Here is a 72,089-nt window from a genome sequence, read left to right on the forward strand (position 1 = left end):
ATCAGAAGCCAAGTAGGTTAATGTAGGAGTTTAGCATTCCTACCTGGAAATGGGAACAAGTGAACATGGACTTTGTGATGGGTTTGCCTCGAACTCATCGCCATCATGATTCAGTTTGGGTCATTGTAGATAGGATAAACAAATCAGCTTATTTCTACCAGTCCATACCTGTTATTCAGCCAAGGATTATGCCAAACTTTATATCATGGGGTTGGTCAGATTGCACGGTGTTACATTGTCCATTATCTCAGATATAGGTACCCAGTTCACCTCTCATTTCTGGAAGGCTTTCCAAAAAGGTCTTGGTACCCGAGTTCACCTCAGTACAGCCTTTTATCCTCAGACAGATGGTCAAGCAGAAAGGACCTTTTAGACTTTAGAAAATATGTTGCGAGCGTGTGAGATAGACTTTAAAGATAGTTGGTAAGACCACATACCTTTGATTGAATTTGTATATAACAATAGCTATCATTCTAGTATTCAGATGACTCTGTTTGAGACGCTTTATGGAAGGAGGTATAGATCTCCCATTGGTTGGTTTGAAGTGGGTGAGGCCACAGTGGTAGGTCCTGACTTGGTATTCTATACCTTAGAGAAAGTTCAATTGATCTGAGAAAGGCTTAAGACAGCTCAGAGCTGACATAAATCATACGCAGATGTGTGCAGAAAGGATATCAAGTTCAAAATTGGTGATTATATGTATTTGAAAATCTCTCCTATGATAGGAGTGAAGAGGTTTGTCAAAATGGGGAAACTCATTCCCTAGTATGTCGGTCCTTACTGAATTCTCAGTCGTTTCAGAAAGGTAGCTTATGAGCTTGAGTTACCTTCAGACTTAGCTTCATTACATCCAGTGTTCCATGTCCCCTTGCTTAAGAAATGCATTGGTGACCCAAGAGTCGTAGTCTCTATAGAGGGCATAGATATTCATAACAGACTCTTTTATGAAGAGATTCCAGACGAAATCCTTGATTATCAGATTCGCAGACTGAGGAACAAAGAAGTCCCTCTAGTAAAAGTTTTTTGATGGAATCAGTTCATTGAGGAAGCTACTTGGGAAGCAAAAGCAGACATGCGAACTAAGTATCCTCGCCTCTTCTCCTCAAACTCAAACTCAGCCAAAGGTAATAGTTTTCCTTTGAATTTACTCAGTCTCATGTTCAGAAATAGCTACCAACTTGGTATCAATTAACATTTCATACTCAATCATGCATTCATGAATCAGTTCAGTCATGTACCCATGCATCAGACATGCATGTCCAATAAACAAACTCAGCTTATCAATAATCCCAATCATGCATTCATGAATCATGATCAGCTATGTACTCATACATCAAATATGCATGTTCAGTATGATAATTCAGTCTATCAGTAATTTCATCAATGAACTCATGCTTCAATTGTGCATGTCAGTAGGTATTTTCGGACGAGTTTTGTATTTTTCGGACCTCATTTGAACCACGTTTGGAAATCTAAAATAGTGTATCGATGCAATCTCAGTGCGGCGTGTCATCCATCGCGTCGATCAATATTTTCCTTGGCTTCCAGTGGTAATTTCCAGTGAACCAACACGGCACGTTGGCTATCACATTGATTCCAATGACTCGATGCGTCAGTCTGCGCGTCGATAGTTCAAATTTCAGTCATTAAAAGGTTGCATCTTTGGGGGTAATTGGGTCTTTTTCCCACTTCCTTCATCCCCTAAAACATATCATTAAGCCGTTCAAGAGGCAAAATATACTCATTCTCTTTATAATTTATCAAGTACAAACCCTAGTTCATCATATTTAAGATCCAAGACTCAAGGTTTCCACCATTATTCTTCAAGAATTCGCCAACTAAGGTATGTGAAGTGTTCATCCAAGGGTTCCTTCCACCCTTGGAATTTATGATTTCTATGATTGGAATTAAAGTGTATTCATGATTATTATTTGAATTAGATTTCTATTTCATGATTTATTATACGTTTCATGTGGAATTGATTATGTGTGTGTAGATTCGTATGAATCTATGTTAAACCCCTTGAAATTGTGAAATTGGAAGTGAATCATGATGCTCACTTATTAAGTGCATATATTATGCTCACTAAGTGCTTGATGAATTGTTCATGTGAACTAATAAAGGAAATAAATCATGTCATGCTAGCCCAGTTCCATTGCGAACGAGCCGTGAGCGAACGCTTATGTGCAAGTTATACCATGCAAGTGTTTGATAAAATGTCTCTATAGATACATTATGAACAAGTGTGCATTTTTATGCTATGCAAGATCATGTGATGCTTCACTCTTCATGCTATCGAGTCTTGGGGGTATTTAATACCCGACAATTTAGTTGTTTACCTAGAGGCAGTGTCAATTACAGAATAATCTCAGTCATGTCACGATTAGTAGTACTCTCAGTCAGTTACAGAACTCAGGAAAACCAGTAAACTCAGTATCAGTCCAGTCCAGTTCAGTATTCAGTTCAGGCCTCGATAAATTCAGTCAGTTAATAGAATTCAGTAGTATTCCGTCAGTCAACGGAACTCAGTGAACTCAATTCAGATCAGTTAGACAGTATAATTAGTAACAGTTCAGTCAAGCCTAGTATGAACTAGGAAATCAGTCAGTGTCTATTCAGATGGGAGTAGGATTCAGTACTGAGTTAACCCAGGGATGGGAGCATTTCTGTCTGCAGAGGGTTTAACCCTTAGTAGCAATCCCTGCGTTACAGAACTATGTAGCCAGTATAGGTTAAGATATCTTCCTGCCAGATATTATCAGGGTTGATACATCTCATTCGAGTTTTCCTGCCAGTGAGGGTTGACGAAAGAGCCTCCTGTCAGAGAGGGTTAACTCATTGTCTTTACCCGTGGCACAGTACAGACACCCTTCCAACTGGGGTTACAAGTTAGACCCCAATCTATTCAGAAAGGGGTACGTCGGTTCGATAATTACCTCTCACAATCTTATTTTTAGATTCAGTCTTAGTACAAAACTCAGTTCAGTTCTACAGATTCAGGACTATCAGACACAGTCACTCAACTCAGTACGGAACTCAGTATAGTTCCATAAAATCAGGACTGTCAGATACAGTCATTCATTTATCAGTAATTCAATATCAGTATACTCGAATATCAGTTAATCAGTATTCAGTGTTATCACGATCTCAGTTACAGTTTACATATTCATGCATGTACTCTCAGTCAGTTATACTCATGCCATTTAGTCAGTATTGTTCATGCATATGAACCCATGCATTTCAGCCTACCTCACTTAGCATACCAGTACATTCAAATTACTGACATATACTTTTCTTTTATGCTATGATGTCTTATTTCATAGGTTCAGACACACGGGCTCCTGAGCACCCTTAGCAGTTCAGATTTTTAGCAGTCAGAGTTAGTGGTGAGTCCTCATAGTTCGAGGAGATGATTATTTTCTTCAGTATTTTAGTTTAGCAGTACAGTTTCAGTAGTTAGAGTTAGTTAGGAGCTTGTCCCATCAACTCCATACTTCAGATAGTTTAGAGGATTTTCAGACTAGAGTATTTTCACATAGATGTTTCAGTTTTGGTATTATTATACCGTATTCAGTTTTATTTCATTATTGAACCTTATGGCAAGTTTTCGTCTAATTTTTGCATATTTACAGTATTACTATTTAGTTATTACAGCAGGTACCATTCATGGGTTTAGCTTATGGTCCTTCGAGATTATGAGCACCGTGTAGCATCCGAGGTACAAATTTGAGTCGTTACAAAAATATTAGTATTTAAATAGAGAAATTTTACTAAAATCAAAGGCAAAAGATTTATAAAAAGTTTTAAGTAACTATTTAAAATATTAGAAGCATCAAAGTTAAAACTATTAGAAGAATATATAAGTGCATTAAAATGGGAATTAGAAGGTATTAGAAATGATATAGAACGATAAAATAAACACATAAGATTTCATAGAAAAAACTGTAGAGAAATTAGTCCTTTAGGATAAAATATATAAAAGATACATGAGAACACATCCTTTTGCTGGAATAAAATAAAGATTATATAATCAGATATATAAAGATGTACAACAAAGAAACAAAATCTTGAAAATAGAACAGATCTTGATAAATCGAATAGAGGTATTAGAAACAATAGAATTATCAGAAGCCATTATAATTTCAGACCCTATAAAACTAGTAAGTTGTGTAGATCATATAAACTTGTTGAAGTGTAGATTAGAAAGTATTAGGTATTGTATAGAATACAGAAATATTAGAATAAAAGCCATCAAAAAATAGTGCATTATCTATACACCCTCATTAGGATAAAAGTGTTAAAATAGATAATTTAAAGAAATTAGAGTATTTAGATCTAACAATCCAAGTTGAAAAGAAATACAGACATTTAAAAGACAATTCTCTTATTAGGTGTAATTTTGACAACGGAGAACATACATTACATGGAGAAAACCCACAACTAAATACTATTACAGATTTTATAATAAACCTAGCAGAAAAGGTTCAACAGGAAGATACGAAAATATTAAAAACTCTAGAAATATTAGAAGACCTGCAAAACAAACAAAAGAGGTTGTTAGAAAAGATAGAACAAAATTTCGACTTCCTAAAAAATCAACAAGCAAAATTAGATAAGAAATTTAAAAAATTAATTAATAAAGATAAAAAAAAAAAGTAGCTTAAGAAATCCAGAAATAAAACTAGTGCTACAAGAGATAAGAAAAGAAATCACTCAATTAAAAGAAATAACACTATATATATATATATATATATATATATATATATATATATATATATATAAATTTAATTATAAATGTGTATTCCTTGAAAAAGTAAGTAATTGTAACTTTTCAGAAAAGATAAGAAATGGATAAAAATTAGTCTAATTTATTGATCGAATTTTACTCATCTAAAAATTATTAACACGATTATTGAGGAGAGAGGAAAGAGATACACATGAAAAATATGAGGCATTTTAATTAATGTACTTGTATTAAAATAAATACGAAAAAATAAAAATTCAATAAATTTTTAAATATTTGTTCCAACTTGCAATTAATTTCATAACTCAATAGCTCAATTGTTAAACAAAAGTATAGCTATAACTTGCAATAAACAATTTAAAAAGTACATATAAGATAATTTCACTTTTAGAAAAATGAAAAAGTACACAGACTAGCAAACTTAAGTTCATAATTAAGTTAATTAGGAACATTTAAAAAAAAATGACATAACAAAATAATAATATCTTATTAGTTTTTTATCCCCCCTTATTTTTCTCTCTTTCTCTTTCTTATATATCTAATGTGTTTTACTCTTTCTTTTCATTTTTCATCTTCTCTTCAATTTTTTTCTCTTTTATTTCTCTTTTTTTCCTTTTTTCTTCTTTTGTTCTTTATTGGTTTTTACTTTTTCTTTTGTTTTTGTTTTTTCTTCTTTTTTTTTTTCTATTTTTGTTTCTTTCTTTTAGACTTTTTTATATTCTTCTATTTCTCTTTCTTTTTCTTTTTGCCGTTTATCTTTTTTGGTTTTTTCTTTCGTTTTTTCTTTTTCTTTTTTTATTTTTATTTTTTTATTCTTTTTGTTTTTCTTTATTTTTATTTTTCTTACTCTTCCATCTTTATCTTTTATTTTTATTATTTTTTTCTTTTTTTTTGGGTATTTTTTCTTTCTCATCTTTTTTATTTCTATTTTTTTCTGAAAATATGACTACGTCTGTTTTGTGAAAATTTTAAATTTCAAAGAGTCGTCACTTAATTTTGAAAAGAAATTAAGAAACATTTACAAGATACTTTAAACGATTCAAAACAGAAAAATCGTTCAAATTTAAAGATTCTGAGTAAGCGATTTCTATTAACATCTCAAGAAGGATTTAGGCACTTAAAACGTCTGCTAACTTGCAGTTATCCAGACTGTTTGAAAATATCATTTGATTAACTGCAAAAAGCTTGATTGTTGAAAAGTGATTTATTTTAGAAAAAGACTTGTGTAAAAGTAAGTTTTGACGACTTAGTAGGAATTTTTAACTAAGTCTAAACAAATGAAAGGCAAATAAACACATAAAAGGGGGGAAGGGAGAAAATAAAAGACTTAGGTCATTGGGCCCACATCAACAAAACCTGTCATAATCTAATTGGGCTTTCGACCCGTTTTCACCTGTCCTAATTCTATGTTTTCAAGCCTTTTTGGCCAAAATCCGCTTCACCTGTATTAAATTTACAACTTTGGCTTCGAGACCCAAATGAATGAATAATGCAATGAAGAAATAAGTAGATAATAATAAAAGACCACAATGAATGAATTAAAATAAAAAAAAATGAAACTTTCGAGTCTCTTTGGCCATTTCAAAGACGAGGCTTTAACCCATTCTTCTTCTTTCGACTCCTTGTATCCGTGCGCTATGCAATTAATTTTCGAAGTCTGCTAAAGGGTCTTAATGACCCATTGCGTAATGCAAAGGAAAAGAGTCTAATTGGACTCCCAAGTGGATTCATGCAAAGAAAGAGATATATGAATTAATATATGTTCTAAAAGAAAGGATTAAAATAATCTAAACACAAAAACAAGCTCATGCATAAAAATTGAAGAAAAAGTAGTATAGCGGCCACATGGTTGAGAAGGGTAATCCATGGGATTTCTAATGTCATTTTATATCTATGATTAATCGAGTACTATACTCTAACGTATAAGGACAACACTCAACAAGATAATGCAAAAAATGAGATCATGAACGCATTCCCAATGCTCCTAGTTAACCTTGAAATAAACATCTATAAAGAAACAGGAAAGTACTCAAATATTCATGGCAACAAACAAAATACCAAACACAAGGCAGTAAAAGGAAACTAGAACCCTCAAAGAGACATCATCTAGATTTGACGTTTTAATCGATTCAACCTAAGGTGACTATGCATATTTTTTTAGAAATATCTAAACTTCTTGATAATCACATAGACTTTTGATAAGAATCAACGAACTTTATATACTTGTGAACAAAAGAAATTTACAAAAAGAAAAAATAAACATGTATAGATGACTCTTAAACAAATAAGGAAATATTTGCAAATCGGATATATTCGTCGATCAAATCAAACTCCTGCAACATTCACGGAATTTCTCCTATGATAAAAAAAATAGATCACTGCTTTAAACAGGGATCATAGAAATAGTTAAGATAGCACGTTTTCGAAGTGTCCACCATTATTTCAATCAGTTTAATTTAACAAGTCCTTTGGCACTCAATTATATTTTACCTAACATCAAAATGCGATATCTTGATTAAATGTCATACTTCTTATAAATATGATGGCGACCAAAAATCAAGGTATAACCCGTGAATAGATATGCTCAATATTCCACAGTTCAACAGGAGACTATTACGTATATCTTTCTAATAATGACACATACTGGGAACAAACTTAAGAGAAAGAACAGGAGCTAAACTCCAAGCTTTGACCCGGAAACATCAAACTAAAAAAAAACAAAGTTGCAGGGAATGCCATCCTCCTTTTCATCCCCTTCTATACAGACTCAAGAAATGTGTTCTTAGTTATCGAGATGGTCCTCGGGGAATCATGGAAGACGATGTTTGGGCATGAATGCATCACAAAACAAAAACAAAACTTACGCTAAGAGAGTACAAAATTTAACCAGTAATGAGAGAATAAATGTGCAATAAACAAGGCATTGCGTCTATAATACCCACGAGAGTCACAAAGGAGGGAAGTGAGGCAAAGGAAATCAGGATACTTTCCAATTATGCAAGCAATCTTGTCGATAACGATAACATTATTCGCAGTTAACACACACAGAGAGGGGTGCAGCTTATAACCTAAAGGGGAACATGCTGAAACTCACCTTCCTCTTCTCTTTGATCCACTCGTAATGAATTTTCAAGGGGCAAAGAGAAGAACTTTGAGGGTTCATAGGACAGGCGACCTCATCACGGGCATACACCCGCTATCTCCCTTAGATTTAAAGGTCAAGAGAGTTAGAAGGTAGCCTAATAAGGTCGATTAGACCGTCACTGATAACCTTACCATAGGAAATAAAAAACAAATAAAATTAACGATTCTTGATAAGGGGTGAGCTATAGATGTACGAAATCATACAATTTTAAATTTTTAAAATGGGTCTATGTCGTTGCTGAATCACAGCTGTTGAAGCTGTTGACGTTGTATGCGGGTCGGGTTGTAGTGGTTAATGGGTATTGGGTCATGGTAGTCGGGTTCACTGGTTGCTGGACTGGGGGTCGTCGACGGGTTGGGTTTCGCGGTTGTTGTTCGTCAATGTTGCTGTTTGTGTGATTTGGAATTGTGCATATATCGTCGGTGTTTTTGCTGCTGTTTGTTGAATAAGGGGAAAGGATAATGGGATTTGGCCGGGTCAGATCATCAAATGAGCTGGGCTGGAGCAAAATGAAGAAGGGCAAGGGTGTTGCCGTTTGGGCCACTGTTAGTTATTATGTTGGGCTGATGAATGGAGAAGGAAAAACGGGTTGGTTAAGAAATGGGCTGCAATTGTGGCATTTTGGGGTTGCTGATGGGGTTTTAACTGTTGGGCTTGGTAATTAATTGATTAAATGGGAATTTGGGATTAATAATAGTAGATTAGGTTTTGGGGTTATTTAGAAAATAACTCCAATTAGACTAAGGGTTCAAAAATTAATTTCAATTAGGAATTAATCTATTTTATTTAAATTATGATCAAATTAAAAGTTAATTGGTCAATTTTATTGTAATTATGGTCAATTTAATTTCAATTATGATCAAATTTAATAGGATGGTCAAATTAAATTGATATTCGATACGAATTAGTTCCTCATTTAATCTTGAGCTTCTTGATTTAATAAAATCAAACACATATTTATCCGAATAAATTATTTTTTAGAGTAAATTATATTAAAATCAAGATTTTAATTATTATATTTATTTTCAAAAATAATCCTTAATTAAAAATTTGATATTCCATAGAATAAATATTTAAGTAATCAAATTATATAATCTCGTATAATTGAACACGATAATATATAATCGCTACTTAAAATGACAAAATTACGTACAAAAATATCTTGAAAAATTTTTATTCGGATGAAATAAACATTTTGATTTTATTAAAAAATTGGAGAAACTCGAAATTAAATTTAGTCGTGGAGAGTAAAAATTAAGTGTCAACAACGTCGAGCACATATCACTGATTATAATAAAAATATCATTTATTATATTTGTATTTGTGTCATCATTTATATTTTTGTATTTGCTCATACAATCGTATTTGTGTTTTATAGTTCGCACTTGTATTTGTATCTAATTATTGTTCGCACTTGTATTTGTATGCTTTTATAGTTCGTACTTGTTTTTAGTTTTTATAATTTGGACTTGTATTTATTTTTTATAATTCGCACTTGTATTTATATTTTAAATTTTGCATTATCATTAATATTTTATAAAATTCACACTTGTATTTTAAAGAATTATTTTGTATTTATTATTGATTGTATATTATATTTATCTTTTGTGTTTTAATTTTATTTATAGTTATTTTTATTTTATTTTTTTCGATACATTTATATTTTTAAAAAATAATTTTGTATTTATATTTTAAAATTGACAGCGTATTTATATATATTTGTAATTTTATTTATTTGTATTTAAATTTATAGTTGACTGCATTATTTCATTTTTAAGTAAAAAGGAATTGTTATTTTTCTTTTATGAATGCTTGTGTTTATATTTATTAATATGAATTATCTTTTATCGATAACAATTGAACAATAAAAAATAAAAATGATAAATTATACAACTACAAATGTTACATTTGTATCAAATGATACATGTTTATATGAGCAAATATAATTAATTATACTTATTTATATACAAACACAATTGATAAATTATACATACTATTCAAATACAAATAATAAATCTATTTAAAATATATACTTTGATACAAATAAATATAAAATACCCACAACAACAAAAAAACAAAATGAGAAAAAATATTTCAAAAAATAAAATAGGAAAAAAAGAAACAAAAAAAAGGAAAAAAATGAAAAAAAAAGAGGGAAAATGTGAAAAAAAAATAGAAAAAAAGTACAAAGAAAAAAAATTTTAAAAAATGAAGGAAAAGATGGGGAAAAATTTCAAAAAAAAGTGCAAAGAAAAAGATAAACAGTAAAAAAAAATGAAAAATGAAAGAAAAAACGAAAGAAAAATAACTGAAAAAGAAAAAGAAAAGAAGAGAGAAAAATGAAAAAAAAAAAAATCATTCAAACCTATTTTTAGTTTTGAGACTCATTAAAAAAAAGCTTTTTAATTTTAGAAATAGAATATTCAATTAACTTTTAATTTATTTGATGAACGTAATTTAAGGAAGTTAAAATTCTTATCTTTTTAAAATCAAGTTGTTACTTAAAAATAAGATAATTAGCTATATTTGAATATACATTTGATGTTGTCTTTTGCATCAAATACATATACATATTGTTATTTAGGGTAATTAACAAAAAAAAGTTATATATCTTCTAATTAATGGATCTAATTTGTTATTTCTGAACCTTTTCCAAAAAAAAAAAAAACATATTTATCAAATTGGGTCGGCTAGTTGTGCCCTGTGGGTTCTTGACGCTAGTGGGTGGATCGAGTTTGAATCTTAGTGACAGCACTCTCCGCACTTTTTTGTGGAAAACCTCCTGCCTTATGTTTAATCATCTACAAGTTTACATAGAACTAGCTATCGAAGGCATATATGTTACTATTTTAAGTTGTTTGCTACTGTAAAAATAAATATTATTAATTTTTAAATATTTAAATAATTTATAATAATTAATTGTGGGTGATATAGTAAAATTACAGTTGAAGCAACTAAAACAGCCATGTCATAAATGTATATTTTACTTTATAAATATCTATTTTATTTTTTTATTAAATAGTTTTTTCGATAGTCAATCAAATATTACGATTGAAGTAGCGAAGGCACGTCTTGAATGACTCATAATAACTAACTACAAGAAATATATCAAAATTGCTTTTGTAATTTATAATACTTTTCTTGTTCAAACTTCTGTAGTATTGATAGTCAATTTAGATTTTTAAAGTAATTTAAGTTTTTAATTATTGTTATTTATAATATTTTTTTCTATTTCAATTTAAGCAACACTGATATAATTTCGAGAGTCAATCAAATATCACGGTTGAAGTAGTGAAACCTGCACGTCTTGAATGACTCATAACAACTAATTAGAAGTGATATAGCAAAATTGTTATGAAAAATACTAGTGAAATTTTTTTAAGTAGGCCTCATATAAGATGTCAAATTCATTTAAAACATCAAGAGTTAATTTATCATTTTATGTCTATCTTACCTTTTTTATTAAATATTATTAATTTTTTAATACTTACATGACTTATAATAATTACTTAGGGGTGATATAGTAAAATTACGATTAAAGCAACTGGAAGCAGACATATCATAAATATCTATGTTAATTTTTTAAAATTAAATTTTATTAAATTTTTAATATGTCAATGTCATAATCAAGAGTTAATTTATCACTTTATGTTTATTTTACCTTTTTTATTAAATTTTATCAACTTTTTAAAACTTAAATGACTTATACTAATTACTTAGGGGCGTTATAGTAAAATTATGATTGAAGCTACTGAAGCGGACATGTCATAAATATCTATTTTAACTTTTTATTAAATTAAATTTTATTAATTCTTTTCATATGTAAATGTCATAGAATAATTAATTAAGGATTTTCAAGTAGGCCTCATATAAGATGTCAAATTAATTTAAAACATCAAGAGTTAATTTATCATTTTATGTTTATCTTACCTTTTTCATGAAATATTATTAATTTTTTAATACTTACATGACTTATAATAATTACTTAGAGCTGATATAGTAAAATTATGATTAAAGCAGCTGGAAGTAGACATGTCATAAATATCTATTTTAATATTTTAAAATTAATTTTTAAATATGTAAATGTCATGATTAAGAGTTAATTTAACACTTTATGTTTATTTTACCTTTTTTATTAAATTTTATTAGTTTTTTAACACTTAGATGACTTATACTAATTACTTAGGGGCGTTATAGTAAAATTTTAGTCGAAGCTACTAAAACGAACATGTCAGAAATAGCTATTTAAATTAATTTCAATAAGGAATTAACCTATTCTATTTAAATTATGATCAAATTAAAACTTAACTGGCCAATTGCATTACAATTGTGGTCAATTTAATTTTAATTGTGATCAAATTTAATAGGATGGTCAAATTAATTTGAAATTCGATACGAATTAATTCCTCATTTAATCCCGGCTTCTTGATTTAATAAAATCAAACACATATTTATCCAAATAAATTATTTTTTAGAGTAAATTATATTAAAATCAAGATTTTAATTATTATATTTATTTTCAAAAATAATCCTTAATTAAAAATTTGATATTCCATAGAATAAATATTTAAGTAATCAAATTATATAATCTCGTATAATTGAACACGATAATATATAATCGCTACTTAAAATGACAAAATACGTACAAAAATATCTTGAAAAAATTTTATTCGGATGAAATAAACATTTTGATTTTATTAAAAAATTGGAGAAACTCGAAATTAAATTTAGTCGTGGAGAGTAAAAATTAAGTGTCAACAACGTCGAGCACATGTCACTGATTATAATAAAAATATCATTTATTATATTTGTATTTGTGTCATCATTTATATTTTTGTATTTGCTCATACAATCGTATTTGTGTTTTATAGTTCGCACTTGTATTTGTATCTAATTATTGTTCGCACTTGTATTTGTATGCTTTTATAGTTCGTACTTGTTTTTATTTTTTATAATTTGGATTTGTATTTATTTTTTATAGTTCGTACTTGTATTTATATTTTAAATTTTGCATTATCATTAATATTTTATAAAATTCACACTTGTATTTTAAAGAATTATTTTGTATTTATTATTGATTGTATATTATATTTATTTTTTGTGTTTTAATTTTATTTATAGTTATTTTTATTTTATTTTTGTCGATACATTTATATTTTTAAAAAATAATTTTGTATTTATATTTTAAAATTGACAGCATATTTATTTATATTTGTAATTTTATTTATTTGTATTTAAATTTATAGTTGACTGCATTATTACATTTTTAAGTAAAAAGGAATTGTTATTTTTCTTTTATAAATGCTTGTGTTTATATTTATTAATATGAATTATGTTTTATCGATAACAATTGAACAATAAAAAATATAAATGATAAATTATACAACTACAAATGTTACATTTGTATCAAATGATACATGTTTATATGAGCAAATATAATTAATTATACTTATTTATATACAAACACAATTGATAAATTATACATACTATTCAAATACAAATAATAAATCTATTTAAAATATATACTTTGATACAAATAAATATAAAATACCCACAACAACAAAAAAACAAAATGAAAAAAAAAAATTTAAAAAAAAAAAAAAGGAAAAAAAGAAACAAAAAAAAGGAAAAAAATGAAAAAAAAAGAGGGAAAATGTGAAAAAAAAATAGAAAAAAAGTACAAAGAAAAAAAATTTTAAAAAATGAAGGAAAAGATGGGGAAAAATTTCAAAAAAAAGTGCAAAGAAAAAGATAAACAGTAAAAAAAAATGAAAAATGAAAGAAAAAACGAAAGAAAAATAACTGAAAAAGAAAAAGAAAAGAAGAGAGAAAAATGAAAAAAAAAAATAATCATTCAAACCTATTTTGAGTTTTGAGACTCATTAAAAAAAAAGCTTTTTAATTTTAGAAATCGAATATTCAATTAACTTTTAATTTATTTGATGAACGTAATTTAAGGAAGTTAAAATTCTTATCTTTTTAAAATCAAGTTGTTACTTAAAAATAAGATAATTAGCTATATTTGAATATATATTTGATGTTATCTTTTGCATCAAATACATATACATATTGTTATTTAGGGTAATTAACAAAAAAAATGTTATATATCTTCTAATTAATGGATCTAATTTGTTATTTCTGAACCTTTTCCAAAAAAAAAAAAAAACATATTAATCAAATTGGGTCGGCTGGTTGTGCCCTGTGGGTTCTTGATGCTAGTGGATGGATCGAGTTTGAATCTTAGTGACAACACTCTCCGCACTTTTTTGTGGAAAACCTCCTGCCTTATGTTTAATCATCTACAAGTTTACATAGAACTAGCTATCGAAGGCATATATGTTACTATTTTAAGCTGTTTGCTACTGTAAAAATAAATATTATTAATTTTTAAATATTTAAATAATTTATAATAATTAATTGTGGTTGATATAGTAAAATTACAGTTGAAGCAACTAAAACAGCCATGTCATAAATGTCTATTTTACTTTATAAATATCTATTTTATTTTTTTATTAAATAGTTTTTTCGATAGTCAATCAAATATTACGATTGAAGTAGCGAAGGCACGTCTTGAATGACTCATAATAACTAACTACAAGAAATATATCAAAATTGCTTTTGTAATTTATAATACTTTTCTTGTTCAAACTTCTGTAGTATTGATAGTCAATTTAGATTTTTAAAGTAATTTAAGTTTTTAATTATTGTTATTTATAATATTTTTTTCTAATTCAATTTAAGCAACACTGATATAATTTCGAGAGTCAATCAAATATCACGGTTGAAGTAGCGAAACCAGCACTTCTTGAATGACTCATAACAACTAATTAGAAGTGATATAGCAAAATTGTTATAAAAAATACTAGTGAAATTTTTTTAAGTAGGCCTCTTATAAGATGTCAAATTAATTTAAAACATCAAGAGTTAATTTATCATTTTATGTTTGTCTTACCTTTTTTATTAAATATTATTAATTTTTTAATACTTACATGACTTATAATAATTACTTAGGGGTGATATAGTAAAATTACGATTAAAGTAACTGGAAGCAGACATACCATAAATATCTATGTTAATTTTATAAAATTAAAATTTATTAAATTTTTAATATGTCAATGTCATAATCAAGAGTTAATTTATCACTTTATGTTTATTTTACCTTTTTTATTAAATTTTATCAACTTTTTAAAACTTAAATGACTTATACTAATTACTTAGGGGCGTTATAGTAAAATTATGGTTGAAGCTGCTAAAGCGGACATGTCATAAATATCTATTTTAACTCTTTATTAAATTAAATTTTATTAATTCTTTTCATATGTAAATGTCATAGAATAATTAATTAAGGATTTTCAAGTAGGCCTCATATAAGATGTCAAATTAATTTAAAACATCAAGAGTTAATTTATTATTTTATGTTTATCTTACCTTTTTCATGAAATATTATTAATTTTTTAATACTTAATGACTTATAATAATTACTTAGAGCTGATATAGTAAAATTATGATCAAAGCAGCTGGAAGTATACATGTCATAAATATCTATTTTAATATTTTAAAATTAATTTTTAAATATGTAAATGTCATTATTAAGAGTTAATTTAACACTTTATGTTTATTTTACCTTTTTTATTAAATTTTATTAATTTTTTAACACTTAGATGACTTATACTAATTACTTAGGGGTGTTATAGTAGAATTTTAGTCGAAGCTACTAAAACGAACATGTCAGAAATAACTATTTAAATTCATTTCAATTAGGAATTAACCTATTCTATTTAAATTATGATCAAATTAAAACTTAATTGGCCAATTGCATTACAATTGTGGTCAATTTAATTTCAATTGTGATCAAATTTAATAGGATGGTCAAATTAATTTGAAATTCGATACGAATTAATTCCTCATTTAATCCCGGGCTTCTTGATTTAATAAAATCAAACACATATTTATCCAAATAAATTATTTTTTAGAGTAAATTATATTAAAATCAAGATTTTAATTATTATATTTATTTTCAAAAATAATCCTTAATCAAAAGCAGTGGAAACAACAAGGCATGGGATTTTGGCCCAACTTCGGACCTTTTTGTTTCTACTGACATTGACCTAATCAAAGCCACAAATAGAAGGCATGACATACAAGTTAAACTTCAGAAATTGAGGCCTTGGTTTCCCTTATTTTTAATTCAGGAGTTATTAGTTCAGGTTTCAATTTTGACCGACAATCTTACCACCTTTCATACTCGCAAAGCTTCATCCATAGATTTCTGGTCCTGCACTTTGTGAGAGTCTTCATTGAGGCCATATTCACTAGTTGCATTCTTGAGGAAAGTGTCCAGCTCTATTCCTGTTGACTATTCTTCTTTTTTTTCATTGACTGATGGATTTTTATATTTGGATACACTTCCACATTTGAAGCTCATCTAATTTTTTTGTTTTTCATGTCAATTTCATTGGCCAATTTCGCTACATTTTCCTTCCTATCCTGTGTTTCCTCTTAAACAAGGTCTGAGATAATATATGGCCTTCTCCACCTCCCCCTTCGTTCACAGGTATTCTCCTCAGCACCTTCTGCTGTATAAAAGTCTCCTCCAGCAATCCACCAATATAAGATTAGACCATGGCAATTTCTATTGGTTCCATTGTTGTTTGCTGCATTGTGAGGCTTCTGAAGCCTTTCAAGAAGTCCATTGCGCCATTAAAACCGGTCCAATCACTATTGGATATTTACACTGCAGCCAAAATCTTGAACCCTTCCCCAAACTTGACGCAAAAACATAAGTATAAACCATCATTAAATTATTACGGGGTATCGACACCACCGTCTTAGAAACCTTTGGCTTTATCAGTTCGCACCTATCAAACTAAACTGTATAATGTAGGATCTTGTTTGAAGGATCAATGTCTAATAGGTAAAAAACTGCATTCACAAAATCATTGCACTTTATGTGTGTCTGTCACGGTAAGCTAATCAATAATATACATAACTCCCACACATAAAAATGGGATCCATTACACACACCTTATTCTTCCTACCCCATCAGGACATGTCAGACAGTGTTGTTTATTCATCTGCACGCATGTGATGACTATTAATAAAGAGGTTTGAAGAGTCGTGACTTTCTATCTTAACATATTCAAAATAGTTGATGAATCAAAATCTTCATCTGTTGTAACTGACGAATCAGTTGTTGGAAGAAATCAAAATATATCCTCCAATATATGGTCCATCTGTCGCAACAGATAATCCACATGTTGCAACAGATGATAAATCTGTTGCGACAGACCAGATGGTGTTTATTCATCTGCACGCATATGATTACTTCTTGCTAAAAATGTTTGTTTTAATTTACTTGTCCTATTTATAAAATTAAGAGAATTTTATTATATTTCAAGATTATCCCTATAATTAAATGACTACATAAAGTATATAATTCATATTTCTACTTTCAAAGCATAATTAATGAGGTCATTTTGGTAAAATAATTACCTAATTAATATTTTTCTTAATTGGTGTGCCAAGTCCATAGGGCCCAACTAATACAAAATAGAAAGACTATTAAAAAGAGGTGAAGAGTCATGACTTTTTATCTAACACATTCAAAACAACTAATTAATCGAATACTCCATCTGTTGATACTGATGAATTAGGTGTTAGAAGAAATCAAAACATCTCCTCCAATATATGGTCCATCTGTCACAATAGATAATACATATGTTGCATCATATGTCTCATTTGTTGCACATACAATCCATCTGTTGCAACAGATAGTAAATCTATTTTGACAGACCATCTGTTGTACATTCAATCCATTTGTTGCAACAGATGCTAAATCTGTTGAGACATATGGATGATATGTTGCAACAGCTCAATAATAATAATTGTTACCGAGTCTCAAACCATTTTGAAAAGGTGAGAAGTATTAATGTTAAAGAAATTTCACAGAAAATAAAATGCCACCAGTTTGAATGTAATTAATGCAGTGGAGATGAACAGTCGTGCCTTTTGGCCTGACACATCCAGATTCAATCCTCAATAAATAGGTCCCTCTTTAATCTTTATTCTACTCAACTTTATTTATTTTTTGCATTTTTTCGTGTGACATCTTCAACCACTTCTCTTTAAATAACATATTTCTTTCTCGTTGAGGTAAGTTTTTTTCTAGTGTAAATTTACCAGTTGGTCGTATACGTTGTATTACATTTTGGACTTTTTTCTTTACATTTGTCAATTCATGCGTGTTCTAGATATAGCTGATCCTGTTTCGGACATTGCTATTCTATGCGACACAGTGCGGGAACTTCAAAGACAGGTTAATGACCTGCAGAGAGAGCTGGTCATTGTGAGAGCGATGATGTTCAGAGAGATATAGAGGCTGATGAGGGCCCCGCTGCTGCGAGTTGATTGGTCAGCTATCATTAATGATGATGATGATGATGATAATAATAATTAGAATATATTTTTTTCTTTTAGCGTATGTATTTTAATTTTTCTATATCGGATCTATACCTAATGTATTTTATTTTTCGTTTAGTGAAAAATTTACTTTTAGTCGTCTTTGGCATTTTAATTATTATTCAGTTTTCACTCTGTCATTTCTTCTAAACATATATATATGTTAACATGTCGGCGGTTGGAGGCAAGGAGCAATGTTGAATCCAGTAGCACTAGCAATTTTGGCTTTTGAGTTCTTTCAACAGATAGACCATGTGTTGGAATAGATTGGTCATCTGTTGGGTTTCTACCAACTGATTATCCATCTACTTCGACAGAGTTTTCATCTGTTGGAGGAAAACATTCCAATTTGATGAAATTGTTGAGAATAATTATGGTTTGTTGTATTATTTAGTTATGTTTTGCCTCTTTTTATTGATGCACAGGTTATTAAAAAATATATTTTATATATAATAAATGATAACATTAGGTTCACAATAATGAGTTAAATATATAAAAGTTCACAACAAACAAACAACAATACAAGTTTCTGCAATTACAACGATCATGGTGGATTACGATTCGGGCATGTAGTTTTTTTGTGGCCAGCGCACTTACATGTGGATCACTTATTTCTTCTTGATGAAAATGATTCTCCAACTCCACGCCTTCTCTTATATGGCTTTCTTCCCGATTTGATAGTGCTTGGGTCAATATATGGAGGAGGTATTAATCTCCCCATAAACTCTGCAGGAATAACCCAAGATTCTTCGAGAGGCACCGGAGTAATATGCCCACTATATGTCATTTCATATTTTTCCGCCGAATAATATTGAGGGGAGTGCTCGTAAAATTCAGGTCCATATTTATGACCATATTGAGCTCAAAGCACTACCATAGCATGTGGACAAGTTATTTTGTCCAAGTTAAAAACTCTACACCTACAAGATCTTATTTGAAGATCGACCGTGGCAGCATCACCATGACCGGTGATACTGAATTTGTAATTTGCTATTTTATGAGAGAATAACCTATTTCCCAAACTAACATTCGTTGATATTATTTTTTTGATTTTAAAAACAAATCGAGTTCTTTTTTCTGGGCACTTAAACTGTACACGCCTTTCATTAAAAAATTTGCTATACTTCTTGCTTATTTTTTCAAACATAGTCTTGATGGGAAATTTTCTTTTATCGCCAAACAATGAATTCACTGATTCAGCTATGTTTGATGTCATAATATTGTACCTATAGAAAAGAATAACTTAGTACGACATCATACTAAACTTGTAAATCAAACAAGACATTAAATTCATAAGAATGTACCTATCTGCTGGACAGAATGCCCAGCTCTATCTCTTGAAATCGACACGTGCAAGAAATTCTGCTACCTTGGGATTCACATCCGCTATTTGATAGACATAATCTAAAGACTCATCTCTACTATATGCTTTAGCTGCTCTATAAAAAGGGGTGATGACCATTTTATTATGATAGTTGTTTCGAATGTTCTCTCCAAGATGTCTGATGCAACAACCAAAGTAAGCTGAAGTGAAGAAAACTGAACCCATCTTTGGAATACTTGGATTCCTATCCGATACAAAATACAACTCTTGGGTATCTTCGATGCAGCTTCGCAGTTGTTCAAAACAAAATCCATAAGAGGCATCACATTCCTTGTCCGCTACACAAAAAGTGTCAGGAAAGATATGATTCTCCGCATCCTACACCACCGCCGCTAGTAGAACTCCATTATACCTACTCCTCAAGAAGGTACCGTCAACGGCTATGCCTTTTCTCAAATGTCGAAAACCTTAAATCCAAGTACCATAGGACACAAAAAAGTACTTGAACCTTCCATTGTCATCCAGATGCAATGCCGTCTTACTTTCGGGATTTGTGGACTCAATCATATAACAGTAGGCATCCAGGACTACATACCCATGCTCGAATGTACCCCTAACCAGGTCCTTGGTAATCCCCATGGCCGTATATATCTTCCAATAACTGACCAGGACACCCAAATCTATAAGGAGTTGATTGGCCATAACCCTTGTTGAAGGGCCTTTGCCATCAGGAAAACTATTCCTGAAATATTCACCGAGGACCTTTGCCGTGGCGTGAGGATTTTAGCCTAAGATGTGCTCCAAACCACATGTGTGATGCTTTTCATGTTTATGAATGGCGAATCTTCCAGAACTTGCGTACTTCACCGCTTTCAACCAACACTTGCAGTTCGAATTAGCACATTTAAAGCAAAAGACACTACTCGAATTAATCACCTTCTTTATTCTAAAATCTTTTTTCAAGCAAGAAATAAACAAAGTGTTAATAGTTCATTCTTGTCTTTGAATGACATTCCAATAAAAAAGCCGATCCTGTCGTCTTGAAGATTTCCAGACTGTGTCGATTGAGAAAAATTGCACATCGTATTGGTCGCATAAACGGGCGTAGGTGTTTGATCATCATCTGGAATATTTATGTCTAGATCATACAACCTATCATCAAAGAAGTCTTCTTGTTCTTCTTCTATGTTTTGGTTCTTATTCTCTCTCATCTTTTCAACCATGTACACCCTTAACACCGGCCTGGTTGAATCACTTAGATAAACACGCAACTGAACCTGATTGGTTATCTTGAAAGGAAGTACCCTCTGATTTTCAAAGGAGTTGTGCATGTAGCTGATGGCGAGTTCTTTCGGTTGACAATTCAATCCACAAAAGCTGATGATTAAGTTCACAAAATCATCATACAAAATATCACTTTGGACTGTCATAGCTATCGTCTCTAGCATTTCGTCCTCCTTCCAACGCCATACATATCGATTGCTCTTTTCGATCTATTGACCGTGATTATCTACCCCTTTTGTTATTAATCCCTCCATTAGTGGTACTTAAATAAAGTCATTTATTAAAAAAGTTGATAGTGATTTCATAGTGACGTGAATGAATCCCAACAGATTTGTAATCTATTGCAATAGATAAGTGATCAGTCGCAACAGATTAGTTACCTATTGGGATTCATGTTACGCTTTTAAATATCTGTTATAACAGATGAAGTTCCTATTGGGATTGATGTTCAGTACTAGATTACCTTTGAAGCTGATTCCAACAGATGAGTGACATGTTGCGACAGATGACTTACCTATTGCAACAGGTTAGTAATCTGTTGTAACAGATATTTACCCTGTTACAACAGGCAACACTTCTGTTGGAATCGTGTTCAGGTTCTTTTGCAACAGGTCACTAATCTGTTGAAAAAGATATTTATCATATCGCACCAGATAACTAATCTGTTGCAACAGATGTGTCAAATATTGCAACAATGACCCATCTGTTTAAATAAGAATCCAACATATCAGTCTTTCGTTAAAATAGATGTCTCATCTGTCGCAACAGATAATTTATCTGTTTAAACAGATAGATCTTATGTTGGATTCATGATCGGGTTCTATCCATTGTTGGAAGAACAACAACATAGTAGTAGTTACCCAGATGATAAATTCAACTAAAAATCATAATTTGACTTACCAAGGTCTCTTATGAAGTAATGCCAAAGTGGAAAGTGATGTTTGAAACAAAATTTGACCTAAGAAATTGGTCAAATAGCAATAGCAGCGGTAACAACAACAACAACAACAACAACAAATGGTCAACAAAAAGAAAATAAAAATGATAATGAAGTAGAAGATGATGATAATAAAGCAGAAGATGATGAATAAAGCAGCAGCAACAAAGAATAATAAAAATTGCTAAGAGAGAGAGAACAACAATGGGTAAGAAGGAAGAGAAAGGCATCTTTTTTCCCTCCTTTTTTTGTTATATAGGTAAACATTTAGATCAAAGTGTAAATTTAAAAACTTGTGGGCTATTTTCAAACTTCTCCAACTTTCTTAATCCATAAGAAAGTAATTGTCACCTCTACTCAATAATTCCTCATTTAATCCCGAGCTTCTTGATTTAATAAAATCAAACACATATTTATCCAAATAAATTATTTTTGAGAGTAAATTATATTAAAATCAAGATTTTAATTATTATATTAATTTTCAAAAATAATCCTTAATTAAAATCCGATATTCCATAGAATAAATATTAAGTAATCAAATTATATAATCTCGTATAATTAAACACGGTGATATATAATCGCTAATAAAATGACAAAATTATGTACAAAAATATCTTGAAAATTTTTTATTCGGATGAAATAAATAATTTAATTTTATTAAAAAATTGAAGAAACCCAGAATTAAATTTAGTCGTGGAAGGTAAAAATTAGGTGTCAACAACGTTGAGCACATGTCACTGATTATAATAAAAATATCATTTATTATATTTGTATTTGTGTCATCGTTTATATTTTTATATTTGTTGATACAATCGTATTTGTGTTTTATAGTTCACACTTATATTTGTATGTAATTATTGTTCGCACTTGTATTTGTATGCTTTTAGTTTGTACTTGTTTTTATTTTTTATAATTTGCACTTGTATTTATTTTTTATAGTTCGCACTTATATTTATATTTTAAATTTTGCACTATCGTTTATATTTTATAAAATTCACAATTTTAAAGAATTGTTTTGTATTTATTATTGATTGTATATTATATTTGTCTTTTGTGGTTTAATTTCATTTATTTTTATTTTTATTTTATTTTCGTCGATACATTTATATTTAAAAAAAACAATTTATTTATATTTTTAAGTTTATAGTGTATTTATTTATGTTTGTAATTTTATTTATTTGTATTTAAATTTATAGTTGACTGCATTATTTCTATTTTTAAGTGAAAAAGATTGTTATTTTTCTTTTATGAATACTTGTGTTTATATTTATTAATATGAATTATATATTATCGATAACAATTGAACAATACAAAATACAAATGATAAATTATACAAATATAAATATTATATTTGTATCAAATGATACATATTTATATAAGCAAATATAATTAATTATAGTTCTTTATATACAAAAATTAATGATAAATTGTACATAGTATTCAAATACTAATAATAAATCTATTTAAAATATATACTTTGATACAAATAAATATAAAATACCCACAACAATAAAAAAAAAGAATGAGAAAAAAATATTTCAAAAAAATAAAAAAGGAAAAAAAAGGAACAAAAAAAAGGAAAAAAATAAAAAAAAAAAAGAGCAATGAAAAAAAGAAATAGTAAAAAAATGAAAAATGAAAAATGAAAGAAAAAACGAAAGAAAAATAACTGAAAAAAAGAAAAAGAAAAGAAGAGAGAAAAATGAAAAAAAGTAATCATTCAAACTTATTTTGAGTTTTGAGACTCATTAAAAAAAGCTTTTTAATTTTAGAAATTGAATATTCAATTAATTTTTAATTAATTTGATGAACGTAATTAAGGAAGCTAAAATTCTTATCATTTTAAAATCAAGTTGTTACTTAAAATAAGATAATTAGCTATATTTGAATATGTATTTGATATTATCTTTGCATCAAATACATATACATATTGCTATTTAGGGTAATTAACAAAAAATGGTTATATATCTTCTAATTAATGGATCGAATTTGTTATTTCTGAACCTTTTCCCAAAAAAAAAAAAAAGATATTTATCAAATTGGGTCGGCTGGTTATGCCCTGTGGGTTCTTGATGCTAGTGGGTGGATCGAGTTTGAATCTTAGTGACAGCACTATTCACATTTTTTTGTGGAAAACCTCCTGCCTTATGTTTAATCATCTACAAGTTTACATAGAACTAGATATCGAAGGCATATATGTTACTATTTTAAGTTGTTTGCTACTGTAAAAATAAATATTATTAATTTTTAAATATTTAAATAATTTATAATAATTAATTATGTGTGATATAATAAAATTACAGTTGAAGCAACTGAAATGGTCATGTCATAAATGTCTATTTTGCTTTATAAATATCTATTTTATTTTTTTATTAAATATTTTTTCTCGAGTCAATCAAATATTATGATTGAAGTAGCGAAGGCACGTCTTGAATGACTCATAATAACTAACTACAAGAAATATAGCAAAATTACTATTGTAATTTATAATACTTTTCTTGTTCAAACTTTTGTGGTATTGATAGTCAATTTAGATTTTAAAAGTAATTTAAGTTTTTAATTATTGTTATTTATAATTTTTTTTCTATTTTAATTTAAGCAACACTGATATAATTTCGAGAGTCAATCAAATATCACGATTGAAGTAGCGAAACCGGCACGTCTTGAATGACTCATAACAACTAATTAGAAGTGATATAGCAAAATTGTTATAAAAAATACTTGTGAAATTTTTTAAGTAGGCCTCTTATAAGATGTCAAATTAATTTAAAAAATCAAGAGTTAATTTATCATTTTATGTTTATCTTACCTTTTTCATTAAATATTATTAATATTTTAATACTTACATGACTTATAATAATTTCTTAGAGGTGATATAGTAAAATTACGGTTAAAGCAGCTAGAAGCAGACATGTCATAAATATCTATTTCATTTTTCTAAATTAAATTTTATTAATTTTTTAATATGTCAATGTCATATTCAAGAGTTAATTTATCACTTTATGTTTATTTTACCTTTTTTATTAAATTTTATCACTTTTTAATACTTAAATGACTTATACTAATTACTTAAGGGCGCTATAGTAAAATTATAGTTGAAGCTGCTGAAGCGGACATGTCATAAATATCTATTTTATTTTTTTATTAAATTAGATTTTATTAATTTTTTAATATGTAAAAGTCATATAATAATTAATTAAGGATTTTCAAGTAATATAAGATGTCAAATTAATTTAAAACATCAAGAGTTAATTTATCATTTTATGTTTATCTTACCTTTTTCATGAAATATTATTAATTTTTTTCATACTTACATTACTTATAATAATTACTTAGAGGTGATTTAGTAAAATTACGATTAAAGCAGCTGGAAGTAGACATGTCATAAATATCTATTTTAATTTTTTTAAAATTAATTTTTAAATATGTAAATGTCATAATTAAGAGTTAATTTATTACTTTAAGTTTATTTTACCTTTTTTATTAAATTTTATTAATTTTTTAATACTTAGATGACTTATACTAATTACTTAGGGGCGTTATAGTAAAATTAAAGTTGAAGCTACTGAAACGGACATGTCATAAATATCTATTTTATTTTTTATCAAATTAATTTTTTTTTAGGTTTTCCAAGGTATCCTCACAGCCGGCAGCCGTGAGACTAATCTTCCGTATTAAATTTTATTAATACGTAAATGTCATATAATAATTAATTAAGGGTGATGTAGTAAAATCACGAAGCAAGCAGGCAGAAAGCAGGCATGTTGACCGCCAAGCTGCCTTCTTCCAGTAGCTGCCACTCGCGCTTCTATATAGTACTAGATGCATAGACCCCGTGCAAGCACAGACCCAACATAGATTATTTTTTTTTGTCTTAGCTTGAATAATTTTTAAATATTTTAAGTTATTAATTATTGTGATGTATAATACTTTATAATTTTGTAGATAATATGTGTTACTTTTTTTATTTCAATTTATGCGACACCGATGAAATTTGAAGAGTTAATGAAATTTTTAATATAATTTTTAAATTGTGGTGTTGTTTTTAAATATTTTAAATTGTTAATTATTGTAATTTATAATCCTTTTACCTAATTTTCAGATAATATATTTTATTATTTCCATTTCAATTTATATGCATTGATAAAATTTAGAGAGCCAACTAAATTTTTTATATAAAGTTTCTACACATTTTGATTTTTTAATTATTGTAATTTATAGTACTTTCTACTATTTTTCAAATAATATATGTTACTCCCTCTGTCCCAATATATGTGAGTGTGATAGTATTTAACGAATCAATTAAATTTTTTATCTGTCGTTAAATAATTTAAGTTGTACATATTTTAAATTTTTTAAATTGTTAATTATTGTGATTTACAATATTTTTACATAGTATTTTAAAATATATAACAAATTATTTTTTTTAGACACTTTAAACTATTAACTATTATAATTTATAATATTTTTCATGCAATTTGCAATTAATATATGTCACTCTCCTTATCCAAACTTTTATGGTATTGATAGTCAATTACTTATATATTTAAAATAATTTAAGTTTTTAATTATTGTGATTTATAATATATTTTCTTCCATTTCAATTTAAGTGACACTGGTATAATTTTTAGAGTCCGTCAAATACTTTATATCTTTAATTTTTTTAAGTTGTTAATTATTGTGAATTATAGTATTTTTTACGTATTCATTTGGTCTCAATTTATATGACATAAATAAAATTTAGATAATAAATTATATTTTTAATAGTTTTTTTTAGATATTTTAAGTTGTTGGCTATTGTAATTTATAATACTCTCTCCTTGTCCAAACTTTTGTGGCGTTGATTATCAATTATATTTTTAAAAATAATTTAAGTTTTTAATTATTGTGATTTTATAATACTTTTTCTTTTATTTATATTTAAGTGACACTGATATAATTTCGAGAGTTAACCAAATATTACGATTGAAGTATCAAAGCAGACATGTCTTAAATGACTCATAATAATTAATTACAAGTGATATAACAAAATTTCTATAAAAAAATACTTGTGAAAAAATTTAAGTGGGCCTCATATAAAACGTCAAGTTAATATAAAACATCAAGAGTTAATTTATCATTTTATGCCTATTTTATTTTCTTATTATATATTATTAATTTTTAATACTTAAATGACTTATATTAATTAATTAGGGTGATATAGTAAAATAATGGTTTAAGCAACTAAAACAAACATGGTATAAATGTCTATTTTTATTTTTCTTATTAAATATTATTAATTTTATAATAAGTAAATAACTTATAAAAATTAATTTGGGATGATATACTAAAATCTTGGGTAGAAGCAGCTGAAACAAACATGTCATAAATATTTATTTATTTTATTACATATTAATAATCTTTTAATATGTTAATGATTTATAATAATTAATTAGGGGTGATATAACAAAATCACAAGTTGAAGCAGCCGAAGTAGACATGTCATAAATAATTATTTATTTTTTATATTAAATATTATTAATATTTGAATGTGTGAATGATTTATAATAATTAATTAAGGGTGATATAGTAAAATTACGGGTTGAAGCAGCTGAAACAGAAATGTCATAAATAGTTATTTACTTTTTTTATTAAATAATATTAATTTTTTAATATAATAATTATTTACTTTTTTTATTAAATAATATTATTTTTTTAATATTTAAATAATTTATAATAACTAATTAATGATGATATAGTAAAATCACGGATTGAAGCAGGCGAAGCAGGTGGAAGCAAGGAGGACAACCGAGAGGTGCCTGCTGACGGCACTTATATATAATAGTAATAGAGCCCAGAAGTTGCGAAAGAAACAAGTTGTTGGAAACGGAGAAGAAGAGCCCAGAAGATGTAAAGAAACAATGTAAGCTTATATATAAAACAAGGTAGGCACGTGTATTGCTGTGGAAATACCACAAAGAATAACCAAATTAAAAGACTATAATATCCCTTGGCTAGAGCATGCAAAGACTAAAATGTCCATGTGAGGAAGCACACATGACAACCATCACCTGTGTGCTTCACTCACATTTATATATAGTAAGAATTTGTAAAGACACATGTACATCCATGTGTCATTTTTGGATGCCATGTGTCTTCTTAAATAAGAAGCAAATCTCTAGTCATCCTTAACCTCTTAAATTGGATAAAAATTATTCAATTTTGTCTCTTGACTATAAATAGCCTTTGTAAAGAAAGATTCTATGGTGGATGAGATACTACTTCTCTTTGTTATTTTATTATTTTCTTTATACAATTTTATATCACGTTATCAGTACGAGCCTCTGCAAAAACTTTTCGACAATATTTAAAGGTTAGTGTTTATTTTCTTAAATAATGTCTAATATTTCTCAAAGCGAATTTAGTACCCTACATATATCGGGCAAAACTTATATGTCCTGGGCACTAGATGCCGAAATATATTTAAATGCAATGGGTTTAGCAGACACCATAAAAAATGACAATAAGGCATCAAATCAAGATAAGGCCAAGGCCATGATATTTCTTCGTCATCATTTCGATGAAGGTTTAAAAATGGAATACCTCACGATTAAAAATCCCCTTATAGTGTAGAACAATTTAAAAAAAAGATACGACCACCTGAAGATGGTCATTCTTCCACAAGCTCGTTATGAATGGACCCATCTGAGGTTACAAGATTTTAAGAATATAGCTGAGTATAATTCTGCGATGTTTAGAATTAAATCGTAGTTTAATTTATGCGGGAAAGATATCACAGATCACGACATGTTAGAGAAAACATTCTCTACTATTCCTGCCTCGAGTATGCTCCTGTAGCAGCAGTACCAAGAAATGAAATTTAAAAAATATTCTGAATTGATTTCTCATCTTCTTGTTTCTGAACAACATAATGATCTTTTAATGAGAAATCATGAAAGTCGACCTGCTGGTACTGCTCCATTCCCAGAAGCGAATGCCATAAATTTTCACCCAATTAGGCGTGAAAGAAGTCCTGACCCTAGTCGTGATCGTCGTCGAGGTCATGGTCATGGTAGGTATTTTAATCAGGGTGATCGTCTTGCAATAAACAATAACCCTCAGCACCATCAGTGCAAAAAGAAAGGGGAAACTCTTGAAGCAGCGCCAAGGACGAACTCTGAAAGTAAATGCTATCGATGTGGAGGAAAGGGGCATTGGTCGCGTACCTGTCGTAGCCAAAGCATCTAGTAAAACTCTATCAGGCGTCCCTTAAAAAGGCAGAAAAACGATGTTGAAGCAAACTTCCTCTTTGAAGATAATGTCGAGCCCATAGACTTGAAAGTTTCAGATTGAAAGTTTCAGATTTCTTTGTAGTTCCTGAAGAACATGTAAATCACCTTGTCGATGATAATTATGAAATAGTTTGATTATGTTACTTTTCTATTTCAATTGTATTAGTTTATGTTTCTGTTATTAATATCTCACTAGTCGTGTAAATAATTAAAGTTTGTGTAAATACATTATATGCTAGTAATGTTGTAATATTTACTTTATTTATATTTTTATTTTTAAGAATATGGAATATATAATCGATCGTGACGATATTTGTGTAATTGATAGTGGGATAAAGATGAAAAATATTTTTTCCGCTTACTTAGAAGAAAGGCAAATGTCACAACTATATCTGGCAATTCAAAATTAATTAAAGGCTCCGGAAGAGCTACTATATTTTTGCCTTTAGGGACAAAATTAGTTATAGAAGATGCATTGTTCTCCTCTAAATTCCCAAGAAATTTATTGAGTTTTAAAGATATCTATCGAAATAGATATCATATTGAGACAATAAGTGAAATGAATGTCGAATATCTTGGCATTACCAAGAATGTCTCAGATAAAAAACAAGTATTGGAGAAATTACCAACTTTGTCTTATGGCTTATACTATGCCACAATTAGTACAGCTGAAGCACACTCTATCGTAAACCAGAAGTTTACTGATATAAATACGTTTGTGCTATGGTATGATCGAATAGGCCATCCTGGCTCAATCATGATGAGATGAATTATTGAAAATTCAAAATGGCATCTGTTAAAGAACCTGAAGATTCTTACAACTGATGAATTTTCATGTGCTGCTTGTTATCAAGGCAAACTGATAAGTAGACCATCGCCACTGAAAGTTAGTGTCGAATCCCTATGTTTCTAGAACGTATACATGGAGATATATGTGGGCCTATTCACCCACCTAGTGGGAAATTTAGATATTTTATGGTCCTAATAGACGTATCTTCAAGATGGTCGCATGTGTGCATCTTGTCGTCTCGCAACCTGGCGGTTGCAAAATTATTGGCACAAATAATACGATTAAGGGCGCAATTCCTAGATTATCCCATTAAGGCTATTCACCTCGATAATGCTGGAGAATTTACATCCCAAGCTTTTGATGATTATTATATGTCAGTTAGGATACTAGTTGAACATCCAGTAGCTTATGTTCATACTCAAAATGGCCTTGCTAAGTCATTTATTAAGCGCCTACAATTGATAACAAGACTACTGCTTATGTAAACGAAATTGTCCACTACTGTTTGGGGTCATGTTATCTTACATGCAACATCGCTTGTTCATCTCAGACCAACTCATTATAATAAGTACTCCCCGTTACAATTGGTTTTAGGTCATGAGCTAAATATTTCCCATGTACGAATATGTGTTGTATATGTGTCAGTTGCACCACCTCAGCGTACTAAGATGGGCCCCCAAAGAAGGTTAGGAATATATGTTGGGTTTGAGTCACCCTCTATAATTCGCTACCTTGAACCAATGACGGGAGATTTATTTACTACTCGATTTGCAGATTGTCAATTTAATGAAATAAAATTTCTGCAATTAGGGGGAGAAAAATGTGAACTAAAAAGAAAAATTGCGTGAAAATTTTCATCATTATCTCATTTTGATCCACGTACCCTAATATGTGAAAATAAGGTCCAGAAGATTATTCACTTATAAAAATTGGCGAATCAAATACCAGATGCAATTACTGATTTAAAAAGGATAACCAAGTCACATATCCCTGCAACGAATGTGCCTGTCCGAATTGAAGTTTCAAAAAAACCATCTTCTAATGAAATAGCTTTTAAGTCCCAAACACGCCTGAAGCGTGGTAGGCCTTTAGGTTCAAAGGATAAAAATCCTAGAAAAAGAAGTGCGAAAAATGATAAAGATAATATTATAAAAGATTCTTCTAAAGAGACTCAAAATCTGATTAATCCTGATATTCCTGAAGAAATCAGTGAACCAGAGACTCAAGTGAATGAAGAACTTGCAATAAGTTCCACTAGTAATGAGGTAAATTTAGATCGATCGAAAATTATAGTGGATAGTATTTTTGCATATAATGTTGCACTAAATATCATGCAAGACAATGAGGACCTTGAACCTCTATCTGTCAAGGAATGTCGACAAAGAAAAGATTGGCCAAAATGGCAAGAGGCGATTAAATCAGAATTGAACTCACTTGCTAAACGGGAGGTTTTTGGACCTATAGTCCAAACCCCAGATGGTATAAAACCAGTTGGCTATAAATGGGTCTCCGTACGTAAAAGAAATGAGAAAAATAAAATTGTAAGATACAAGGCACGTTTTGTTGCACAAGAATTTTCTCAAAGACCTGATGTCGACTATGAAGAAACATATTCACCTGTTATGGATACAATAACATTTAGATACCTTATCAGTCTAGCTGTACGTGAAAATCTTGAAATTCATCTAATGGATGTGGTTACAGCTTATCTTTATGATTCACTTGATAACGATATTTACATGAAAATCCCTAAAGGATTAAAATTGCCTGAAGCATATAGTTCAAAGTCTCAGGGATTATATTCAATCAGATTACAAAGATCATTGTACGGTCTAAAACAATCAGGACGTATGTAGTATAATCGCCTAAGTGAGTACTTGAAAAGCGAAGGTTACATAGTGATGTCACTTGTCCTTGTATTTTGATTAAGAAAACGACATCAGGATTTTTCATACTTGCTGTTTACGTGGATGATATAAATCTCATTGGGACTCCAGAAGAGGTCCAAAAGGCAATTAAATATCTAAAGAAAGAGTTCGAAATGAAAGATCTAGGAAAGGCCAAACTTTGCCTTGGTCTGCAAATTGAACATTTAGCAGACGGAGTTTTCATCCACCAAACTACCTATACCCAGAAGGTTTTGAAACGTTTTTACATGGACAAAGCATATCCATTAAGTACTCCAATGGTTGTTCGCTCACTTGATGTGAGTAAAGATCCATTCCGACCTTTGGAAGAGGGTGAAGAGATTCTTGGTTCCGAAATACCATATCTCAGTGCTATCGGTGCACTTATGTACCTCGCTAATGTAACAAGGTCGGATATAGCATTTTCTGTTAATTTACTAGCGAGGTATAGTTCTTCTCCTACGCGAAGACACTGTAACGGAGTTAAGTATATATTGAGGTACCTAAAAGGGACTATTGATATGGGTTTGTTTTATACTAACAAAGCTAGTCTAGATCTTGTTGGTCATGCAGATGCAGATTATTTATCTGACCCACATATAGCACGATCTCAAATAGGCTATGTGTTTACATACGGAGATACTGCAATATCATGGCGATCGACAAAGCAGTCCATCGTTGCGACTTCTTCTAATCATGCTGAAATAATAGCGATCCATGAAGCAAGTAGAGAATACATATGGCTGAGATCAGTGGTACATTCCATCAAAGAAAGATGTGGCCTGAAGCTCGATATCAAGGTACCTACGGTCATATTTGAAGACACTGCAGCATACATAGCTCAATTAAAAGGAGGCTTTATAAAAGTAGATAGAACGAAGCACATTTCGCCAAAGTTATTCTTCACGCATGATCCCTAGAAGAAAGGTGATATTAATGTGCAGAAGATCCACTCTAGTGACAATCCAGCAGATTTGTTCACCAAATCTTTACCAACTTCAACCTTCGAGAAGATGGTACACAGGATTGAGATGCGAAGACTAAAACGGCTAAATCGAGGTCTTCATCAAGGCAAGTAATAATACGTGTTGTACTCTTTTTTCCTTAACCAAGGTTTTTATCCTACTGAATTTTTCCTGGTAAGATTTTTAATGAGGCAACACTCAAATACGTATTTAGAAAATTTCTTTTTCTTTTACATGAACATCAAAAGGGGAGTGTTGTACAAACACATGCACATCCATGTGTCATTTTTGGATGCCATGTGTCTTCTTAAATAAGAAGCAAATCTCTAGTCATCCTTAACCTCTTAAATTGGATAGAAATTATCCAATTTTTTCTCTTGGCTATAAATAGCCTTTGTAAAGAAAGATTCTATGGTGAATGAGATACTACTTCTCTTTGTTATTTTATTATTTTCTTTATACAATTTTATATCATAAGAATATTAATAAATAGTACTCTTTGTTATTTTATTATTTTCTTTATACAATTTTATATCATAAGAATATTAATAAATAGTAGTAGTAAGAACTAGGCATCAAGCTTAAACGAAGTTGGCATAGGCTGTACTCTGTAGAACGCCGAACCTTCTTGTGCATACCAGCTAGTGGTATCCCCGTTGCATCATGGGTCCACACCTGCTTAATACCAAGTTCTCAACCTTGCTACTAGAGCTTTGCCACACCTCCAACTTTTTGTTTAATCATGTACAACTCTATATACAACAGAAAGGTGCCAGCGTGGACAACTGCAACAACTAGACCGTGAGCTTAAAACTAGGTTGACATAGGTACAACGCCGAACTTTGTTTGAGTTCATACTAGTTAGTGGTGCCCCAATGGCGCGCAAGATTCTGGTCCGCCTCTGCGTAAGACCCCGCTTAATACCAAGTTCTCAATCTTGCATCTAGAGCTTGGCTTCATCTTCAGTAGCTGAAGAAATCAACAAATGTCACAGGGTTTTATGTCAGGATGTCATTTTCCTTTTCACTTCTATTTACTACCTTCACTTATTTAGTTCGACTATCTTATGCATATCAATATTTCATTTTCAGCTTTTATTAGAAGAGGGTGTGGAAATTTTTATGCAGGAAAGATGTTGAGCAAAACTTGAAGGGATGCAAGCCTACCCTTTCTTTTTTACAGCACCATTTCCAGATGCTGTAATAAATAATTAAGTATAATAAGAGTATCGTTTTTGCTGTATGAGCACTGCGAATGCTAAATTTTACACTTTATTCAGTTTAAAGCATTGCACTTGGGACCAAGATGAGTGCACTAAACGCCAACCCTGAGGAACACTCAAGCTGAAACAGGTTCAGTAGCCTTCTTCAGCCAATCCATCTCAGATTGATTCAAGCAAGGAGCTAGGATTTCCGAGCATTTAGAGTGATAGTCATTCAACCATTGGATCTCTTCAGGCACCAGAAGGCTCAGATCAATCAATTTCTTCTGATACGGTACCTAGACCCAAAAAGAATACATAAAGAGTAAATTATTATTATAGCATCTTCCGCATGAAAGATTACAACCGGAGAACAAAACTCCAACTTCCTTCTTTATATGTGGACCGTCAAAGTGCAGAATAAGCAAAGGTATAAAAACACGCCAAAAGTGTTTATGCATGTTCTATAGGTGTTCCAAGGGAGTGTGAGAAAATAGACATATACAACAAATAATGCTGAAAAACTTACCCAAGTTATATGCTCAAATGTCAAGTAACCCTTGTCCCCAAAGTTGAATTTAGTATTTCCCTCTTTGACAATAAGCACATTCTCCAATCTTATACCAAATTTTCCATCCTCGTAGTAACCAGGTTCTGGAAAACAATATCACACAGTTAAGATGTTCAAATGTTGAAACCGGAGAATCATGACCCTCAAACAGCAAGATATGATTACCAATGGACTCCGCATTCATTCTAGTAATTTTCTAGTATTAAAAGCAACTTGGGGATTGATTATGACGACAATAGAGATAAGAGACATCTATCAGCTGCATAATTTCATTCTGTAACTTTGAGAGCAGCTTACCAGATATGGAAGCAAAGCTCCACTTACTTATGCGACGGATCAGAAAAATATAAAGCAATAAAAAAAATACAAAGTCAAAGCTTTACTTTCAGTTTGGCCAAAGACTAAATAAAATCAGACTGACCATCTGTGACAGTCATTGAAGCTTGTAGTGGTACATTCTGTGCTGATGGTCTGAAACTAATTTGCTGAGGTCCTGATAAAAGTAGAAAGAGGTGAGTATAACTTTTTACTTTATAAAAGTTCCTTCCCAGTAACTAAAGCACAAGTTACCTTCATGGACATTTAAATAAGACCCAATCCCATGGCCAGTACCATGTCTATAGTCAAGCCCATACTTCCACAACGGAGTTCGAGCAAGAACGTCAAGAGCATAACCTATAAAGTACAGAAAGGCATAAGTAGTCTGCAATTATCTTGAGTATCACATCAGTAAAACAACATTAACTAGAGAGCACTAAATTATTCCAACACAGTTTGTGTGGATTTGCATATTTGTTCGTCCAATCCCCACAAACATTTGTAGACTAAGAAATCATTACATACACTCGTACCAGTTGTTCCATTGGGAAAGCGTGCAATACCCAACGAAATATGTCCTTTGAGAACCTACATAATTCAAGCATCTTTGAGCGTTAAGAGAAATATATGACAAAAGCAAAAGGATGAAAGATTATTCGGCCCCAAAAAGTAGTACGAGAAATATTTCTTAAAGAGAGAAATGTAACCTAGATACAAAACATAGGCTTGTCCACCAAGCATCTACACACCAGGTCACACCCAAAAAAAAAGCATGAATAAAGACCCTTACCCAAAAAAAAGCATGAATAAAGACCCTTTTAAAGCACAACCTGGTCTCTCTCAGTAAATGATGTAATTCCTTCTGCTTCTTTTTTTTTTTTGTGTGTGTGTGTGTGAAGAGGAAGAGGAGGAGGGGAGGGGGGGGGGGTAAATTCAACCCTGTCGTTTTGAAGTAAGGACTCTAGGCTATCTCTTCCTTTGTCTTCTAAAACTGGATATTGTTTATTCTTCCTTGACAAGACCACAGTTTTGAATCAACATGGGCCTTAAAAACAACTTAGAAAACAACTCCAAACAGAAAGCAGTTGTTATAAAGTTATTTCACTCAAGTACTGCTGGAAAAGGAAAATACATACATACATACATACATATATATATATATATAAAGAATAAATAAAATATGTATGTGTGTGTGCGCGTATGTGTATAAAGAATAAATTAAAAGACTTGTTACTTGGTGCAAGCATAGTAAATAGAGCAACTAGCTATACCAAGGATGATAATGGTTTATTTTAGCAAGGGTCTGTTGATGCTTTACAGTAATCCTTAAGGAGGTGTCCACTAACCAAGTAAACAGATAAACCTGAATTGGACATTTGACTTCTCATATGTGTAGTCATAATGACTCAATCAACATGATCAGGTATCACATCTATAATATAACAGGGTTTACATACCGCAGTATAACATGTTTTCTCATGTGGAGTAGGTTTTCCAAAATGAACAGTTCGTGTAACATCAGTTGTTCCATCCAGATACTTCAGCAACAACAGCACCAAACCATCAATTTTAAAGGATCACAAGTTAGAATTAGGAGGTGGTAAGCAAATACAATCCCCAAATATCAGTATCATGACCAAACCAAATGGATATTCACAAACCTGTGCTCCTGAATCACATAAGTAAATTTGATCTGGATCAAGTTCAGCACATGTTCCTGCCTCGGGTGAATAATGGATAATGGCACCATTTGAACCAACAGATGAAATAGTTGGAAAACTCAGACCTCTAAAATGCTGCAGATACACAAGGACAATAAGTTTCTCAGAATGTCAAGTAAAAGAAGAAATACTACTACCAACTTTAAAGATTTCTTTTTTCAAACTAGATCAGACCCAACACAAGACCAATGACAAAATCGTACTTGTTAGAAAACGACAGCAGAAAACAGTCTCATCAGAGAGAAGCACTTGGACATTTGCTACCCCATCATAATCTTAAGGCCTAGTTATTACATGCTATTATCACCTTAACAATACCTTCACATACTTCCTATGTGACTTTATCCATAGACTTTATTCATTCACAGGTTTTGTTTCTTATCTTCAGCCACCCTCTTAAGTTCGTTCTATGTTCTTTATCCTCCCTACAACACAATGTCTATAAACAATACCTTTTTGCATTCTAGCATAGAGAAAATTGGCTACTGTAACATAAATAGAGTTCCAAGTAAAAATTAGCAGTGTCCAGCCGAGAATACAATGAGGGAATGGTAAAACAGAAACAAGTACACCAAAACAAAACCAAGGGGTATCAGCTCAAGGACCTAAGTGGTGAAAAGATCATATGCAAGATACATTATCAACTGGCAAGCTGGTGCATAGAGCCACTACCTCTTTAGATGCCCGGAACTCCTCTAGCTTATCACTTGCAGAAACTTCTGTAAGTCTTTCGGAATCCCTGACATAAGTAAGCAATGGTAAAGTAGATGCAACACAGGGAAAGAGTAAGACTCCACAATATGATTCAAAAAAAAAATCTTATTGGAACACTTGATTGGAAATGAGCTGCAAAGGAGCAGAAGCAACAATGCCCTTCAATTAGTCATGGCGAAGTCTTTTTATCAACTGAGAAACTGAAAACAGGTCAGAAGCTTTTCAAAGTTTAAAAACAAAGAGAAGGCTACTACCACTTCCTTGAAGCACAAAACCGAAAAAATCACTTTCTTTATCTATATATCCAAGAACTAAGGTGGCTAGCCCAAATAAATTCATTTCAGAAAACATTTTGAAATATATTTATAAAAACATTAAAGAAACACTTTATCTCTAAAATATCATCTATATTTAGAAGCGCCACGAGAAGCCAACTCGACCAGAATACTTCTCGGTTAAATAAGTTAAAAAATTACAAATGAAAGAGTAGCTTAACTTCCTAGAGAAACTAAGTCAAAATCAATTAGTGGATCATCTAGGTCAGCAAGCATTACAATGCCAACTATAATAAAATAAATTCGAACTTGAACATTCACAAACCAGCCAAAACCTTGAATTTATACAGGAAGTCAAACTTACTTTAGTTTGTTCTTGCTCATACTCTCAGCCTCCGCAAAGTAACCGGATGCCCCATAGATTTCCTGCATCTGTGATAAACAAAAAGTGTTTGCTACATCAGTCTTTCAATGGAACCTCATCTACAATGCTACAGCTTCTATGAAAACTGAGAAGAAGTATTGACAAACAAGTCCCAGACACTCTACTCAAGTTTTTTTTTTTTTTCGATAAAGGTAACTTTATATTCACATCAAAAACTTAACAGAAAAACTGATGAGATGGGATTTACAAGCCCCAGGGGGTAACAGCTGAACCAAAAACTGAGCACAGAAACTTTACAATTGAGTTATAAAGTCCACTAAGCTTGCTACCTCCCCCACCAAATCTTGCTTACACCAAAAATACAGCAAACTTAAACCTCTTCATCTTGGTTTTTTGAATGCTGCTGGCCTCCCCATCATGGGATCATTTATTCTCTCCTTCCGTCATGTCAACCAGATGCAGGCTGGAATACTTTTCCACCACTCTTCTATGAATCTTCTTCTTCTACCCACTCCTTCCCATTGCCTCAGCAAATCTAAAGTATTCTAAGGCAGTACCCAATTAAGCCAAAGTATATATAACAACATGTTCCATTGACTTGCATAATTGTTCTGCAGTGTACGAATAGGTGACTATCAGTCTCTGCCTCTTTCCCACACATATAATACCTTGAGAAAATCTGCACCTCTTCTTTGCAACACTTCATGAGTTAAACATACTGTTTTAATCACCAACAATGTGAAGCCTGAGACTTTGTGAGGGATTTTGATCTTCCAAATTAATTTCCATCGCCATTCCACGTCCATTGTCTGATTAGAATTCATGCTCCTTGTCTGATTAGAATTCATGCTCCAGTAACATGACGTCACAGTGGAGGTCCCTTTTCTGTGCAATTTCCAAATTGGATTATCAGGTCTCTAAGTGACTCCTGGGAATGCGTTCAATACATGCAGTAAATCTGCAACTCTTCTGATTTCTCAATCATTTAGGGCCCTCCTGAAAATAAGGTCCCATCCTTGGGGACTCCACACTTGCGTCACAGTAGCCATCTGCTGGAGGCTCATAGTATGAAGGTCTAGGAAAAGGGTCTTCAGATTCTCTTCCCCTACCCAGAGCTCATTCCAGCAGCTAGTTTTCACTCCATCTCCAATCTTGAAAGAGAGATTGGGATTAAAGGGTGGCTAAAGCCTTCTGATTGTTAAAGAATGCTAGCAAACACGGCATAATGTATGTGTTAGAAATAAAGTAGGAACAGGAATAGAAAAAAGAATCCTACTTGGAAAAGGATTGCAATGTAGTGACCTAATTGGAAAAAGATTGTAATGTATTGTCCAAGTTGGAAAAGGATTAATGCAGTGTCTATAAATATGGTCTCAGTGTAATAGTGTAGATATAACAATTCACTAATTATATTTTCTCATATGGTATCAGAGAGCCGGTGAGAAACTCACAGGTCACCATGTATCAATTTCCGGCAACTATCAGGGCTGATTTATGCCATCATCTATTTTTGTCAGTGACTCTAGAAATCCGATCACTAATGTAGCATTTTTTTTCCAGCGGGGTAGTGCCATCATTCTGACCCTACCCATCATTTTTCTCAGATTTTGATCATTTTTCAGCAGTCAAACATAATTTTCCGGCAATCCAATACAATTTCTACAAACGTTCATCACTGATTTCAATTTAGTCCTAGGATTAAGTCCGAACCCTTAATCAGGAGATCAGATAATCAAATGTCACAGTTCATGAAGAATCGACGAGGGGAGGTCGTTTTGGAAGATCTCGGCCTAGGTGTAGTTATTATAATAGGCTTGAACACACTTGTGACATATGCTACACTAAGCCTAAATACAATTATTGTAATAGGCTTAGACATACTAGTGAAATATGTTATTCTTTGCATGATCACCCACCTAAAATTGCTCATGTTGCTCGATCTAACACCATAGGTAATCAATGGGTAGGAATATAATAAGTATCTTCAGTATCGAGCAAGTAAGAAGATATCTCTACAAGTAGCATCAACTGCACAGTCTCCTATCATGCATTGTGGACTATGATGCTTCTGATCATATTTCTGGCGATAAATCACTTCAGTCAAATATTGTTTATTCACGGTCTCTGCCAATGGTAACCAAACCAAAGCAAAAGGAGATAGGCAAGATAACCCCCTATCCTCTGTCACTTTTAATTAGGCTTTTTATGTCTTTGATTATTCTTTTAATCTTGCATCCGTAAGTCGCTGACTCATGCCCTAATTGTGGCATACTATTATGTCATGACCACACTGCAGTATGGGGCAAACAATTGATGTAGAATATGAATCACAAGGCCTCTATTACCTTAACTCTCCTAGTTCCTCCATAGAATGTCCAGTTACAGATGGTCTGGATGTATTTTCACAAATTTTTGGGGCATCCTAGTTTGTTCAAGCTACAAAAAATGGTGTCTAGTTTGTCTAGTCTTTCCACATTAGATTGTGAGTCGTGTCAACTTGGGAAACACGCACGAACTACCTTTCAACGTAGCGTTGAGAGTCGTGCAGAGTCTTATCCTTTAGTAGAGTCAATTTAGAGTTGGGATTTCGTTATTTGTTAGATTCCTTGATGATTATTCAACATGTACTTGGATTTTCTTGATGAAAGATCGCTCTGAATTGTTTCCTATATTCAAGAGCTATTGTGTGGAAATAGAAAATCAATTTGTGTCTTTATTGATCCTTTCATAGTGATAATGCCTTAGAATATTTTCCCTCTCAATTTCAACAATTTAAGACTCCTCAAGGAATTATTCATTAGACTTCTTGTCCTTACACCCCTCAACAGAATGGAGCAGCAGATAGGGCTAGGCATATTTTGGTTCAAATCGAAAAAATAAAAAAACCAAAATGAAATTTAATTTTAGTTTCGATTTTTTGATTTTTCGGATCGGTTTCGGTTTCAAATTTTAGAAATTTAGTTAAACGGTTCGATTTTCAGTTCTTAAAAAAAAATCGGTTAAACCAAAATATTATAAATAAATATATATATATATATATATTGTATAAATATATAATAAGTAACCCAAACTTATGCATAATGTAGTTATGTATTATGTTAAGCTTATGGTTATTTCATTTCATTTCATACATGTTAAATTATTTATATTTGAAAATGAAAAACAGGTTTGAAAAAAATCATTTTCTAAAAAAATCATCAATTTTAAATGGCCAATCATGACTAAGAAAGACTTACTACTTTAATCTTCAAAACTGAAATAAAAATCTGAAACAACCGAACCAAATTTGTAGAAATCGAACCAAACCGAATTTATTTCGATTTGATTACTGTTGTCATTTTCGTCAACCCGAACACCAAAAAACTAAACCACCAATCAAACCGAACAAACCGAATGCCCAGACCTAGCAGCAGAGAGAAAGAATAGGCACCTCATCGAGACTGCTTCGAATTCTTTTCATTTAATCCCAGGTTCCACTGCGTTTTTAGTGCGATGCAGTTATCTCATTCAATTTAATTAATCGAATGCCCTCATCTTTCATTCAAAATCAAATTCCTTATTTAGTACTGCTTCCTCATTCACCTCTATACTCTCTTCCCCTCGTGTCTTTGGAAGAGCATGTTTTGTTAATAACTTCACCGTTGAGAAAGATAAGAACCTCCCATGCTCTCAAATGTGTCTTTCTTAGATATTCTCACAAAAGAGGTACCATTGTTACTCACCTACTCACCTGATCGTTGTTAATACCTTATGTCAGTTGATGTCACATTCCTTGAGTCTCAACCTTACTTCACATCTTCTTCTGATCCTGATCATCCTAACATATATAAGGTTTTACTTATATCAACTTTTGAGGATCCGAAGTTACTTCTACATCTCCATATGTAGTGCCACCAGTCTTACCTGCACCAACTTTTAGGAATATACAATAACTTCTACAACTCCATTCATAGTACCACCACTCTTAACTTATCATCGTCGTTCACATACAACATCAGGCTCAGATGATCCCTGTCTTACACGTGACCCTGCACCGACTACAGACTTGTCTCCTCCTAATCAACTGATTGCGCTTCAAAAAAGTAAACAATCTACACGTGACCCTGCACCTACTACAGACTTGTCTCCTCTTAATCAACTGATTGCACTTCAAAAAGGTAAACAATCCACTCATAATACTAACCCTCATTATACCCTTTTAAGTTTTCATCGTCTATCAACACCCCATAATGCCTTTGTACCATCTTTAGCCTTTGTCTCCATCCCTAAGTCTACAAAAGAAGCACTTTCTCATCCAAGATGGAGACAAGCTATGATTAACGAGATGCCTGCTTTACATTCAAGTAGTACTGGGGAGTTTGTTCCTCTCCCTTCAGGGTTGGTTGTCATTGGGTTTATGCAGTGAAAGTTGGTCTGGTCTGGACGCCATATTGATCAATTTAAGGCTCGCCCTGTTGCCAAATGATATACTAAGATATTTGGGCTTGATAACAGTGATACTCTCTCCTGTGGATAAAATAACATATGTTCATCTTTTTCTATCCATGGTTGTTGTTCGCCATTGGCCTCTTTTTCAATTGAATATTAAGAATGTTTTTCTCTATGGAGACCTACAGTGGAAATTTATATAGAGCAACCACCTAGTTTTGTTGGGCGGGGCGGGGGGTCTGGATCTGGTGTGTCGATTGTGTCGGTCACTTTATAATCTAAAACAATCTCCTTGAGTCTGGTTTGGAAAGTTTAGTATAGTAGTTAAGGAGTTTGGCACGATTCGTAGTGAAGCAGACCACTGTGTTTTATCAACATTTTACTCGAAATCTATGTATTTCTTTGGTGGTTTACGTTGATGATATCGTTATTGCCGACAATGATCAAGATGGTATCACTAATTTGAAGCAACATCTCTTTCAGTATTTCCAAACTAAAGACCTCGGCAGGCTGAAGTATATAGGTATTGAGGCTGCTCAATCCAGATCAAGTATTGTTATTTCTCAACACAAGTATGCCTTAAACATTCTTGAGGAGATAGAAATAATGGGATGTAGATCCATTAACACTCATATGGATCCAAATACCAAACTCCTATCAGGACTGGGGAGCCAACCAGTGATCCTAGAAGATATAGGTGTCTAGTTGGTAAGTTGAATTATCTCACAGCGACTAGACCCGACATTTCCTATCCTGTGAGTATTGTAATAAAATTTATGGATTCTCCATATGATGGTCATTGGGATGCAGTTGTTCGCATTCTGCGATATATAAAGTAAGCTTTAGGAAAAAGACTACTCTTCGAGGATCAAGGTCATGAGCAAATCGTTGGATACACAAACGTTGACTGGGCAGGATCAAACAGCAATGGATTGTAGCAATTTGTGAGCTAGTTTGGATCAAACAGTTGCCGAGAGAACTAAAATTAGGAGAAATCGGTAAGATGGAACTTGTGTGTGATAATCAACTGGCCTTCATATCGCATCAAATCCAGTGTTTCATGAGAGGACTAAGCACATTGAGATTAATTGTCACTTTGTTGGAGAAAAGATACTCTCGAGAGATATTGTTACAAAATTTGTAAAGTCAACTGACCAAACTTGCAGATATCTTTACCAAGTCCCTCACCGGTCCTCGTATTAATTACATTTGTAACAACCAAGGTACAAATGATTTGTATGCACCAGCTTGAGGGGGAGAGTTAAAATTATAGTAGGAACAAGAATAGTAAATAGAATCCTACTTGGAAAAGGATTGCAATGTAATGTCCTAGTTGGAAAAGGATTCTAATTATTGAATGTATGCTTTAGAATTGCAAAGTTTTTACTGCAGTAATTTTATAAAGATATAGTCAACTAGTTAGCCCTTTTAATTGGGAGTTGATCTCTATTTGAATTTTGAATAAATAGTATTTTTTAGACTTCAAGAGTCAACTTTCTTTCTTGTTATTCATTCGTTTAGTATTTTTATTCTTTTCTTGCAATTTCTTCTCTTGTAAAAAACAACTGGTATCATAGCTATTTTTCTTGAAGGGCCTATGAGTGAAAAGATGGATTCTGAAAATAGTTTTTCACGAATGGCTCCACCGGCTGTTGATGGTGAAAATTATCAATTATGGCTGTGAAAATGGAAACTTACTTGGAGACTCTTGATCTTTATGTGGAATAGGATTATGAAATTAATCTGCTGCCAAATAATTCCACCAAAGCCCAAATCAAAAGTCACAAGGAAAAGAAAACCATAAAGTCTATTATGTCTCTCATATCACCAAAAGAAATTTGAGATTATCTAAAGAAAGAATATGCTGGAGATGAAATAATCTGCGGAATGCAAGTACTGAATTTAATAAGAGTTCGAGTTGCAGAGAACGCAAGACTCTAAGACAGTCAAAAAATACTCGGACATATTACTTAGCATTGTTAACAAGGTATGATTCCTAGGTACTGAATTTAACGATTCAAGACATGTTGAAAAAATTCTTGTTACAGTGCCTGAAAGATATGAAGCATCTACTTTGGTAAATACACAAGATCTGTCCAAGATTACCTTGGCAGAGTTGTTAAATTCTTTTCAGGCATCGAAGCAAAGGAGACTTATGAGGCAAGATAGTATAGTTGAAGGAGCCTTAGCAGCCAACCGCAAAACTCAAAGCAGGGGTAAAAATTTTAAAAATTATCCACCTTGTGAGCACTGCGGAAAAATGAGCCATCCACTATACAGATGTTGGAAAAGGCCAGATGTGAAGGGCAGCAAGTACAATCAGCTTGGTCATGAAGCATTGATTTGCAAAAACAAATTTGAGCACCATAAAGGAGATGCAAGTGTGGTCAATAAAGAATAAGACCATATTTTTATTGCAACATGTATCTCAAGCAAGGTTTCAAAAAATTTTGACTGATTGATAGCGGTTGCACCAACTACGTGACTTATAACAAGAGTTTGTTCAAAGAATTAAAGCTTACTGAAATATCGAAAGTTGGGATCTAAAATAGTGACCAAATTCCTGTTGAAGGAAAAGGAACTGTTGTTATCAAAATAAGTTCAGGTAACAAAGCAATTTCAAATGTTCTTTATGTACCGGATATTGATCAAAACTTGTAGAGTATTTGCCAGTTAAAAAAGAATACTTTGTATCCTTTGAGGATAAGCATTACTTCATCAATGGTGCTGGAAAAGAAGTGTTAAACATTAAGATGAGAACAAACATTTCTCATTTGATCCAATAAAAGATGTTTCTGTAGAAAATGAAAAAGATCATAGGCTGAAAAACTTAGAAGATCCTCTCATTGAAAAAGTACAAGCAAAATGTAAACCTACTAGGTTTAAAGGAGCTTACAATGTTCCTAAAGGAAATAAAGCATTGGAGAAGTTATCTATGTTTCTAGAAAATAAAATGGGTAACTTCAAATTCAAGATGCAAAAGAAGCAGGAATACACGCCAAAAGGATTTAGTAGTCAAGGGTTGCATTCAAGAGTAGAAGTAAATTTAGTTCACTACAAGTCCAAAGATGAATCTGCAAATTTATTCACAAGGTCGCTTGCGGTTATCAAGTGTGGAGATTCCAAGACAGAAGACCAAAATTTTGCACTTCCTAAAGCAAGAAAAAGTGTTGAATATTTGCTTTAGAATTGCAAGTTTTTACTGCAATAATTTTATTAAGATTTAGTCAACTAGTTAGCCCTTTTAATTAGGAGTTGATTTATATTTGAATTTTGAATAAACGGTATTTTTTAGACTTTAGGAGCTCAGTATTTTCAGCACGTCTTTTTGCTTATTTTTAGGTTTGTAGGTTATTATTTCTATTACAAATTGTATTCTCAGGTTGCAGTGAAAATATTGGTCTTTCAACTTCAGTTCATAAGCTTTCTTTCTTGTTTTTCGTTCCTTTATTATTTTTATTCTTTTCCTGCAATTTCTTCTCTTTTAAAAACCAACAGTAATGTAGTGCCTTAGTTGGAAAAGGATTACAGAGTAGTAGTTTCCTAATTGGAAATGGATTAGTATAGTATCTATAAATATGGTCTCAGTGTAATAGTGTAGATCCAACAATTCAATAATGTTCTTATTATATTTTCTCACAGTATGTATACCAACATGGCTAAGCTACTAAGTTGCATCACCTATATCGATCTTTTACTTCCCTTATGCTCTACTTTCTGCTAAATCTGCATTCATTCCAGAGGTTATAGATCTGACAACTTCCTTCCATATGATTTTAGGTCTACGTTATCCCTTTTAATACTATCAATCATCACGGTAACACATGCTATTTCATGTACTATTTCGGTAATGAAAAATACAATTCAAGATGGAAGAATGCAACTATGGTTTTGAATTACATTGTCCACGGACAACAACCAGTTAGCCTCTTTTTATCCCCATTCATTGCTTGCTCCGTTGCTCTTCCGATCAGTTCATTTTATTTTTTATGGGTTACTTTTTAGTGGTTAACTTTTTATATGGTGTTTCTTTTGTTGATTATTTGTTATTTTTCTAATCTTGCATTATTTTGTTGTTGTTTATCATATTGTAGTTGACATCATCCCAACTCCCACTAAAGGAAAACTCTAGCTGTTTGGCCGGGGCCACCATACCCACTTAACTAAATCCTGGGTCCACTGCTGTAGGTAGATCCTGTGTTATCCACCGGGAGATGGATGGTGTCTTCCATATTCCGTAGAGTAATGATGATAAGAAAGACAACCTACCCACAGGTTGCGGGTATGCTTTCATGCTGCACAGTTATTTCAGTTTCAAAAAAAAAAAAAAAAAACACAACCAGCCCACGTGTAGAAACAACACATTAACATAATCATACAATTTGGGAGACGATGTCAGGTGCAATAGGCGATAATTAACCATAAGGTTATTTACCTCTGAGAAGATTTTCAGTAAATTGTCAGCGACAACACGAAAAAAGAAAACAAAGGCTCTAAGAAGCTATCATTTACCTGCTTATCCAGCCAGGCGAGATACTGCACGACAGCTGCCCCATCCCGAATGTGGGCGTTCTTCAATCCTTCCATCTCAACAGGGTTCTAGAAATACAATCCAGTCATTTAGAATGAACAGTAAGATCTAGAGAAAGAACTAAATCACAAAACACACTACATTTCCGAAATCCTAAGTATATTTGGCAACTTCTAAGAGGCACTACCAAATGATCTTGGTGATCTGTTCCTCTGTCTGGCGGAACGGATCCTAAATTGACAGAGGCAAAGGTCTCAAAAATTAGGGGTTGAGCCGGTGAAGAATGGAGCATTAAACAAGAGAAACAAAGAAAATAACATCATTATTCCCAACAAAGAGCAATGCAAGGAGATCATTGTTACCCCAAAACCACAAGGGATTCAATTTTGTAATTATGGAAGCTGGTGTAATAATCCTTACCAGCAAAATATTAAGCTAGTACGGGTGAAGCTGGCTCATATGAAACTCTTTGATGTCGACAAATCTGGCTACGAGAAGGAATATAGAACCCAATTGAACTAAGCTTTGGTTAGTCATAAAATCCAAGGGAAGCGTTTAAATACTACAAGTAGATGCATTTGACCAAATGGAAAAATGGAAAATAAGGGAAAACAATCACCATGATTTTACTATACTTCACCAAAAAAACCTCTAAATTGAATTTAGATATTTTCAACCAAATTATAACTGAAAAGAAAAATGACAATCCATGAAATCATTTTTCAATGACGGAGGTGTCCGTGCCAACTTGCATGCACCTTGACTATCCACCCGCTACCGCTACCGGGCTACTTTGTCTGCTTCGGCAAATGAAGGGAATCATCCTAGTGTTTTTAGCCTATGCTGGGATTTGAACCTGAAATGTCATGGTTCTCCTCCACTCCATTACCATTATCACACCCTTGAGTATGCCGCCAAACTAGGAAAATCATAAAGGTCCACGATGTTCGAAATACTACCATACAAGTGTCCTTTACTCGGGTTCAGTATGAAATGTTGTGGCATATTGTACAACATCGAGGAATAAAGATGTTGTAAAATTTGGCAGCCTTCAACTTTTAATCTTAGCCTACTTAATTTTAACTGATGTACTAAACTTGTATTTTTGTTTGCCTATACATCAAGCAATCCCTTTCCTCTTCTTGTTTCTTATTTTCTTTCACAGTGGAGAACTGATTCATTACCCAATAAGCAACTAACAAAGTCTGTGGAAACTACCAAACTTACAATCACCAAAAAACTCGAGACAACTTTCTTGGGGATAAGAATATTCCTGGGTAGTATGAATCACCTTTAGGGCTTTCGCAAGAGCCAATGGTGACTGCTTAAGGAGAACTTTATCAGCATTCAGTTTCAAGTACAAAGCAAAGCAGCATGCACCAGGGTCAACCCAAATGAGGTCAGCCTTGCCACAATCAGTCTCCGTGTTTCTTGAAGATCCGGTTGGAGTTTTGTCGACTGAGGAAGGGGTGAGTTGATCAGATGCAAGTAGAACTGCATCTGAGCTAACTTCTCCATATTCCCGTACCAAAATTCCATTTTCCTTCATGTAAGAGTTTGCCTGGGACATGAACATGCTTGCTTAAGGGCAGAAAATAGAAGATGCAAATGTATTGAACTTAAATCAAATGATTATGCAATGCACATGCACCTCAGATGACAACTTCCTTTTATCCACATAGAAGAAGGTCGAGTTCAACGTCACAATAGCAAATGCATGAACAACCGGGCTATATGATACATCTGTACCACGGACGTTATACAACCAGGCCACCTGCAAAATGCAATCATATCAGAGAAACAAAGAGTATATACAACCAAATTCACTGAAACAGCAAAATGACTATATTTGAATTCAGAGTTTACAGATTTACCTCATCAAGTGCTGTTATTATCATAGCACGAGTTTTTTCCTTTACAAGCTTTTCTCTCAAATCTTTCAACTTATCTGCGACAGAGCAACCAGCAAATTCTAAGGGATGCACGATCAAGGGATTTGTTTCAGTGGGTGGCTGATCTTTCCAGACTTCATCTACCAAGTTTCTAGCTGTCGGAACCAACTTTTGTTGTTTCTTAGCAAAAGCACGATCCCATTTCTGTGCAGTATCTACTGATATACACCATGGATCAACACCAATAGCCGCATCCTTTGGCAGATTCTAGTATATAGCACATAAATCACATATGTTAACTAAAATTGAATCTCAAGAAGTTCCTACTAACTAACCTGAAATTTCAGAAGAAGATCATAGCACACACGTTCATTATTTCAGAGGAGACAGCATAACTAAAGGGAAAATCTGGATAGGGGAACAAAAGTTCTTGAAACGTAACAATACTTCTTGATTGCTAATGATGTGAGAGAGAGCAGTTGTCAGGACTTTTAAGATTTTATTTCACACTCCTGACTCCTCTCCTCTGATATCATCAAAGGCATACTAGATGTGTTTTTTTCTTCTTTTCTTCTATTTTATGTTTATAAGATATATCAAGTCTATAAAATTTGTTCTATCCCTGTAAACTCATTTAACCAACTGGGCAATTATAGTCGCCAGGGTTAGCTCAATTGGAAAAGGTGTGAGACTCACCAGGATTAGCTCAATGCGAAGGTGAGAGACTTGACTTAGGTCATAAGTTCAAACATTTCTCCTAGCAAACTAAGTCAAGTATTTAAGTGGAGAAGGGTAGAGGGGTGGGGCCATTATTCCCGGGTTCCGAATGTTGCTGTTGGTCCAATGGGTTGGCTCTAGGTGGATTTTTCAATCTTCTGGAAAAAAAAAACTAGGTAACTAAATATCTTAGGAGTCCCTCTCAATTTATGTGGCATATAGGCCTATAACCTGTCTCAAAAAGAATGTCATACTTTTGAAAATAATTTAAAACTTTAAAACTTTTTATTTTACCCATACTGAGATGATTTATAGCCACACAAATAGTTTTAGACCACACATTTAAAAAGTTCATGTTTCTTTCCTAAACTCGCTGCCTAGTCAAACACCACCAAATAAATTGGAATGGGGGAATAGCATTTTGCTCACCAACTCTAAAATAGGCTAATTATTTGTGTAATATACAAGTCTTCACAAAATGCAACCAATTGTAAGAAACCAAGAAGGTTTACTCACATCTGCCATCCAAATGTCAACAGCAGGGTCTTCTCCCATACGCATGAGCTTCCATTGGTCACTAAGCTGCTGGGCTGCCTGCAAGAAATAGCGTCCATCCGTCCACAGGAAAGCTCCATTCATTGTTATGAGTGCAAGACCTATCGTAGTAAACTTAACATTTAAATTGAGTTCTGTCCACTTTATATGATGCCGAAATGCACTAAAAACGATTATCACAGCAATAACGATTTATCATCGGGATATGCAAACAGTGTTGTCAGCGGCGCGCGCTTAAGCTATAAGTTGAGGCTCAAAACGTTCTGACTGCTTCGCCTTGCCACACACTTCGGTGTGTTCATCAAGGTCCTCTGGCATATTTTTCCTTGACAATGAGCCTCTTATGAAGAGGCGAACTAAACAATTGATATTTCACTTCATCATTAAAAAAAATTCAATTTCTTTGTCCATACATTTGCCGCTCATGCTTATAATTATTAATCATGGACTAAACATATGTGTGTTTCTGTGTTTTCCCCTTCGCACCTTTTTTTCATTAAGGCTTACACTTTATTTTCATTTTGGGCTTAAAACGCTTTTTGCTTTTGATGACACTGTATGCAAATGGATAATTAAAAAATTAGCAGAAACATATATCAATTTAACTCCTCTGAATATGTTGTTGTTGTTGTATATATTAATTTAACTCCATTTTATATGATGCTGAAATGCACTAAAAAGGATTATCACAGCAATCACGATTCATCAACAAAAAAGTTAGCAGAAAAAACTAAATCAATATAAGTGACGGATCAATGATGAAAGAAAAAAAAAAGTGGGATAAAAAGAGGACAAACCAGCACTTCCAGTGAATCCAGAGACAAAATCGCGCCTCTTGTCCCGTGCAGAAACATATTCGCTCTGTAAAAATCACCGAACAAGAAATAGAAATTAGACCTAGGAACACACTTGAATAGATAATGGTGATACAATCATAAACCAAAAAAAAACAAATAAAAAATTGAATTCAAATTGTTTCGGATGATTTGTGATTCAATACATCCACAAAACCTGATGATAATCTTCGGAAGGAACGACCAAAGCATGGAGAGGAGGAGAATGAGAAGACATCAAAGACCTCAGAGCAGCGAGAATTTCCGCCATCGCTTCTTTTTGGGAATCGAGCAGAGAAAGGGAGAGGAGACTTGCAGGAGATTGATTGTAAGTATTATACTGTATTTGTTCTCAATATAGTCAATTCAATACTTATAACCAAAATAATTTGTTCAATTCGAGGAATATCCAAAACAAGATTGCACTTGCATTCCCCACGTTGCTCTGCCCACACTAGACATTATTGGATTGGGTTTTTATTTGATTTTTAAGTAAGTATTCCGTTGTTCCACAATAAATTAATTGTTAAATTTTGACATACATATTAAAAAAAAAAATAAAGACATAAATTTATCATATTTTTTTATTTTTATCCTCTTCAAAAAGTAGAGACACATGATAAAGTAAAAATACATGATACATCACTCCCAATACACATTTAATAGAGGGTAAATTTAGAAAAAAAATTTCAACATTTACCTTAAATTGTCAACCATTCACTTATTTTGAAATATTAAAATTGCTCCAACGATTTACTTATTTTGAAACGGGAGTAATATTTTAAATAATTGAATATAGTAATAAAATAAGTAAAAAATTCATTTCATTGTTTGAAAAAATATTTTTAAGAAAATAATTTTCATCAAAAATAACTTCCTACCGAATAAACCCATAATCTAATGGAGTTCTGCTAAAGTTGTAACATTAGCACTATATATTGTAGCAATGCGGAAGAACATTGTTTAGCTCATTACTCCCTCCGTCTCAAATTACCCGTCCAAAATTGAGATAACACATTGATTAAGAAAAATAATTATAACATGGCTAGTTTACCATAGCACTCCTATTAAATGATGTTTACATTTTAATTTGAAGAAAAAGTAATTAATGTAAAAGGTAAAACAAGGAAAAAAATTTATCTCTTCTTGATTAATAAAAAAAAAATAAGTAAAATGAGAAATCAAATTAGGAAATTTGGAATGGGTAATTTGGGATGGAGAGAGTATTTTTTAGCAACGCGGAAAAATATTTTTAGCTCAACAATTGGTAATTAATATAGATTGAAAATAGTTTACACTTTAACATTATTATTTATAAAATAAAACAAGGGAAAAGGGTCAAAAATACCCCTTTACTTTGAAAAATTAGTCAACTTTACCCTCCGTCATACTTTGGGGTCATATATACCCCGCCGTTGTGAAAGTTTATAAATGTGCCCTTCAACTTAATGGAATGGACCAAATAACACTAATTGACTCGTTTTTAATAAATCCAAACCCGACCCGATCCATCAAAGAGACCCAAATAAATAGACACAATAGATGGGTTTCTCAGATACTTGATTTCAAAATTAGAGCTTTTCTCCCTCACTATTATAGGTTGAATTTTCCAAACAAAATTACTCCCCTTTCACTATACTAATGACACATAATGTAAGAGAACATCGTTCTTTCTTCTAACAAGGAGATTTTGTATGTTTGCAGGAGTTACTACAGATGCACCTAAGACTAATGCAGAATTGTTGGGCAACAATGCAAGTGCAAAGGTCCGATGATGATCCTGCACTATTTGAGATCACATACAAAGGGGCACAGACTTGTGACCAAACTTTTCACTCTTCTACACAACCAAAATCGCCAAAGAAACATGAACTCAAGAAACAAGCTAACAATTCAAAAACAGTATAATTGAACCAAATATCGCGAATTTTCAAGAGAATTTGAGAATGAATACTAATGATTTGGACAAGAAAGAAGCAAGATGTTCTTTTCAGTTTTCACCTACATTCTTTGGTTTCGTAGATGAAAATCATGTCACAAGTTGATGATAATTTGGTTGGAGATTATTCGCCATCTTTTATGTCTCCTACAACCCCTGAATCAAATTACTTCTCATTACCAAACTGCTAGATGAATGGTTCGCGGAGAATTCATAACGTGCACCATTCAGAATCAGACCTCCCTAATTTGTTCTCAGCTAACACTTCATCAACAAGTCCTCCAATTATAGGCTTGGAGTTTCCACTTGAACGTGTGGAGCTAGATCCAAATTTTCCATTTCATAACTCAGAATTTTTCAGATAAAATGTCAAAAAAAGACCATGAAAATGAATTATTTTTTATCACTGAATTCTATTCTTAATGTAGTATAGAAGTGCTTGTACAAATTAACAAGAAAACTTGCCAAGGATAGTAATAAGGGGGTCTGGACCACACGTGACAAAAGAGTTTTAAAATGAGGTGTAGATGACACAAGTCTTAATTATTAGGTGGAGGTGACAATTACTTTATTATGGATTAAAAAAGTTGGGAAAGTTTGAAAATAACCCACAAGTTTTTAAATTTACACTTTGATCTAAATGTTAGCCTATATAATGGAAAACGGAGAGAAAAAAGGCATTTTTCTCTCTCTTCTCACTCTTTGTTGATTTCTCTCTCTTAGCGATTTTTGTTGTTTGTTGCTGCTGCTTCATTCATCATCTTTTGCTTTATTATCATCATCTTCTACTTCATTATCATCTTCATCTTGTTCTTGTTGACCATTTGTTGTTGTTATTGTTACCGCTATTGTTGCTATTTGACCAATTTCTTAGGTCAAATTTTGTTTCTAACATCACTTTCCACTTTGGCATTACTTTATAGGAGACGTTGGTAAGTCAAATTATGATTTTTAGTTGAATTTGTCATCTGGGTAACTGATATTGTGTTGTTGTTTTCCAACAATGGATAGAACCCAATCATGAATCCAACATAAAATCTATCTATTTGAACAGATAAATCATCTGTTGCGGCAGATGAGACATCTGTTTCAAAGAAAGATTGATATGTTAGATTCATGTTTAAGCAGATGGCTCATCTGTTGCAACATTTGACATATATGTTGCAACAGATTAGTTACCTGTTGCAACAGAACCTAAACACGATTCCAACATAGGTTACAACAGATTAATAACCTATTGCATCATGTAAGTCATCTGTTGCAACAGGTTAATTATCCGTTGCAACTATTACTTATCTGTTGGAATTAGCTTCAAAGGTGATTTAGTTATAACATCAATTTCAACAGGTGATTCATCTATTGCAACAGATATTCAGACCCGCAACATGAATCCCAACAGGTAAGAATCTGTTGCAACTCATCACTTACCTGTTGCAACAGATAACACATCTGTTGGGATTCATTCACGGCACTATGAAATCACTATCAACTTTTTTTAACAAATGACTTTATTTAGGTACCACTAATGGAGGGATTAATAACAACAGGGGTGGATTGTCATGGTCATTGGGTCGAGAAGTGCAATCGATATGTATGGCATTGAAAGAAGGGTGAAGTACAAGAGACGATAGCTATGACAGTCCAAAGTGATGTTTCGTTTGATGATTTTGTGAACTTAATCATCAGCTTTTGTGGACTGAATTATCAACCAGAAGAATTCGTCATCAGCTACATGCACAGCTCCTTTGAAAATCAGAGGGTATTGCCTTTCAAGATAATCGATCAGGTTCGGTTGCGTTCTTATCTAAGTGATTTAACCAGGCCGGTGTTAAGGGTGTACATAGTTGAAAAGACGAGAGAGAATGAGAACCAGAACGTAGAAAAAGAAGAAGAAGAAGAAAAAGAAGAAAAAGAAAAATAAGACTTCTTTGATGATAGGTTGGATGATCTAGACATGAATATTCCAGATAATGATCAAACACCTACGCCTGTTGATGTGACTAATACGATGTGCAGTTCTTCTCAATCGACACAATCTGGAAATCTTCAAGACGACAGGATCGGCTTTTTTATTGGAATGTCATTCAAGGGCAAGAATGAACTATCTAACACTTTGTTTATTTCTTGCGTGAAATAAGATTTCAGAATAAAGAAGGTGATTAATTCGAGCAGTGTTTTTTGCTTCAAATGTGCTAATTCGAACTGCAAGTGGTGGTTGGGAGCGGTGAAGTACGCAAGTTCTGATAGATTCGTTATTCATAAACATAAAAAGCATAACACATATGGTTCGGAGCATATCTCAGGCCAAAATCCTCACGCCACGGCAAAGGTTCTCGGTGAATATTTCAGGAGTAGTTTCCCCGATGGCAAAGGCCCTTCAACAAGGCTTATAGCCAATCAACTCCTTACGGATTTGGGTGTCCTGGTCAGTCATTGGAAGGTATATACGTCCATGGGGATTGCCAAGGACCTGGTTTGGGTGACACTCGAGCATGGGTATGAAGCCTTGGATGCTTACCATAATTGAGTCCACAATCTCGGAAGTAAGACGACATTGCATCTGGATGAAAACAGAAGGTTCAAGTACTTTTTTGTATCCTATGGTGCTTGGATTCAAGGTTTTCAACATTTGAGAAAAGGCATAGCCGTCGACGGTACCTTCTTGAGGAGCAGGTATAATGGAGTTCTGCTAGCGGCGGTGGCGCAGGATGCGGAGAATCACATCTTTCCTATCACTTTTTGTGTAGCGGATAAGGAATGTGATGCCTCTTATGGATTTTTTTTTTGAACAACTGCGACGCTGCATTGAAGATACCGAAGAGTTGTGTTTTGTATCGGATAGGCATCCAAGTATTCCAAAGATAAGTTCACTTTTCTTCACTTCAGCTTACTTTGTTTGTTGCATCAGGCATCTTGAAGAGAATATTCGAAACAACTATCACAACGAAAGGGTCGTCACCCTTTTTTATAGAGCAACTAAAGCATATAGTAGAAAGGAGTTTTTAGACCATTTCAATCAAATAGCGATGTGAATCTCAAGGTAGCAGAATTGTGCACGTGTCGGTTTCGAGAGATAGAGCCAGGCATTCTGTCCAGCAAATAGGTACATTCTTATGAATTTAATGTCTTGTTTGATTTACAAGTTTAGTTTGTTGTCGTACTAAGTGATTCTTTTCTATAGGTACAATATTATGACATGAAATATAACTGAATCGGCGAATTCATTGTTTGGTGATGAAAGAGAATTTGTCATCAAGGCTATGTTTGAAAAAATAAGTGAGAAATATAGCAATTTTTTTAATGAAAGGCGTGTGCAGTTTAAGTGCCCAGAAAAAGAACCCGATTTATTCTCAAAATCGAAAAGAAAATATCAACGAACATCAGTTTGGGGAATAGGTTGTTCTCTCATAAATAAGCAGATTACAAATTTCGTATCACTGGTTATGGTGATGCTGCCACGGTCGATCTTCAAACAAGATCTTGTACGTGTAGAGTTTTTGACTTGGACAAAGTACCTTGTCCACATGCTATGGCAGCCCTTCTAGCTCAATACAGCCATAAATATGGACCTGAAGTTTACGAGCATTCTTCTTAATATTATTCGGTAGAAAAATATGAAATGACATATAGTGGGCATATTACTCCGGTGCCTCTCGAAGAATCTTGGGTTGTTCCAGTAGAGCTTATGGGGAGATTAATACCTCCTCCATATATTGACCCAAGCACAATCAAATCGGGAAGAAAGTCATATAAAAGGAGGCGTGGAGTTGGAGAATCATTTGCATTAAGAAGAAACAAGTGCTCCATATATAAGTGCGCTGACCACAAAAGAACTACATCCCCGAATCATAATCCACCATGATCGTTGTAATTGCAGATACTTGTGTTGTTGTTTGTTTGTTGTGGACTTTTATATATTTAACTCATTGTTGTGAACCTACTATTATCATTTATTATATATAAAATGTCTTCTTTTTAAATAACTTGTGCATCAATAAAATGAGGCAAAACATGAACTTAAATAATACAACAGACCACAATTATTCTGAATAGTTGCACAAACAACTGGAATGCTTTCCTCCAACAGATGAAAATCTGTCGAAACAGATGGATAATCTGTTGAAACCCAACAGATGTCCAATCGGTTCCAACTGTTGAAAGAACTCAAAAGCCAAAATTGCTAGTTCTACTGGATTCAACATTGCCTCCAACCGTCGACATGTTAACATGTATTAGATTGGAAGAAAATAAAATGAAAATTGAATAAGAATTAAAATGCCAAAGTCTGACTAAAAGTAAATTTTTCATTAAATGAAAAATAAAATACATTAGGTATAGATTCAATATAGAAAAATTAAAATACATACGCTAAAAAAAACACATTCTAATTATTATTATTATCATCATCATTAATGACAGCTGGCCAATCAACTCACGGCAGCAGGGCTCTCATCAGCCTCTGCATCTCTCTGAACATTGTCGCTCTTACAACGACCAACTCGTTCTGCAGGTCATTAACCTGCCTTTGAAGTTCCCACACTGTGTTGCGTAGAATAGCAATGTCTGAAAAAGGATTAGCCATATTTAGAGCACGTATGAATTGACAAATATAAAGAAAAATATTCACAGTGCAATACAACGTATACGACCAACTGGTAAATTTACGCCAGAAAAAAACTTACCTCAACGAGAAAGAAATATGCTCTTTGAAGAGAAGTGGTTGAAGATGTCACACGAAAGGAAAAAATACAAGAAATAAATAGAGTTGAATAAAGATTGAGGGACCTATAATATAATCTGGACGTGTCAGGCCAAAAGGCAGGGCTGTTCAGCTCCATTGTATTAATTACATTCAAACTGGTGGCATTTTTTTTCTGTGAAAAGTCGCGACTTTTTCTTTTACACCAATTACTTCTTACCTTTTCATAGCGGTCTGAGACTCGATAAAAGTTGTTATTATTGAGCTGTTGCAACAGATCGTCCAGCATTTTTAACAGATTTAGCATTTGTTACAATAGATGGATGGATTGAATGTGCAATAGACGGCTGTCAAAACAGATTTACCATCTGTTGTAATAGATGGTTTGTATATGCAACAAATAAGACATCTGATGCAACTTATGTATTATTTGTTGCAATAGATGGACAATATCTATAAGTTGGAGTAGATGTTTTGATATCTTCTGACAACTGATTCATTAGTTTCACTTTCAACAGATGGAGTATTCGATTCATTAGCTATTTTGAATGTGTGAGATAAAAAGTCTTCACCTCTTTTTAATAGTTTCTCCATTACATATTAGTTGGGTCCCATGCGCTTGGCACACCAATTAATAAAAATATAAATTAGGTGATTGTTTTACCAAATTGGCCTTATTAATTATGATTAGAAAGTATAAATATGAATAATATACTTTATGTAGTCATTTAATAATAGGGGTAATCTTGAAAGAATATAATAAAATTCTCTTGATTTTATAAATAGGAAAACTAAATTGAAACAAACATATTTAGAAAGAAGTAATCACATGCGTGCAGATTAATTAAAAAAAAAGTCAGGTCTATCGCAACAGATTTACTATCTGTTGCAACATATAGATTATCTATTGTGACAGATGGACCATATATTTAAAGGAGATGTTTTGATTTCTTCCAACAGATGATTCTTCAGTTGCAACAGATGGAGATTTTGATTCATCAGTTGTTTTGAATATGTTAAGATAAAAAATCACGACTCTTCACACCTACATTTTAATAGTCATCACATTCGTGCAGATGAATAAACAACATTAACATGTCTTGATGGAGTAGGAAGAATAAGATGCGTGCAATGGATCCCATTTTCATGCATGCGAGTTATGTATATTATTGATCAGGCTATCGTGAAGACACATAAAGTGCAATGATTTTGTGAATGCAGTTTTTTACCGATAATTAGACACTGATCCTTCAAACAAGATCTTGAATTGTACAGTTTAATTTAATAGGTGCGAACTGATAAGGCCGAAGGGTTCCAAGATGGTGGTGTCGATACCTCGTTATAATTTAATGACACGATTCATGCACATATTTTTGTGTCAAGTTTGGGGAAGGGTTCAAATTTTTTATGGTAGTGTAAATATCCAATAGTGATTGGACCGGTTTTAATGGCACAATGGACTTCTTGAAAGGCCTCCGAAGCCTTGCAATATAGCAAACAACGATAGAACCAATAGAAATTCCCCTGGTCCAAATTTATATGGATGAATTGGTGAAGGAGACTATTATACAACAGAAGGTGTTTGGGAGAAAACCTGTGTGGGAAGAGGGAGGTTGAAAAGGTCATATATCATCTTAGTACTTGTTTAAGAGGATATACAGGGTCAATTCCTCTTGACCATTCTTCTTTTTCTTCAATGACTGATGGATTTTCATTTTTAGATACACTTTCACATTCGCATCTCATCCAGTTTTTTCATTTTTCATGTCAATTTCATAAGCTAATTTTGCTACACTTTTTTTTCGACTCTGTGTATCCTCTTAAACAAGTACTAAAATAATATATGGCCTTCTCAACCTCTCTCTTCCCGTACAGATTTTCTCCCAAACACCTTTTGCTATATAATAGTCTTCTCCAATAACCCATCCATATAAATTTGAACCAGGGAAATTTCTATTAGATCCATCGCCGTTTGTTGCAGTGCAAGGCTTCGAAGGCCTTTCAACAAGTCCATTGTGCCATTAAAACTGGTCCAATCACTATTGGATATTTACACTGCCGCCAAAAACTTAAACCCTTCCCCAAACATGACACAAAAACATGAGCATAAACCGTCATTAAATTGTAACGGGATATCGACACCACCGACTTGGTACCTCAGCCTTACCAGTTCGAACCTAACAATCTTAACTGTAAAATTCCATATCTTGTTTGAAGAATTAATGCCTAATAGGTAAAGAACAAACATTCACAAAATCATTGTACTGGACTTGTGTTTTCATGATAGGTTGATCAGTAATACATACCTCCCATATATGAAGTGGTTCCATCTGCGAGCAGCTTATTCCTTCGAACTCATCTTTACTCTAGCCTTTAATGGTGGCCGACAAAAGTGGATCCAATTTCACTTCCTTTTGTCTGCAAACAAGAGAAATACATTTGATGTCAAACAAGAGAAGAACAAAAAGAACATTACAAAAGGGTAACACAAAATTGAGTGAATCAACAGAGGACCAATATGATGCAACAGATTACCCATCTATTCAACTGATAAGGTATCATTTGTAAAGGATGGATGACATGTTGCAACAGATGGGCAATCTATTGGAATAAATCAAACCAGCCTTGCTACTGGTTTGATTTCTTCAAAAAATTGCTCCGTCTGTTCCAACAACTGATTCATCAGTTGCAACAGTTGAGAAAACTGTTGCAACACCACCACCACCAACATCAACAACAAAGAAACAAACAAAACAACACCATATGTTCCAACACCATCCGTAACACAAACATCACATGTTCCAACACAACCACCACCCCCAACAACAGCACCACCAAAGTACCAAACAAAAGACATAAAAAAAACTATACTAATAATAAGGCTTTTTAAGTTCTCCCAACAAATGACTTTTTTTGCATATTTTAATAAAAACAATGATTCGTTCATTCAAGACTTAAAAGTCACCTTTTCTTCAATTTTCTCAATAAATAGCAAACTGGTAATGGGTAAATCATTGATAGCAGCAGATGTAAATAACTAATTTAAATAACATACAAAAAAAAAAATGAGATGAAAAGAGCAACTTTGAACCATACCTGCAATGTCAAAAAACACACGGATCAGAACATCCAGTTCAATTGAGAAAAGATATTGATTGGTTGAGATCCCAAAGGATCCTCATCTGAAAGAAGAGAGAAAAGAGAGGAAAAAAGGAAACAACATAGATAATTAAGGATACAGAATAAAGAAGAGTTATGAGTTGAGTCGAGTCTAGACTACTTTATGGCTGAAGGAGAGAGAGTTCTAGATATGAGGGGTTTTAAATATTCATTAATAACTTTTGAGGGACACGAGGAGACGGTGACATTGAAAGGACCAGATAAGACTACTCACTCAGGAGATTTTTGAGTTATCAAAGTTGTACCGAGTAATATTTTATCTCGAACAGGAAATACCTAAATTACTTTATAAAAAAAGGATAAAAAAAATATTTAAGTGCAACAGATGACTTAATCTGTTTGATAGTTTACAACAGATGCGTAATATATTACAACATATTACCTAATCTGTTTGATTTGATCCAACAGAAAAGACATATGTTGCAACATGTTGAACATTTGTTTATATATAATTTCAATTGAGTTCATATGTTAGACTAAAACCTTAATTGAATGTGAGTTCTCATAGGGTCTAATACAACTTTAATTGAGTTTTTTGGCAAGTTCATAATGAGACGGTACTGAGTTCCTCCAACCAAAGTTGTCGATCGATCACTCTGAGCCGAGCCGATCCTTACTACCTCATATGTTAGACTAATACCTTAATTGATTAATTTAGGACTAGGGTACTAATACCTTAATTGAATAATTTGGGACTAAGGTGAGTTCTCATAAGGTCAACTACAACTTCATTGAGTCTTTTGGAAATTGCATGATGAGACGGTACTGCGTTCCTCCCGACTAGAGTCATCGATCGATAACTCTGAGTTGAACCAATTCTTACTACCTTATATGTTAGACTAATACCTTAATTGATTAATCTAGGACTAGGGTACTAATACCCTAATTGAATATAGGGTCAACTATAACTTCAATTGAGTCTTTTGTCAATTGCATGATGAGACGATACTGCGTTCCTCCCGACCAGAGTCGGCATCGATCATTCTGAGCTGAACCAATTCTTACTACCTCATATGTTATACTAATACCTTAATTGATTGATCTAGGACTAGGGGTGAGTTCTCATAATGTCAACTACAATAGATGACAACGCTTATTTGATAATTTATAATAAATGGGTAATCTATTGCAATATATAACTCAATCCATTTGATAATTTACAACAGATGGGTAATCTATTACAACAAATGACTTAATCTGTTTGATAGTTTATAACAGATTCGTGATCTATCGCAACAAATGGCTTAATTTATATGATAGTTTACAACAGATATATAATATGTTACAACAGATTACATAATCTGTTTGATCCAACAGAAAAGACATCTGTTGTAACAGGTTGAACATTCATTTATATATAATTCACTTGAGTTCATATGTTAGACTAATACCTTAATTGAATGTGAGTTCTCATAGGGTCAACTATAACTTAAATTGAGTCTTTTGTCAATTACATGATGAAACGGTACTGCATTTCTCCCGACCAGAGTCGGGGATTGATCAATTTAAGCCAAACCAATTCTTACTACCTTATATGTTAGAATACCTTAATTGATTAATCTAGGACTAGGGTACTAATACCTTGATTGAATAATCTGGGACTAGGGGTGAGTTCTCATAGGGTAAACTATCGATTAATCTAGGACTAGGGGTGAGTTCTCATAGGGTCAGCCACAACAGATGGTAGCACCTATTTGATAATTTACAATATATGGGTAATCTGTTGCGACATATGACAATTTATTTGATAATTTATAGCAGATGGGTAATCTGTCACAACAGGTAACTTAATCTATTTGATAATTTACATCAGATTCATAATCTGTTGTTACCTAATCTGATTGATAATTTACAACAGATGAGAAATCTGACGCAACATGTTGAATATTTGTTTTTTATAATTTTAATTGAGTTCATATGTTAGACTCCTAAATTGATTAATCTAGGACCAGGGGTAAGTTTTCACAAGGTCACCTCCTAGAGTACTCGGTTAACTACAACTTTAATTATTTTTATATGATTTTAAAAATTACGCATATATTTTATAATTTTAAAAATAATTAAGATCATTTTGGACCAAATTAACATTTTCAAAACTACTTGTCATTCTTTTCCAAAATATAAATCAACCTATACAAAACGTTTCATCATTTCAAATTTTGAGGTTTGGCTCTTTCTCTCTCATTCTCACTCAACAATCTAGTACATACAACAACTACTCAATAAATTTGCTCAACCCTCCACAACAGATCATTTTTCTTCTTATTTCTGACTATATAGGTGTTATTTCGACATCATTCTTGCTTGTATCAGTCGTTTTCTTTGTCTTCGTAGGCAATAAAGTTCGAAAAGAGCTCTAAATTTGTTTTTTTCTAAAAAAATAAGGGCTTTTAAGTTAATGATGAAAAATTAACCTTTTAGTTGTATTATCTTGGAGAATGGGTTTATAATTTTGAGTTTTAATGGTAAAATCGTAGGAAGAACTCGAGAAATCCCTAGTTTCCATCGCAGTGTTCTATTGACTGTCATAGTATAGTTGGATGGTATTGGTGGTGGTGGTGGTGGTGTTTGTGGTCATCGTGGTGGCACTGGTGGTGGCATTGGTTGGTGGTGTTTGTGGTGGTATCGATATTCGTGGTGTTTGTTTGTTTGTTAGCATTGGTTGGTGGTGTTTGTGGTGGTGGCTATTGGTGTATCAGTATTCGTGGTGTTTGTAATGTATTTTTAAAAATTTATGCGTACATCAACTGTAATGTAATTTTTGTTTTTCTTTGTCTGTAGGTAAAATATGTCTCCCAAAAGAAAAGAAAGTGAAAGTGGATCAACGTCTGACCACTAAAAAAAAAGGCTACAGTACAGAGGGATTCGGAGGAGCTTCTTGAACAATCTCAGTCAGGGAAAAGTGAAGCTGAGGAGAGATATAAAAACAACATTGAGGGAGGTGGACAAGGGTCCGTAGATGGTGATGAAGATAATGAAAGTGAGAAAGAGAAAGAATTAGAGAGTCAGAAAGAGAAAAAGGATGATCATCAACATGATGGTAATAGATCACCGATGGGGCGTGAGTTAATATCAACAGCCCAACATGATCCTGTCAAAACTTTTAGTATTGACAGGTTTGAAGTTACGATGCCGATAAATGACCCAGAAGGAAAACAACTAACTGGTCAAATTGTACTTAAATGTCAGATGAGGAAATTTTTTGAACATTTTATAAAAATTATGAAGAACGAAAACATAGGCGGACTTTTAAGAAAAGCTACTTTAGATGCTTTCTTGAGCTGCCTGAGGACCCCTCTGCCCGTATCCGTTTTCCTATGACGATGATATATGGTCTTCTCAAGCGCAGGATCAAGTATATGGGGGATGATAAAGATCTGGAGGAGGGGGGTAAAAAGAAGATGGATGAAATTTGGATCAGCTACTGTGGCATGCCTGTTTGTTTTGGCTTGTAAGAGTTTACCATAGTGACGGGCCTAAGATGCCATCATCTAGAAGGACCACCACCCTGCAAAAGATCCAAGGCAATAAAATACAAAGTAAAAATAGATGTGTTGTTTGACATTGCTCGATGTGGCTACAAAGCATTGGATTTGTTGACAGATCTCGAGGATAAAACCATACCAGAGCAGTACAGGGAGCAATTGTGCTTAGTTTGGTTTGCCCATTCGGTTATATTGGAAAGAGACGTCAACAAGGTCATAGAAGATGATTTGTTGGTGCATGCTGAGGATTTTGATAAATTCAACAATCATCCCTGGGGATATAACAGCCTCTACTTGACTTCCAATATTTACTGACAAAGCTATCCTCAAGGATGACCACATTATACAGCTTTCCTTGGGCTTTCATGGTAAAATTAATCACTAATTTTACTCGTCCATTAATCTATGTTGAATATAGTTATTATGATTTTTTTTTTGCTTGCTTCCTGTTTACACTTTTTAGGCTTGGGCATTTGAAGTCATTCCTCCCCTCCGAAAGCAGTTAATGGATTACTCGGATGAGGTTTCTCATCCAAGGATGTCTAGGTGGTTGGCTGCAAAGAGCAACACCAATATTAAGGAGGTTGATTTTTTTAACCCTCCAGATAATGCAGTACCTCTTCTTCAAGTAAAATAATTCTACTCAAAGATAAGAAAGATATTAAACGTATGTTATATCTGGTGTATGAGATGTTATATCTGATGCCCCAGATGGGACATCTGTTGCGACGCATCAGATTACCCATCTATGGCTTTGGTTCTCTGAACCCGACTTCTAAAAGATTAACCTCTACTGCAAATTATGCAACAAATGTTTAATCTGATAATATATCGTTCATCTGTTGCGACGTACAGATTATCTGTTGCATAACAGATTACCCGTCTTGTGCAGCTGTTGCAATAGATGATTGATATTTTACATCGGATTATCCATGTGTTGCTCTGTTTCTCTGAACCAGACTCAAACGAATTTTAACCATATACTACAAACTATGCAACAGATGGGTTTTTTTTGTTAAATGTAGCCCAACTGTGAAAATTATTATATTATATGATTTAAATACATCTGTCTTTTTTTTCTTTTTTATAAATTGTGCATCCATGGATCGTGCCTACTGAGGAGGAGTCGGTGATGACTTCTTATATTACTCTAGGTCATGTTGATACTATTGCAGACCCAACGGTGGAGTTAATAAAGAAGGAATTGGCTGGAGCAACAGCCATAAGAAGAGCAGTTAGGCAAGGTCAGCCTAATGTTGAGGCTCTTTATGACCAACCTTTTACTAAGGCAGATCCGGGTGCTTCTTCTGGAGGAGTTGTTGGTGTTTGTGGCAGGCATATTGATGCTGATACCACTCATGATGATGAGCATGTTGATGTTCAAGAAAGAATAAATATATTTGAAAACACCCCTTTTCGCCCTTACACAGGTCCCTCTCACCCCTCTTTACCCTCGTGTTCTCGTTGTGAATGCGATGAGTGCAAGGATAGATAGGATAAACTCTTGGAAAAAGTAGAGGCTATCTCTAAAGCTATCAAAGAATTAAAATACAAGAGGTGTGTCATACCATCCAAGAAGATGAGGGAGCCACACACCCCAACACCGTTGGTCAGGAAAAAGAAAAGAGCAATTAGAGACGTACTCTTCTCTCAGAAATTAAAAGAAATTTCAATTCCTTCCTCTCCAAAAGCTGTTGAAGTTTCAGGACCAGTCAAGAAAGTGGACATATACGCGGAACTTGGCACCAAAGAGAAGAGGGATCTGCGACAGGCCAAGAATACCAAGTCAGGCGCACCAAATTACCCAAGCCTCTCTTTTCCCCCCAAGACTTCCAAACTATGACTGATATGCGTATGCCGTACGAGGACAATGAAAGTTTACTTTTCCTAACCTAGCCCTTCTAATTTACCCCATGAAGAAGAAGCTGTGCAACAGATTTCACATCTGTTGCAACAGCTAGGTATACTGGTGCAACTGGTTGTGGTTCTGTTGAAACTTATTATCCATCTGTTGCATAAGTTGCGTTGGATTATTAATTCAGAGAACCCTATGCAATAGATGGACCATCCGTTGCATCTTTATAATTACTAACCTATTTAAAAATTAACTTCTTATCTCACAACATGTTGACATAATTCTCTACCTCATGAGAAAAAGGCAATTAACGACCGGGAAGCTTGTGACGCTGCCGATAGGATAATGGACCTTGACTTCTACATGGTTTTGAATGAAGAAGAAATGTTAAGATATGTTAGAGGGGACAGGCCAAATCCACACAGCAAAAGCTAGACCGAGGCAAAAAGGATTCTTGCAGTCATTAGTGTGAACGACATTCATTATCAGGCTATTGAGATACTACTCGAGGAGGTAAAGATCAATGTTTATGACTCTAACGTACCTCTCATCGATGATTTTGATCTTTTTCTCCTCGTGGAGCCACTGATGGTGCTATTTCCCATCTTGTTGAGGGAGAGTAAACTGATGAATCATTTGTAAAAGGAAGTGTTGATGAAGAAATCATGGGATTTTGAAGGTCGAAACAGGGGAATGATCCTTCCAAAAGATGATGCCGCTAAAGCGAGTGGCTCGCACGCTCTTGCACATATCGAATGTTTGTTGACCTGCACAAAAATGGCTGAGCCAACAACTTTTATGTGTGACAACGCTGTGGCAAACCTGCAAGAGGTTTGGGCTTATGGGGTACTAACTGGACACTTGAAGCCTGTGTATATAGAAGAGCCAGTGAAATAGAAATTTTTAATTTCAAGTCACCCTTCACTTTATTACGTGTACATGTAGTGGCAATAATTTTTTCTGATGAAAGTTGAGTTTTTTATAATGCAATAGATTAGATTATCAATCTGTTGTAAAATATCTTTAATCTGTTCTGGCAGATAGTTTATCTATTGCAATAGGTTGGTCATCTGTTGCATTACGCCGATGTTATTTCTATGAATAATCTAATAATCTAAGTATAATCTGTTGCAACAGTGGAAAGACCTGTTTGATAATTTCCACAGATGACCTAAATTTTACAATATATGCCTAAATCTTTTTGATATTTTCCAACAGTTACGCTTGAATATCCATGTGCTCGTCGACAACAAACTAGTAATAAATACGCACACCACCATGAAAATTTCATCAATTAGGCTTCAATATCCATGTGCCCAACAACACCAAACCAGTAGCAATAACGGCAACAATGTAGTATCTTCTTGCTCGATTTTGTTTCTCTTCATAAGCCGTAACTTTGTTCAACAAATCCCAGATTACACGATTGGCTTGTGAAGGGTGTCGTTCTTCATACCAATCAAAGTAATCGCATCCACCCAATTTCTATAAAAAAGAGAACACAATTACAAAATAATTACAAGTCAATAATTAATCAATTAATTAAATAAAAAAATATTACCTTTGAAATCTTACAAGAAAAAATCCTACGACCCGGATTTTGTTGAGTCCAAGAAGTCTTTAATAGAGCTTTATGACCGCACTTACAATATCGAAAATCTTTATCACAAAAAACAATGAAAGATGCGCTCGACATTATCAAGGTCAGTTAGAAAAAATGAAAGTAATAATTTGAAGAATTTGGATAGATAAAAGAAAATGACAATGAAGAAGAATTAGGGTTAAATTTTAGGAGGAAGATGAATATATAAGACAATGGAGGGAAAAATGATCGTTTGCGGCCAAGTGAGGGCAAGTCAGCGAAATATGCCAGGACTGACACTAACACATTTGATACCTATTGTATTTTAGGTGTTTGAACTGAACACTGTCGATGGGTTGTACCTTTTTTTATTTCAATTCACTTTAACCTTTTTACATGCAGTGGAAATTTTTTATGTCCAACGAAAGTTGAATTTTTATAATGCAATAGATTCTCCATCCGTTGAAACAGTTATCCTACCTGTTCTGACATATAGTTTATCTGTTGCAATAGGTTGGTCATCTATTGCATTATCTTGATGTTTTTATCTAAAGTCCATCTGTTGCAATAGTGAGAAGACCTGTTTGATAAATTCCAACAGATAACCTACCTGTTACAACATATGTATAAATCTGTTCAATTATTCCAATAGATGTGTCGTCTGTTGCAACAGATAAAGTCCGTCTGTTGCAACAGATTTTCTCAATAGATGTGTCATCTGTTGCATTATCTTGATGTTTTTATCTAAAGTCCATCTATTACAATAGTGGAAAGACCTGTTTGATAAATTCCAACAGAGCACCTAACTGTTGCAACATATGTCTAAATTTGTTTGAATTTTCCAATAGATGTGCCATCTGTTACAATAGATACATTATCTGTTGCAATATTTGAATCTAGTATTCCTTTTCAATTAATAAGTTCAAATCTAAGGAATAAATAAAATTTGTAGACAAAATAAAATAAATCAAAGCCTTCATAAATTAGCTGAAATAAGTCAACAAATAAATGAAATATAAAAAAATTGTTATGGGTACAGATTTCAACAAATACATCAACAACAATTTAAGTATACTGCCAAGGATTGCTTTGACAGGCTCAAGCTATAAATATCTACTCAGTATGGACAAGTTGTTCTTCATCCGATGCTATGGAATTTGGCTTTACTCATCGTGGATCTTCATTGTTGCTTGCGTACGGTTTCTGCGCTTTCTATTCTCTGTATTTCCATAAAAAGAGTAGCATATTGTCAATGTTGTTCAGCAGTAGTTTCTTTTACATCCACCTGGATAGCCAGAATTGATCAATGCTAATCATGGAGCTACAACAAAATGGAAAAGGATAACTCATCTCTTCTAGCAAATCAAACAGGTCTTCCTCCTATTTTAAATTATCCCAAACATATTATATTTCTGTTGCAATAATGAATCAACTATTGGGATAAATTTTTACATGAGAAAGACCCTGTGTGATAATTTCAAATGGATGAACCATCCGTTGCAATATATGAATCATCTGTTGCAGCAGATAGGTCATCTATTGGTACAAATAAAAGTTATAGGAAGATTTGTTTGATTTGCTAAAATAGACGAGACATATATTGCACCAGATAAAGTATCTGGTGCAATAGATTAGTCAACTGTTGCAACAGATGTATATATTTGTTTGATAATTTTCAGCAGATGTGTTATCTGTTGAAACAGATATGTGTTTGTTTGTTTTGTCAGTTGAAAGACATAATATATTCACCTTCTTCAACTCGTGCTGCTCTCCTTTGGACATTGTACGTTGCTCAGTGCAACACACAGATAGAGGAGTTGCAATTTTGCTTTTTTGAATGCCTGATAATGCCCTAAAAATCACTCTCCTTCTCCTCTTAGCCCTAATCTCTAATGGAAATGATGGAAATAAAATCCTCTTTGATGGAATGAGATCCCTCTTAGATGTCAATTCCTTTACAGAAGCAGTTAATGCATTAATAACATTAATTACTACATTATGTTTCGCCCTGCAGTCTTAACATTTGCATGCAGAATATTCACTGGGAGAGGAAAAATATGTATAACCAGTATGATCATACTCATAATGGTTTACTTTAAATACTGTAAGAGGAGCATCATTAGCACCAACAGCAGCACCACTACCACCACCAACAGCTCCATTAACAACAACAAGCCCACTCTTCAAAATTATTTTTTTTGTAATGGCTGCTGCTCCAAACAATTTCATTTTTATTCTGTCGATGACCTTAGAGTCCGATAGAGTTTGCACAGATCGTAAAGTAAGAAAAATGACATCTTCAACTCTCGATTGGTCGAAATTAGCGACGGATGCACATTCTAACATAAATCATTACACATATTAGAATGATGATTAGATCATTCAAAATAAAAAATATTAATTAAAAGAAAAAATTAATTATAATTATGCTTACTGCATCTTTCGGGGGGTTGAAGAGATAAATTTTTTTTACATTTTTATGAGTTTTGGCCGATAACCATCTCAAGATTCTTGGACAGGAAACTCCTTCCTGGCAGTTCACTTGTTGTCTCAAATAAGGAATGACTTCAAATGCCCAAGCCTATAAAATAACGTCAATAAATCAAAACCATTATTGAGCGAAAAAGATAAATGATATCATAATAGAAGAAAGAAACATTTACCATGAAAGCCCATGGAAAGCCATATAAGTTGACTGTCTTTGGCGCTAACGGAGTCAACAAATATTTGACAATCATTTTGAAGCTTTCATACCCCCATGGATAGCTGTTAAATACCTCAAGATCCTCGGAGAGCTTTATTAAATCAAGACTTATGTTGTTGTTAACATCTCTCGCCCAAAGAATATTATGTACAAACCAAACCAAGCATAATGACTGCTTGTGCTTCTTTGAAAGTCCTTTACCTTTCAACGCTTCTATCAAATTTTTTTTTGAAGATTGGACCAATAATGGACACCAGGTCATCACGATCACACGACTTACCTTTGCCTTTTTTGGGTATGCGGGGTGCATTTTTTTGTTAGAATAGGTATAACTTGAGAAGGAGGAAACATTTTAGTCCAGTAACTATGACAAACTCCTTTCAACCAAAATAAACAGGCATGCCACAGTAATTTATCCACACTTTATCTATCTTATCTTTGTTTTCATACATAAACCTATGCTTGAGAAGTTCATATACCATTTTTATTTGGAAACGAGCATTGTTGTCCTCCGATAAATCAAGATATTTCCCAAAGCAGCTGTCCCTGAAATAAGCATCCAATTTTTGTTCTCAAAGTATTTTTTTGAAGGTGTCGAAATATTTTCCCATGGCGACTTAACCATGAAATCACCCGTTAAATCTGCGGCACCATCGCACTGCATTCTCACAAGATAACGATCAATGCTGAAGATTTTGACCAATTCTTTGGTGGAAGGGCTATTAGCATCTGCATCATCTCTTTTGAAACATTCCTCCTCCCCGTGTTCATCATATTTTTCTTTCGATTTAGATAACACTTGTAAAGCAAGCTCATAGAGTGGTGGATGTAGCCTAGCTGCTTCACTTGTTCCTTTACTTAGACTTGATTCGGTTTCTGTTCTTTTGGAAACCATATTATCTAAATTAACAGGAACATAAAATAATATATTATTGTTGATTAATGTATCGTTAAAAAAGGATAATAGTAAATCAAACAAGCAAAATAGTAAAATAACAGTTGCAACAGATCACCGATCTGTTGCACCAGGTAGTATATCTGTTGTAGCATATAACCAAACTGTTATAGTAGATGAGTAATCTGTTGCTATAATACAAAACATACCACTCATCTTTTAAGACAGATGAATAGTCTATTCAACAGATCACACAACTGTTGTGACATCATCTGTTGCAACAAATGAGTGATCTCTTAGAACAGTTAAATAATCGTAGCAACGGCTGAGTAATCTGTTGTGATAATATAAAATATATCACTTATCTATTGAGAAAAATGAATAGCCTGTGCAACAAGTCACACATCTATTGCAACACATGAGTGATATGTTAGAACAGTTATCAACGGTCAGTATTATTTAGATTTCTTCCAACATAGGGTCGTCTATCGCGACAGATGAATGATTAGTTGGAAAAATCAAGTCTTGGACTTTTCCTGCAGGAAGAGTTGGTAGGATTTTATCCAACAGGAGGTTCATCTGTTGCATCAGATCATTAATCTGATAGTTCTTCCATTGCCCTAGATGGTTAATTAGTTGCATCATATTTTTTATCCGAAGCTTAATCTGTTGCAACATATGGTAAAGCTATTGCATCAGATTATTAATTTATTGCATCAGAATTATAATCTGATGGTTCCTTTAGTGCATCATATGGTTGATCTGTTGCATCATATGATGAATT

The 72,089-nt window shown here is 32.8% G+C and overlaps 1 protein-coding gene and 1 pseudogene across 1 annotated transcript; one reads left to right on the forward strand and one right to left on the reverse strand.

Annotated features, from left to right (window-relative positions):
* Positions 1 to 33,960: 33,960 nt before the first annotated feature.
* On the reverse strand, positions 33,961 to 51,436 carry LOC107857541 (aminopeptidase P1). The gene is made up of 16 exons (XM_016702332.2): positions 51,145 to 51,436; positions 50,931 to 50,994; positions 50,095 to 50,234; positions 48,844 to 49,128; positions 48,621 to 48,743; positions 48,261 to 48,530; positions 46,951 to 47,037; positions 37,990 to 38,057; positions 37,309 to 37,375; positions 36,577 to 36,711; positions 36,373 to 36,453; positions 35,449 to 35,503; positions 35,168 to 35,272; positions 35,019 to 35,090; positions 34,556 to 34,680; positions 33,961 to 34,325 (listed from the first exon to the last, which is right to left on the reverse strand). Exons 1-16 carry the CDS (start codon positions 51,235 to 51,237, stop codon positions 34,164 to 34,166), a joined length of 1,932 nt encoding a protein of 643 aa, XP_016557818.2. The 5' UTR covers positions 51,238 to 51,436; the 3' UTR covers positions 33,961 to 34,163.
* A 730-nt stretch (positions 51,437 to 52,166) lies between these two features.
* LOC107857644 lies at positions 52,167 to 53,270 on the forward strand (annotated as a pseudogene).
* Positions 53,271 to 72,089: the final 18,819 nt, after the last annotated feature.

This window comes from Capsicum annuum, chromosome 2 (assembly GCF_002878395.1).
Source record: "Capsicum annuum cultivar UCD-10X-F1 chromosome 2, UCD10Xv1.1, whole genome shotgun sequence".
Classification (NCBI taxonomy): domain Eukaryota; kingdom Viridiplantae; phylum Streptophyta; class Magnoliopsida; order Solanales; family Solanaceae; genus Capsicum; species Capsicum annuum.

Coding starts and splice junctions, on each gene's coding strand:
- LOC107857541 (XM_016702332.2), bottom strand. CDS start 51,237: ATGGCGGAAATTCTCGCTGCTCTGAGGTCTTTGATGTCTTCTCATTCT. Junction 50,995..51,144: donor CTTCCGAAGATTATCATCAG/GTTTTGTGGATG, acceptor TGATTTTTACAG/AGCGAATATGTTTCTGCACG. Junction 38,058..46,950: donor TCGCCTGGCTGGATAAGCAG/GTAAATGATAGC, acceptor TGTTTATCACAG/ATGCAGGAAATCTATGGGGC.